At 43.1% G+C, this 61,733-nt stretch overlaps 1 protein-coding gene and 1 pseudogene across 1 annotated transcript; one reads left to right on the top strand and one right to left on the bottom strand.

Annotated features, from left to right (window-relative positions):
- The first annotated feature begins 10,948 nt into the window (after positions 1-10,948).
- On the top strand, positions 10,949-17,285 carry LOC122561593 (ATP-sensitive inward rectifier potassium channel 8 pseudogene; annotated as a pseudogene).
- Positions 17,286-33,642: 16,357 nt separating this feature from the next.
- Positions 33,643-40,324, bottom strand: LOC122561592 (ATP-sensitive inward rectifier potassium channel 8-like). The gene has a single exon (XM_043713441.2). It carries the CDS (start codon positions 38,851-38,853, stop codon positions 37,612-37,614), a length of 1,242 nt encoding a protein of 413 aa, XP_043569376.1. The 5' UTR covers positions 38,854-40,324; the 3' UTR covers positions 33,643-37,611.
- Between the last annotated feature and the right edge of the window lie 21,409 nt (positions 40,325-61,733).

The following is a 61,733-nucleotide window of genomic DNA, read 5'->3' as shown; positions in this document are numbered from 1 at the left end:
CACTTTTACCAATACTGTCATGGACAAATGCATCTGCAGCTGACACATTGGTCAGGATAAGGACAAGTAAGTTTTTCCTTCTTGTTGGTTCCCTTACAACCTGCTGCAGACCCAGTCTCGCAGCCATGTCCTTTAGGACCCGACCAGCTTAACCTGTAGGACTGCCACAAAGCCTCTCTCAGTGGTAGATGTTGAAATCCCCACCCAGAGTACAGTGTTTCCTCCAAGTGTTGTTCAACGTGGAGTAGTACTGATTCATCAGCCGAGGGCGGATGGTACGTGTTAATCAGCAGGAGATTTCCTTGTCCACATTTAACCTGAAGTCACAAAACTTCGTGGAGTCTGGAGTCAATGTTGAGGATTCCTACAGTAACTTCCTCCCCCTCTGCCCTGCCAGTGGAACAGGACCTATCCAGGGATGGTGTTGGCACTGTCTGGAACATTGAATATGATTATGTCAGGCTGCTGCTTAACTAGTCTGTGAGACAGCTCTCCCAATTTTGGCACTCGCTGCTACTAAGGAGGATTTTGCATGGTCAACGCGGCTGTCTGTGCTGTTGTCTTTCTCAGTGTCTAGTTCGGTGCCGGGTGAACAGTCCAGTTTCATTTCTTTGTTACTTTGTCGAGTTTGGTCCAACTGAACAGTTTCCTGACCATTTCAGAGTGCAACTAAGAGTCAACCGCGTTGCTGTGAGTCTGAGTCAAGTGTAGGCCAGACCAGGTAAGGATGGCAATTTCCTTCCCCGTAGGATATTAGTGAACCAGGTGGGTTTTTCCTGACAGTTGACAGTGATTCATGATCGTCAGTAGATTCTTGATTCCAGATTTTTTAAAAATTGAATTCAAAATCCACCATCTGCTGTGGCAGGATTCAAACCCAGGTCCTTAGGAAGTTAGCTGAGTCTCTAGATGAATAGTCCAGTAATAATACCACTAGGTCATCGTCTCCTGCCATCTTGTGTGCAGAGAGATGAGACAAAGTTATTACAAAACTGTGTGATAATGTAATGTGCCTCACAACACTTTTATAGTTTTTTTTTCAGGCTGCTAATAATCACATCTCCTTAAAATGTTTGTCTGATTTATTCAGTATAAAAATGTAAACCTTTTCTGCTTAAATGATGCTAGCAGCTTTGTTAAACATTAACCTTGATAATCATCTAACTGACAGCAATACATGATGTTGCAGGATGAGCATCAGATGAGATATCAAATGCCTTATGGAACATGGTGTTCCTTATCTCCTGGGTGACTGCACTGAGCAGCAGGTTAATACTGACTGTCTACTATTGATGCCAAATGGGAAAAGAAGAATTAGTGGGAAAAAAAAGAGCTAACTATCCTCAGCAATTCCACAGAATATGTGATAAAGAAAACGAGTTAAAGGTAGCAGTCTGCCCATTCTCATTTTGAAGTTTTTGAGGCAGGGTGATGCAGTTGTTGTGTTACTGGACCAGAGCTCCAGAGAATTCCACCAATTGTTGGAAAAGTTGCTTTCAGCTTTTTAAAATCTGAAAATTTAAAGTGACTATGATACTGTTGGATTGTCATAAAAGTCCAACTGATTCCTTAATGTCCATTAGGGAATAAACTATGCCATCCTTTACCAATCTAGCCTTTATGTGGCATTTTGCACAAGAAATGGTGGCAGTAATGCTTGTGGAATGGAGAAGGACACTCCCTCTTCCTGCAGTACTGGACATTCTCCCAAAGAGGTGAGACTTCCATAATGCAGACGGCAACCTCGGAGCAAGCTGACATGGTCTGGTGTTTTGGCCTCCATCACTGGTCCTGGGCAAGAGGGAGTCCCATCTGTCAGGAGCACCAGGAGTATGCCTCAAAGCAGAGTGATGATTTCCACTGGTCTGGAATGTACACGGCAAATGTCACATACTATGCAGGGCAGCTCCAGCCTGACAATGCACAACAGCTTTTTAAATTTGGAGGCAGCTCCATGGAAGTCAGTGAATAATGGCACCTTTCCATGCAATCACAGGAGGTGTAACACCTCCTCGTTCCTCACCATCCAAAGCCTCAAATGCACCTTCCATGTGAAGCTGAGTTTCACTTGTGTTTCATTCAATCTAGACTACTGCATTCATTCCTCACAATGCAATCTCGTTTACATTGGCAAGACTAAATGTAGATGAGGTGACTACTTTGCAAAGCACCACCACTCTGCCCACAGGAATTATCCTGACCTCTCAGTTGCTTGCCATTTAAATAAGCATCTTGGCTCTCATTTTTATCTGTGCAAACTGCAGGAACAGTTTCTCAAAAAGAAAACTGAAGGAACAGCACCTCATTTTCAGAATAGACATTTATGTCCTTCAGGACTCATCACTGAGTTGAACATCTTCAGCACATGATCCTTGTCCTCCATTTTAATTGCAGTCTCCTCTGTGTCTTATTCATGCCTTGTGTCTCAGCATAGTGGACCCATTTCTCCTTTTCACATCTGTTAATTACACCTATTTTACAGCTCAATTCCTCCTTTACAACCATTAGTACTCACTGTGTCTTTTGCCCTGGGCAACCTCATCATCTGTTCCACTCACTCCGCCTCCACTTCTGTCTACAGCATGAAACCCACCATTATCCAGCCCTTTTCAGTTCTGAAGTCATACCAGATTTGAAACATTAACTCTATTTCTCGCTCCACAGATGATGCCAGTTTCTCCAGCCTTTTCTGGTTTTGCTTTTGTTTAAGTAGTTGAGCTGCATGATGACTTACAGCTAGTTTCAGAGTCCAGTTCACAGGCTGTTTGAAGGATCTGATAATTCTGAAGGATCTACTTGGTCCTGGGGTAATAAGATTGCAGATTCTGGAATCAGTTTCAATCATATGACTGCTGAGTAACACTTCTGCACCCCATTGTAATACCATGGGGTGCTGATATTGGCCATCGAGTTTTCGTTTTTCATTTTGTCTAGTTTGAAGCATGGAGTCAGGCAGTTTGGTTTAAATGTTGGCCCATCCTGAAACAGTGAGGCATGTGAATGCCCAGATAGATGCAAGAAAACCTCACCCATATGCACCTTTAATTGGATATTTGCTAGAGACTTGATAAATGTCAGTGGTCCAAATTTCAAAAGTCACATGATTTCCAGAAGTCATCCTATCAGCTTGCTTGTGTCAATACTTCAAAGTATAGACGGAAAATTGATATTATGACCGGTCTGTAATTGTTAGGGATTCATTCAATAGCCTTGACTGTTCCAACAATCTCTTCATTCCATTTGCAAATTAGCTCAGCACTACAGACTGTCTGGTTTGTTATCTCAGTTCAGCTAAGGACAGGACTGGCAACTTAATGTTCCATGATACAAATGCTACAGGAAGGATAGAAAGGGAGGCAAGAGAGAAGGGGCCGTGGCGTTTTTGATAAGAGATAGCATTACTGCTGCACTGAATGAGGATATTCCCGGAAATACATCCAGGGAAGTTAATTGTGTGGAACTAAGAAATAAGAAAGGGATGATCACTTTATTGGGATTGTATTATAGATCCTCTAATCGTCAGAGGGAAATTGAGAAACAAATTTATAAGGAAATCTCAGTTATCTCTAAGAATAATAGGGTGGTTATGGTAGGGGATTTTAACTTTCTAAACATAGACTTGGACTGCCATAGTGTTAAGGGTTGAAATGGACAGGAATTTGTTCAGTGTCTACTGGAAAATTTTCTGATTCAGTATGTGGATGTACCTACTAGAGAAGGTGCAAAATGTGACCTACTCTTGGGAAATAAGGCAGGGCAGGTGACTGAGGTGTCAGTGGGGGAGCACTTTGGGCCCAGCGACCATAATTCCATTAGATTTAAAATAGTGATGGCAAAGGATAGACCAGATCTAAAAGTTGAAGTTCTAAATTGGAGAAAGGCCAATTTTGACGGTATTAGGCAAGAACTTTCAAAAATTGATTGGGGGCAAATGTCCGCAGGTAAAGGGATGGGTGGAAAATGGGAAGCCTTCAGAAATTAAATAACGAGAATCCAGAGAAAGTATATTCCTGTTAGGGTGAAAGGAAAGGCTGGTAGGTATAGGGAATGCTAGATGACTAAGCAAATTGAGGGTTTGGTTAAGAAAAAGAAGGAAGCATATGTCAGGTATAGACAGGATAGATCGAATGAATCCTTAGAAGAGTATAAAGGCAGTAGGAGTATACTTAAGAGGGAAATCAGGAGGGCAAAAAGGGGACATGAGCTAGCTTTGGCATATAGAATTAAGGAAAATCCAAAGGGTTTTTACAAATATATTAAGGACAAAGGGTAACTAGGGAGAGAATCGGGCCTCTCAAAGATCAGCAAGGCGGCCTTTGTGTGGAGCCAAAGGAGATGGGGAAGATACTAAATGAGTATTTTGCATCAGTATTTACTGTGGAAAAGGATACGGAAGATATAGAATGCAGGGAAATAGATTGGTGATATCTTGAAAAATGTCCATATTACAGAGGAGGAAGTGCTGGGTGTCTTGAAACACATAAAGGTGGATAAATCCACAGGATCTGATCAGGTGTACCCTAGAACTCTGTGGGAAGTTAGGGATGTGATTGTTGAGCCTCTTGCTGAGATATTGGTATCATCAATAGGCACAGGTGAGGTGCCAGAAGACTGGAGGTTGGCTAACGTGGTGCCACTGTTTAAGAAGGTTGGTAAGGACAAGCCAGGGAACTATAGACCAGTGAGCCTGACGTCGATGGTGGCAAGTTGTTGGAGGGAATCCTGAGGGACAGGATGTACATGTATTTGGAAAGGCAAGGACTGATTAGGGATAGTCAACATGGCTTTGTGCACGGGAAATCATGTCTCACAAACTTGAAGAAGTGACAAAGAGGATTGATTGAGGTAGAGCAGTGGATGTGATCTATATGGACTTCATTAAGGCGTTCAACAAGGTTCCCATGGGATATTGGTTAGCAAGGTTAGATCTCAAAGAATACAGGGAGAACTAGCCATTTGGATATAAAACTGGCTCACAGGTAGAAGACAGAGGATGGCGGAGGATTGTTTTTCAGACTGGAGGCCTGTGACCAGTGGAGTGCCACAAGGATCAGTGCTGGGTCCTCTACTTTTTGACATTTACATAAATGATTTGGATGAGAGCAGAAGAGGTATAGTTAATATGTTTGCAGATGACACCAAAATTGGATTCCTCTCTGGGCATGGAATTGTGGAATCTCCCCCTTACGTAGGGGAGCTCCAAACAAGAATAGATTTTGTGTGAAATAGAATAACTATACACCTCTAATTTTGCAGGTGACACCAAAATTGGAGGTGTAGTGCACAGCGAAGAGGGTTACCTCAGAATACAACAGGATCTTGACCAGATGGGTCAATGGGCTAAGAAGTGGCAGAAGGAGTTGAATTCAGATAAATGCGAGGTGCTGCATTTTGGGAAAGGAAGTCTTAGCAGGACTTGTACACTTAATGCTAGGTCCTAGGGAGTGTTGCTGAACAAAGAGACCTTGGAATGGAGGTTCATAGCACCTTGAAAGTGGAGTCGCAGGTAGATAGGATAGTGAAGAAGGCATTTGGTATGCTTTCCTTTATCTGTCAGAGTATTGAGTTCTGGAGTTTCGAGGTCATGTTGTGGCTGTACAGGACATTGGATAGGTCACTGTTGGAATATTGTGTGCAATTCTGGTCTTCCTATCGGAAAGATGTTGTGAAATTTGAAAGGGTTCAGAAAAGATTTACAAGGATGTTGCCAAGGTTGGAGGATTTGAGTTATAGGGAGAGGCTAAACAGCCTGGGGCTGTTTTTCCTGGAGCATCGGAGGCTGAGGGGTGACCTTATAGAGGTTTACAAAATTATGAGGGGCATGGATAGGATAAATAAACAAAGTCTTTTCCCTGGGGTAGGGGAGTCCAGAACTAGAGGGCATAGGTTTAGGGTGAGAGGGGAAAGATATAAAAGAGACCTAAGGGGCAACATTTTCATGTGGAGGGTGGTACGTGTGTGTGGAGTGAGCTGCCAGAGGAAATGGTGGAGGCTGATACAATGGCAACATTTGAAAGACACTTGGATGGATTTATGAATAGGAAAGGTTTGGAAGAATGTGGGCTGGCTGCTGGCAGGTGGGACTAGATTGGGTTGGAATATCTGGTCAGCATGCACGGGTTGGACTGAAGGGTCTGTTTCCATGCTGTAGATCTCTATGACTCTAAGTCATGAAAGTTAAATCTAAAAAAAAACATAAGAATGAGAAGCAAGAGTAGATCAATCAGCAACTTGAGTGTGCTTTACAATTTCATACATGATGCCTGATGTGTTTGTGACCTCAACTTCACTTTTCTATCTGACTCCCATAACTCTTCACTCTCTCCGTCAACACTCAATTTTGAACATATTCAATGACCCAGCTTCCACTGCATTGTAGCGAAGAGAATTCCACGGAATAAAACCCCACTGACAGGAAAAGAGAACTTCATCTCAGTTTTAAATAAGAGCCCCCTTTTTAAATTGTGCTTCCCAGTTCTAAAGTCTCCACATCTTTTTAGCATTCACCCTGTCAAGTTCCCACAGGATCTCGTATGTTGCAATAAAATCACTTTTCATTCTTCTAATGTTTGCTGGGTTAAGGCCAAACCTGCTCAAACCTTTATCATATGCTAATCCCTTTGTACCACATAAAAGATGAGTCTGTAAATGATAAATGTAGAGTGATGACAGCACTTGTTCAACATCAGTCACAGGAATATTTGATTGCAGACATGAAACATCTCAATATTTAATTTGTAGAAGCAAATCTAACAAAGATAGATCTTCAAGTAAAAACTATGAAACTTCAATTATTAGAAGGTCTCTATAACTTATTGTGGGAAATGCCTTGAACAGTTGTTTGAATACCAAATGTGATGCCCAATCTTATGAACTATTGGAACTTTGTCTTGAGAAGATTAATCAATGGTTTGAACTTCAATGCCATCTGGACCACATCAAAATGCAAATGCAGTATGATAGAGCCTTGCTTCACTCATGTTCTACACACTTGTCTATACCCCTATACGATCATTCATAAGTGCACAAATCTCTGGAGGGAAAGATTCATTATATCCATTTTGCAAGGCAGCACACACTCAGTCAGGATGGATAATATCCAATGCTCTGCTTACATCCAAACTCTGTCTCAAAACATTTTGTTCTGGTGGGGAACACAGTGTCTGTTAGCTTAAATGCTGTTGGGAAGTATTCTGAATATTTGTACATCTGAAGGAAATTACAGCAAGGATAGTAGATTCTGCGTCTCCACATCATCCTCCAACTTCAGAGCGGACCTTCAACTGCTGCTTTTAGAGGTTGTGCAATGGGTGCTGGGCTCACAGTTGTCCTTGTAACTGTGGTTTCCTATTGTGTTGACTGTATGGAGCTGTGACACCAGCTATTCTTAGATCCATTCAGGATGCGTGCACCCTTACTATATGGGGAATATCAGAACCAGAACAGCTTTTCTGTGATGTGATCCCTGAACAGTCATAGCAAACAGAAATGAGACTTCATTATAAACAATGATACATTATGGCATGGAGACTGCCCAGAAATAGAGCAATGCTGCTACATAATGTAATTCAATGTAATGCCTCTACATGGACTGCTGAGTTAATTCATGTTATTCAGATGTATGTAAAACAGGTTAAGTGACCAAACAACACTCAGAGGTTGTAAATCCTGCAGCATTATGCTCTCAATGCCATGCCACACCGCGCCCCTCCACCACCTAGCCCATACAGAAATGCAGCACTGAATATAACTCTTACATTGAATATGCTCTTACATATTTACAGTTCAGTGCATGAGGGTAGCAGCTTTGAGGCATCATGCAGTGAAGGAATCAGTAGAATGTGTTTATAATGTGGCAAATGCAGGTGACACTTTTACATTTTTCTGTGATCACATCAGCTTTAGAGATGATAAGAATTGGATTTCACAAACAGGACAATGAATATACATGTTTGGATTATAACATGGGAACCTGAAAGTTTATGGAGTTGACAAGGACTGCAACATAAAGTGGAACATGAAGGGGAATGGGGTAAGCCTGACTAACAGGCACTTAGAAGAGCATAAATGGGATAATGTGTCACCTTTAATGGAACTTTAACTATGCAGCAAAGAAACCAAATGGCTTTGCAGAGATATCCTGGAGTTCAGATGACTGGCATCTATCAACCACACAATTATCTTCCATTGTGCCTGGCATAATTGTAACCAGCAGATGCCCCCACCCCAAATTCTGAGCATTTTCACCCTAATTCCCATTGACTTCAGTTTTGCTTGGGCTCATTGATGCACACTCGACCAAGTGCAACCCTAGTATACCTCTTATTTCACCTTGGTGCTGATACACATTGTGTTAGTACAAGATCAGCCATGATGATGCGGTGGCTTGTCGAAGCTGATTTTCATGGGCAATTGTTGTCAGTGCAGCATGCAGTGAGATGCTAATGAATGGTCCTTGAAATAGAGGCACAGGGAAGCAAGCAGCAACCTGCACTTCCAAGGTAACCATTCTGCCTTTTACGTCAGGAATTAACACCATTCGGTTTCTCAGGAGCTGTACCAAAATTTTTAAAATTCATTTTGTGGGATGGAAGTGCTCTACTAGATGGAAGTGCTCAAAGGTTCAGATGTTATGGTCTGAGGATCTTTGGTGAATGTCTGCATTGCATCTTGTAGATAGTACACACTGCTTGCTACTGAGTATTGGTGGTGGAGGGAGAGGATGTAGGGCCAATCGAGCAAGCTGCTTTGTCCTGGATGGTGTCAAACATATTGGATGTTGTTGGGGCTGCACTCATCCAGGGCAACTGGGGAGTTTTCCATCATACTCCTAACTTATGCCTTGTGGACAGGCTTTGGGGAGTCAAGAGATGAGTTACTTGCAGCAGTATTCCTGGCCCCTGACCTGCTCTTTTAGCCACTGCATTTATGTGTTGAGTCCAGTTGAGTTTCTGATCAATGATAACTCCCAGGAAGTTGATAGTTGGGGATTCAGTGATGGTAATACCTTTGAATATCAAGGGGTGGTGGTTAGATTGTCTGGTATTGGTGATGGTGATAGTCTGGTATTTGAGTCGTGGTGATGAGGTGAGATTAGCTAATGTTGAGATACAAACGCAAGGAAATAATTACTGAAATTCAAAGCTTGCTGTTGAAATTGTGAGGTGGAGACTGGAACTTTTATTCTGTTCTATTAGATTGCTTTGTTTTCATTCTTTCAGTATTTTCCCAACTTTCTCTCCATTGCTCGTGTTGCTCAAGGCCTGGAAAATTCTGTACAATATTGTTTTATTTCAATCTCTCACATTTTGTATACGCATTAAAATATTGGAGTTCCATCATTCAAAGGCTGAAACCTGTTTATGCAGAGAGCAGGGCCATCTGAAGCCATCTCACCAATTACAGTGCAGAGGGGACCATATCTGCAAAAAACAGAGCATGTCGCAAGGATGAGGGAACTCTTTATGACTTAGTTCATGCCAGCGATGTCTGGAGAGACTGGCATATGTGCTTCCATGTCACGTTACTCTAATGTCAATTCTGGCTTGTGTAAACTTTTCATCCATTATCAAAATGGAAGTTGTTTCAGGACACAGAACAAAGAACACTACAGCACAGAAATGGGGTCCTTTGGCCGACCATGACACCAAGTTAAACTCATCCCTTTGGCCTGTCCTTGGTTCATATCTCTCCATTCCTTGCATATTCATGTGCTTATCTAGAAGTCCCTTAAACGCCCCTATTGTATCTGCCTCCACCACCACCCCAGTAACGTGTTCCAGACTCCTACCATTCTCTGTGGTTAAAAAATGCCCCTCTTTTGATCTTTCCCGCTCTCATCTTAAATACATGCCCCCTAACATCAGATATTTCAACTCTGGGAAAAAGACTTTGACTGTTAACCCTATCTATGCATTTCCTAATTATGTAGTCTTCTATCACGGTGGAAAGGTGTAATCTCTCCTTTAGGTAAATTACCCTATTTGTGGGTTGGGTTTGTCATTCCACTGACACAATTTTATGAAAAATGTGTTGTATACACAGCACAGAAACCAACCAGTCTGTCTCTAGCAGATCTGAGCTGGTGTTTATCCCACTCACAAACTTCCTCCCACTCTCGGTTTTATCCAACCCTGTAAGAGCATATCCCTCTACTGCTTTCTGTCTCTGAAATGGGGAAGAAATGCTGACCTAACCATGAAAAAAATGGGGAAAAATCACTTTAAAATTTGGCACATAGACTCGAGTTCACAAGTCTGAAATTTAGCACAGTGTGCTCTTGCCTAACTGTGCTAACAGTAACAAATCTGTCCACTCTTTTATATGCATAGAGTTCCAGGTGTGGCTGAGTTTAGTATGTGACGTGCAAACTATAGAGCGATGAGGGTCTGAGAATATTTTAAAGCCATCTCAATTGAACGTGTTCCGAAGTGAGTCATACTGAACTCGAAACGTTAACTGTTTTCTCTCAGCACAGACGCTGCCAGACCTATTGAGTTTTTCCAGCACTTCGTGTTTTTTTTTAGTTTGAACTGAGGGGCTACTGGTTCCGTGGCTGTTAACTGTTAAACTTGACAAAGGTTTCCCTGTGAATGCCATGTTAAGAAGGGAAGGAGAACTGATGCTGCTAATTGCGATTAAATGTTAAAAGTGCGCCAACGCTGGCGTGTTAATTCCGACAGCCTCAAAAGTCTGGCAAGAACAGAAACATTGAGAATGTTGCAAGCCAAGTCCAAAAATCCACCCCCAACCCCCCCCACCGTCATCAAAAAGTCTGGGACGAAGGAGACTGGAGTGAGGAATGTGCTGATTTGTATTGGTGTAATCTGTGAAACCTCAAAAAGACACAACAATCGGGCAGCTCTCAGCCTGACAAGAGTTTTTACACTTAGAATGATAATAACCAGCTTCAGAACCCACAGGGAGAGCAGCGATGTGACACTGTTCATGACGAGCATGACACTTCATCACTAGCTATTTCCAATTAAGCCCGGCTAGAGAATTTTGTCAACACTGTGTACACGAGGGGAACAGACATCGCATGAATCAGACAGATTCTGGAGGAGCTAAATAAGGTGCTAGAATGGGAGGGACAGTCCACGTGCTGAGGCAAACTCTCTCTCTCCTCTCTCTAACACATCAGTACTTAACCAGCGCAGGATCAGGAATGTAGAGTACAGCTACTCCAACTGGTCTGCTTACTAGAGTGCACTCAGGAGTGCCAGTCTCTTTCTCTCGCCCTAACACCGAGCTCTGCCTACCTACACAGGATCACGAAGGTGTGTCTCTTGTCTTCTCTCAGATACAATAAATGTTCCGCTTCAGAAACAAAAAAAACTGCTGGAAAAGCTCAGCTAGTCGGGCAGCATCTGCGGAGATGAATCAGCGTTGAGTGACCCTTAGAACTAATGATAGCTAGGAAAATGTGTTCTGCTTAGCAGCTCGAAGACAGAAGTGCCAATCTCTCTCTCGCCTAGAAACCAATTCAAGTGCCAAGCTCTGCTTATACACCGAGGATCAGCAGTGCCACACTCTCTCCCAGACACCGGTACAACTGGTCTGCTCAGCAAAGTGGGTTCAGGAGTGCCACTCTCTCTCCGTCTGAGTCTCGGACAAGGTCAGACTGTCTACAAAGGACCAGGAGTGAGTTCCTCTCTCCAAGACACCAACACTGGCCGGGGGAACAGAAGTGCCAATCTCTCTCGCCCTGACACCACTAAAGTGCCTGCCACACTCTCTCCCAGACATCACGGCAAACTCTACCCGTCTGCCCAGGACCAGGAGTGAGTTGCTCTCTCCCAGACACCAAGACTGAGTGTTTTGCTTAGTAACTGGAGGACACAAGTGCCCATCTCTCTCTCACACACACTCTCTCCCAGATCCCACTACAAAAGGCCAACTCCAACTCAGACTCAGGAGCGCCAGTGTCTGCGGTCTGCCCTCGCCCCCAGCCCAGCCCAGCCCAGCCCAGCCCAGCGCAGGGTGCCTGGTGGGTAAGGCCAGGACTATGCGGCCACAATGTTGGCCAGGAAGAGCATCATCCCGGAGGAGTACGTGCTGGCCCGGATCGCCGCCGAGAACGTGCGGCGTCAGCCCCGGTACACGGCGCGGCCCCGCCAGGCTCGCTTCATCGCCAAGAACGGCTCGTGTAACGCGGCGCACAAGAACATCCGAGAGCAGGGCCGCTTCCTGCAGGATGTCTTCACCACCCTGGTGGACCTCAAGTGGCGCTACACCCTGTTCATCTTCACCATGTCGTTCCTGTGCAGCTGGCTCCTCTTCGCCATGATGTGGTGGCTGCTGGCGTTCGCTCACGGAGACCTGGACCCCCGGCGGCCGAGCACCGCCTCGGAGCCGTGTGTCACCAAAGTGCGCTCCTTCAGCTCCGCGTTCCTGTTCTCCATCGAGGTGCAGGTCACCATCGGCTTCGGCGGCCGCATGATCACCGAGGAGTGTGCGAGCGCCATCGCCGGCCTCATCGTGCAGAACATCTCGGGGCTGATCATCAACGCGGTCATGTTGGGCTGTATCTTCATGAAGACGGCGCAGGCTCACCGCCGGGCGGAGACCCTCATCTTCAGCCGGCACGCCGTCATCTGCCTGAGGAACGGCCGCCTGTGCTTCATGTTCAGGGTGGGCGACCTCCGGAAGAGCATGATCATCAGCGCCTCGGTTAGGATGCAAGTGGTCCGCAGGAGCAGCACCGCCGAGGGCGAGCTCCTGCCGCTGCACCAGATCGACATCCCGGTGGACAACCCCCTGGGCAGCGGCAGCATCTTCCTGGTGGCTCCGCTCACCATCAGCCACGTGGTGGACCGCCGCAGCCCGCTCTACGAGATCTCGGCGAGTGACCTGCAGAGCCAGAACCTGGAGGTCATCGTCATCCTCGAGGGGGTGGTGGAGACCACCGGCATCACCACCCAGGCCCGCACCTCCTACATCTCCGAGGAGATCCTCTGGGGTTACCGCTTCGTGCCGGTGGTCACCGAGGAGGACGGCACCTACTCGGTGGACTACTCCAAGTTCGGCAACCGCGTCAAGGTGGCGACCCCGCGCTGCTCCGCCCGGGAGCTCGACGACAAGCCCTCCATCCTGATCCAGACCCTGCAGAGGAGCGAGCTCTCGCACCAGAACTCGCTGAGGAAGCGCAGCTCCATGAGGAGGAACAACTCCATGAGGAGGAGCACCCCGTCCCTCCTCAACAAAGTGCAGTTCTTCACCCCCAGCGACCCCGCCGAGCACTGAGCTCAAATCATTTCTCAGCGTTGGGGCGCGGTTGATATCTGCAAACTTGAGACCAGTTCACACTTTCTGACAAGCTCGTCATTCTGAGATCATTTGTATCATTCGCGGCGAGATTACAACAGAACGTTCAGCATTATATTACATATACATATTTTTAATTATACTATACAATGTATATATTATATCATAGAATCCCTACAATGTGGAAGAGTAACCCACCCAGACCCATTACCTTATCCTATTTCTCCTGACTAATGCTCCTACCCTGCACATCCCTGAACACTACGAGCAATTTAGCATGGCCAATCCACCTAACCTGCACATTTTTGGACTGTGGGAGGAAACCAGAGCACCCGGAGGAAACCCACGCAGCACGGGGAAAATGTGCAAACTCCACACAACCGCCCGAAAATGAAATCAAACTTGTGTCCCTAATGCTGTAAGACAGCAGTATAATATTTTACATTTATATTATGTATTATGCATATATTGTCGTAATAGAATATAGAAACAGGTCAAGCTGCAGATTATATCAAAGTACCTGTATAGAGATTGTGCAAAAGTTAAAAAAAATCAGTGAGAATATACTCGGCACAACGTAATATATACATAAGGTATGTTCTAACATATAATGTAATTTTGTATGTATTGTATGATATACCTTATGTATATATTACACTGAATATATTCCCAGCAATTTTTTTCATTCATTTGCACAATCTATATACTGTACTTCAATAGAACCTGCAGCCTGGCTTTTTAAAATATTCTATTACTATTTTATATGCATAATATATAATATAAATATATAATATATCGTATGTATTATATAATGTAACATATATTATGTATATACTGTATTAATAGAATATAAAAAACAAGCCAATTTGCAGGTTGAATAAAAAACATTCATTCATGAGCATAATTTTATATCTATAATTAGAATTAGGTTTATTTTCACATTACTCAAGTGCAGAAGTACAGTGAAACATTTACAATGTCACCCCTCAGGGCACCATCTGAGGTACCAAATACCTAGGTACAAGTCTTAGATACAAAAATAGAGAAATAAAGGAAGTTATATTACCTTAGTATAAGTTAGACAAATAAGAACTAAAATAAAAGGATAAACATTACAGTCAGATAATCAGATTACAGATAAACATTATATTGCAGTAGATGAACACAAGAGGCTTTCACACGTGCTCACAAGCCACTAAATGCCTGTATTGATCCCCAGTCCAACAATGATTCCTGCTCTGCTCCAGGCACACTGACCATCCTGCTCCGCTCAACATCATTCAATATAATCTGCAGCTTGGCTTGTTTTTCTGTTGGTTGTTATACAAACAATGCAAAAGGTTTTACAGAAGGCTATGCCCATTTGCAGTAACTATGAATTCCTGTGGATGTCATCGGCCTCCACTGTCTGTTACTGACAGGACTAGTTGCCAGTGAAGTGGCCTAAGTCAATCTTTCATCAACTAACTGCAAAGGACCAGGAGTCATTCTGCTGCCAATTTGCTACAGTGCATTATTTCAGTGTAATTTCTTTTAGCATTTGACACTATGTAGAGTTTGTACTCATCAGGGTACCTCTCCTCAAGTTTATCATCTTTTCATCATTGTGCCTTATCCCAGTTTCACACCACTTGTTAACAGTCCCTGAGCCCAGTTTCACAGTTTGCAGAACTGTGGAAATCAATTAAATTTGAATTCATTTATCTTTATTTGATGAATTCTGCTGAAACAAACAGGCTAAACAAACCACAGATATTCTTTGTACATGCTTTTGCCTGTGTACTGTAAGAGCTGGAAGCACAGGGCATGACTCCAAGAAACAGAGTGACATTTTCCTGGTAGAAACAAGGGAGACAGAATTACATGAAAGATGACAGAATGGTGAGGCACAAAGAAACATTTTGAAAGGGAGAAAAATAATAGTAAATAGAAGGACAGTGATAGATATTGAAGGAAGGTCCTTAAGTGGGCTGTGATTATGTAGAATGGTTATTTTTGGGTGTAATAAAACCAAGTTATAATCCATTCCAAGTGCTGGTAGAGTGGAAAAAAAATCTCTAAAACATTGATTAATATGTTAAATACAGAATTAAGTCAAAGCTTATAGCACGTGGAGTGTAAATAATGCTCTTCTGTAACATTCAACTATAAAAGGAGTAGAGGCATTCGTGTTTGAACAACTATAAAGATTTCAAAGGATCCCATGATTTACTGAACAGACTATAATTGAGGTGGAATTTGAAAAATTGTTGGGCAATAGTTCTTATAATATCTGGCATGTGATAATATATAAAAATACATTATGATACCACTTTACCAGCCACGCTACTACTATGTAACAATTTAAATTGATTTTCTAGATTTGAGGTGTATTAGAATGTTAAACTGTAATTGTCATGCTGAACATGTTTTTTTTACTACTTTAAACTGCAATGGAGATTGCATTCCAAGTACAATTTTATTCAATTGTCTTTTTCCAGGGTTTATGTATAACTACTTTAACACAAAACCTGAAAGCACTTTTCTTCCATAGCCATTTGCGGTATTCTGGAGGATCTGATGAACTCTAAATAGAAATGATATACCATGCAACACTGAATGTTTTATAATGTTGCTGATGTGAAATTCTAAGACAGCTATATATGGAGACATTAAAAGGTCATCTAGAGACCAACTGACTGGTAAATGTGTAAAATCCTGGTTGCTTTAAGATTTCAAAAATGTAAGGAATGATTTTTTTTCCATACTTTTGTCACTTTGAATAATATCACTGTGAATTTTCATGCAGATGTTTTATTATACAACCCAATGTGCTGTTTGACCAAATAATTTCTTAATACTCCACTGCCTCCTTTCAGTAATCTTACTGCAATGGTTGAATCACTTGATTATCACTTTTCACACCAGTCATTAAATAAGGGTAGCTTTACCACTTAGTTTACACTGATAAATCTAAAAGTGGAAATACACCAATTGCTGCTTTAAGGTTGGAACAAGTCAGGGTCTGTAGCAGCCATGGTCAAACCCTGTTCAATAGGTGATGGTGCCAAAGACACACAATCAAAGCAAATTTGAAGTTATTTTTGTGGGGAACAATAGCGCACCTCTGTACCCCACAACAATATCTCAGCAGCTTATTAGCCCAATGTAACAGAGGGTAATGCCTCAAAATCACTGCTGTCTCTTCATCTCTTACTTCCAACCAGGAGTGAAGTGCTTCATTCTCTTACTTCCTCAGGATGCAGTTTCTTCATGTAGTTGACTTGTCAGGCCAACAGCTCACTTTGGTCTCTTTAGCCTTATTGTATCTTCAGCTATAACCACTTTAGGTTTCATTTTTTCCCTTTGAGCTGAAATGGAATTCCTTTTATACTCCCTATTTATAATTAACTTGAAGTAGTACGATTTTCTTCTTTTAACCAAACCATGTCTTGAGGAGTTCTATATCCCCATGAATTCCATTAAAGACTGAGACTTCTGTTTCATATTATGGATAAAACTTCCATCTCACTTCTGACTTCCAAACTTTCTTTCAATTCCAAAACTTTTTTTTTCTTTAACTTGTCGATATTACAACTTCCTTCTAAACTCTGATATGCCATTCTCTCCAGATATCTCCTCTCCAGTTCCTTATTGGGCTCAAATTATGACAGTATCCTAATGGAAGGAAACCAAAACAGTAGAGGTCTTTAATTTCTTTGGTCATTCCTACCAGCTGTAAGGTATTTAAAACATGAACTAGGTATAATTCAGTGAGATGGTTCGCCTTTTATTCTTTTGAACATTGCTGATAACACCTGGACCAGGAAGTTAGACTTTTTCTATGGGGTCACAATGTAATCAAAAAAGGTCAAGCATTTTATGTACTGTTTAATATAATTTTATAATGTCAACTGTTATTGTACTGATCAGAAAACAGCTATTTATTATTTATCTATCTATTTAAGAAAACGAGCTTATTAATATTTTAATAATGATGTGCACTGCAAGGTTTAATTAAAATTATATATTCAGCTCAATTGCCGCCATATTCCTCTACCAGGCTGAAGGAAACTTTCATTCTTCTTTTCTAGCCATTAGCTATAAAGCAGTAGTAGCCGTTTTGATTCCGAATTCAGATGTTCTGTTTTCAGATCTTAATTTAGTCTACAGTTAGGTTGATACTTGTGAACAGTAGTTAGGGAATGCTACACTGTCAGGGTGCTGTCTTATATGTTACATCAATGTTTTATGCCTGCTTCTCCGGTTAATGTGAAAAAAAATTATTGCGTTATTTTTAAAAAAGGCTGGGGAGTTCATCTTGCCATCTCAGCCAATATTTAACTTTCAATCCGCATTACTAACACAGACATCAAGGCCAAACTATGCACAATTCGATTGGATTGTTACTTACATTGCAGTAGTGCCTGCACTGTAAAAGTGAAAGGTAAAGTCACCGTGGAAGTGCTGCCTCATTTGAGAGAGACTAGCATTGCTTAAGCCAAGGGTCACCACACCTCAGGTTAGGTGAGGGATTGAGAAGGAGAGTCTTTCACGGTAACCTCAATTGGTGTAGGAACTGAAGCAATGCTATTGGCATCACTCTACATTAATAAACTGGCTACCCGATCAATTGAACTGACTCCCAACATTTCAACTACTTCAATGGCTATAAAACATGCTGCAATGTCATGAGGTTGTGGAGTGCTATAGATGTGCCACACTTAGATTGGTTATTTTTCTGAAAAATTGGTGTCATGAAAGACCAGCTGCATGGAATCCTGAACTCTAGAGAAATGTTCTTGGTATGGGAAACCCTAGCCAGTTTTAACCACCCACACAGATCGAATAGGGAGGGAGGGAGCTAACCACAGCAATTTGTAATGGTTTAGCATTTAGCTTTTGCTTTCCATTATGTACATTATGTTTCATATTGTCTCTAATGGGTCCCAAAATTTGCTTCTGCTGCTCTGTTTCATTGATTTAATTAATTACCAAACATGTGGCAGTAATTTCACATCTGAAATAATTCATGGGTTTTGGGATGTCATATATTCATGTATGACATCATCTGAAATGTAAAAAATGATGTTGTGTCCAGGCCATGAACAAAACTGATATACACATGCATCTATTAAAACAGCATTTTTAAAATGGTCCTTTTCAGCTGTGTCAATTTTGATGTGAGTTGGAGATGCCGGTGTTAGACTGGGGTATACAAAGTTAAAAATCACACAACACCAGGTTATAGTCCTACAGGTTTAATTGGAAGCACACTAGCTTTTGGAGGGCAGGTGTACAACCACCTGATGAAGGAGCGATGCTCCGAAAGCTAGTGTGCTTCCAATTAAACCTGTTGGACTATAACCTGGTGTTGTGTGATTTTTAACTTCGCCAATTTTGACAACAGTGGGAAAATCCATCATGTAAATGCTAGACTTGTACAACAAATAATTTCATTTGTTTTTAAAATTGATCATCACAATTTACTAAATTCCTAACAAAATTGATCATTCCAGCAGACAAATGTTAATATTAAACATGAGAATTGTTTATTTGGACAAATTTGCCTCATCCTTGTATGTATTCTTTTGTGACACATTGACACTTCAAGGCCAGTATCTGTTGCCTCATCATGAAACAATGATAGACTGTGTAGCTTGCTTAACTATTTCAGAAGACAGTTAAGAGTCAACAAAATACTTTGTGGGTCTGGAGTCACAAATAGACCAGACCAGATCAAAATAGCAGATTTCCTTACCTCACAGGCCTTTGAGAACTAAATGGTTCTCTACATCAATCAATAATAGCTTTACTAGCTTTTAATTTCAGATTTATAATTTAATGAATTAAACTTCAACCAGCTACTATGGTGGGATTTGAGTCCATGTCCCAGAATATTAGTCTGTGCCTCTGGATTAATAATTCCATGACATTTTACACCACCATCTTCCTCATCTTATTTTCTGCAATTTTATGGATCATTTTAAATTTGAGAGTGATTGAATATTTTGAAAGATAATTAATTTTCAGCAGGTACATATTACTATTGGCATATTTCTGGATAAATTGAGGGCCAATGGAGTTTGCACATTCTCCCCGTGTCTGTGTGGGTTTCCTCCGGGTGCTCCGGCTTCCTCCCACAGTCCAAAGATGTGCAGGTCAGGTGAATTGGCCATGCTAAATTGTCCCGTAGTGTTAGGTGCATTAGTCAGAGGGAAATGGATCTGGATGGATTACTTTTTGGAGAGTCGGTGTGGACTTGTTGGGCCAAAGGGGCCTGTTTCCACACTGTAGGGAATCTAATCAAAAAGCAGTTTCACAGCAACATTTAAATCAAATCCACGTTAATTATATCACTCACCTGTCAAATGTTCTTATCAAGTGTTTACTGAACTTTGTGGTCATACCTGAAAGCAAAATAAACTTAAGCATCGATATTTATATTGTATGTGTATTTCTGGCTATCATCCAGGTGGAAAGAGACAATCTTCCATCTTCACAGATCATATGAATTTGGAGTAGCCGATTCGATCCCTCAAGTGCATTCTGCTCCTCAATAAGATCATGGCTGATCCAATTTTGGCCTCAACTCCACCTTTGCAATGATCAATTGATTTAAGTTAAATTTTGCAAGCTGCTTGGTTAGTTTTGAGTCAACATCAACAAACCTTGAATTTGGGCCTCTGACATCATCAATGCTCCAAAACAACCTCAAAGCTCACAGGGGCAGAACGGTGGCTCAGAGATTAGCACTGCTGCCTCACAGCATCAGGGATGGAGTTCGATCCCTGCCTTGGGCGACTGTCTGTGTGGTGTTTGCACATTCTCCCCCTGTCTGCGTGGATTTCCTCCCATAATCCAAAGATGTGCACGCCAGGTGAATTGCTAAATTACCCATAGTGTCAGGTGCATTAGTCAGGGGTGGGGGAATGGGTCTGGGTGGTTGCTCTTTAGAGGGTTGGTGTGGACTTGATGGGCCAAAGGGCCTGTTTCCATACTGTAGGGAATCTAATATAACCTGAACCAGCTTTGGGTAGCATGGTAGTTCAATGGTTAGCACTGCTGCCTCACAGGGCCAGGGACCCAGGTTTGATTCTCTCCTCGGGTGACTGTCTGTGTGGAGTTTGCACATTCTCCCTGTGGTTTCCTCCTACATTCCAAATGATGTGCAGGTGAGATGAATTGGCCATGCTAAATTGCCCATCGTATTACGGGTAAATGGAGGGAAATGATTCTGGGTGGGTGACTCTTTGTAGTGGACTTGTTGGGCCAAAGGGCCTGTTTCCACACTCTAGGAAATCTAATCAAAGATGCTTGACATAACCTCACGTTCTGTTGAAGTTTTCTGCAAGGTATTTTCTCAGGTCTGGTGTCACTGGTTACATCCATAAGCAAGACTAATATATATTGTGATGTGGAGCTTATGTTTTGTATGCTATAAAACAACAATGAACTTCCTTGATCAAAATCCTTATGCTAGCAATAAAATATATAAAGTTTTACTAAACAAAGTCTTAATTCTTCGACTCATCCAATGAGATGCAAACTTTGCACCAGTAAGTGGTTATGTTTACACAGGACAAACCAACTAACTGTAGCCAGTATATCATTGCAGTGTAAACTTTTCAATGTCATGATCAAGTTTGGAGAAGTGCACTGTTGTTCTGACCCATTATTTTTAAGTTACAACATAAATTAAAAATCTTTTTCTCAGTTATTAAGATGAACAATTAACTGCCTTATCTATATCAGATTTTAAACAATACAAACTAGTCAGATTTTTTACTAAACCAAATTATTGGTTTATTATCAAAGCAAAACTTATTCAATAAATATGTAGCAATTAGTTAAGATATACAGACAGTAATGTGGAAGTTTATGTGTGTATCCTTCTAAATATTCCCAAAACATGCAAGATGTTCAGCAAAATAGAGAAACATATTGGTTTTCTGAGAAACAACACTTTGGCCAACAGCTTATTCATAAAGGCAAATGGATAAAACTAGGAAGTTCCAAAGTCTGTTGCTATGTTGCCATGTGGTCGTATCACACACCACACACAGTTAGCTTTGACGTCTTGCAGACATAGCTTGCTGAGGAAGTACATCTTGAGATTCCCTTTCAATCACTCTTTTAAAAGAAAAAAAAGTTTCACCATTAACGAACAAAGAGTTTTATTTTCAGAAATGGGAAAGATCAGCTGGGAAGTTTGTTCGAAGCAGGCTTTCCTCCAAGTGAACCAATAAAACCCTCTGCCTCTAGTCACTGTTCAAAACAGTCCTTACAGGGGTCACCTGCAAAGAAAGCAATTACAACTGGCCGTTTGGTTCACAAAAGACTTGATCATGGTCTCCAATGCCCAGAATGAACTTTTCAATTACCTCTGAAATAAACCACTCCAAGTTTTTATATAAAATAAATAAATCAATTTTAATAATCTTTTAAAACTTGAACCTTTCAGGTAATTTTAAATATAAATCATCTTTGTAATACTGGAATATGTGAAAGTACTAATGACACAAGACTTTTCCCATTGAAAATAGGCATTTAAAAGCAAGTTATCTTGTGACAACTACAAACTGGATTAATGCTTAAGAGAAATTACCATTACCTTTTAAAGCATAATTATGGCTTTGGCCCATTACTCTGAGATTTAGACCTACTTGCAAGTGACTGAAAATACTTTATTAGTTGCAAAGTGGTTTTTGACAAAAATTCCATTTAAGTCTTTCTTTCATTGTCTGTATCTTAGGGACTGAAAAAAAGTAGCTGCAGAGATAATGTTTGCATTGGTTGTAAACTTCCAAAATTCCCTAGATTTTGGAAAACTCACTCTGATTAGAAAAAAGACAGAAAACTAACAGCTCTATTTACAAAAGGAGTAAGTGAATAAGCATAAAAACACATTGGAAGTTCATTATAATATAGATGTTGCAGTCCAGAAACTGGAATGCAATATTATTGGACAACATTAATAATGAAACATTGGTTTTGTGAAAGAGAAATCATTTTTGACAAACTTATTTGAGTTCCTGAGGATGTAACAAGCAGAGTGAATAAAGTTGGGCCCCCGAGATGTAGCCTATTAAGATTTTCAAATTCCTTAAAGTATTACATGAAATGTGTCACATGACCTCATGGTGTTTAGGTTAATAATATTGGCACAGACAGAGGATTGACGAAAGGACATGATCAGACCGTCGGGATAAGTAGATCATTGCAGATTGACAATTTGTGGGGCGTCACAGGAATCACTGCTGGGGTCTCAACTATTCACAATTGATATTTTTGGATGAAAGGGCTGTGTGAAAGAGAGTGTGTTTTTGCCATTTTTGCTCAGAATACTAAGATAGGTAGAAAGCAAGTTGTGGGGAGATTGCAAAGAGCTGGATTTTCTACACACCACCCCTGCACTTGAACACAAGGATGTTTAATCCACTGTGTGACATATGTACAAGTTATCTGCCTTCCCCTGTTACTGGTGCTAGGCCATCACCTTCAAATAGACATTTGATACCCTTAAGTCTGGTCTAATGAGTGACAGGAGAGGCCAGGGTTTGTGTTAGGGGTGTGTGTGTGTATTTGCATGGGTGTGAGAGTTGGGAGAGGAAGGTTCCTTCTTCACAGAATCGCTGAGCCCATTGGACAGGAACCTCCCAAGGTATCCTCACAAGATATATAAAACTACAACTGTGTATGCAAATTGACCCACCCAACCTTGCAAATATGTCCCTGCAAAGCATTTAGCACATCCAGTGTAAAAGTCCCTCAAGCCCCAAGAACAGTACCATCAATAGCCTCCACTTTCAGTGGTGCCATTGGCAATGAAGAGATGCTAGCATTTCAATCCGATGTTTTAACACTCCCTGTTTACTTTCACACTGTGCAATAGTCATTGTCTTCCAAGGATTGTTCTGTCTTTAGATTGTTTATTTGACCTACTCCATTATGCTTGGATCTAAATCTAATGTTAAATCTTTCCTTGGTGGATGTGGAAGGAACTGGTTAAAGAAACACCCGTGGGACGTATTTTACAAGCCCTTTTCTACTCCGATTCCAAAAGTCTGCTTTAAGTTAAGATTCGTCTTATGACAACTTTAGTTCTACGATCCCTTAAAACTGCAAACAAATTTCATCTCAAAGAATTCAAACAAATTCAAATATGTTAGGGCTCATCGTACAGTCCCAACATTGTCAATGCTCCTTTTCTTTAAAAATCTGCAATCCAAGCATACACCACTGTTAACAAGCCCTTTCTGTTTAATAAGTCTCATTGTATATTTTGGTATTTTACTTCACTCTCCTAAAGGTTTTATAAGATGGAATATTGAGTTCCCAATCTCACCTCACTGAGGCCAAGCTTCTTTGTTGACAACAGTGTCATAGTGACCTTTTGATCTAATCGAGGATGTTGAGCTCTTTATAGTCTCATTATCAAAGTCTGTGAACAAAAATGCAAGTTTACAATTTTTCTTTTGGGATGAAGCTGTTGGTTTTCTGTTGTATTTCATTGCAACACTCAGCATTGGACTGATACCAATGTCAGTTTTCCTACACCACCCCTGTGTGGTTCTGGCGAGGAGATAACCCCAGCTCAGCGAGCAAACCTATATCTAATACCTCAACCTTAGCTACAAAACTCGTTGACATAACTCCATATTTGGATAAGTGACTCTCCCTCTCAGCAATTCAAATCACTCTTCTTTGAACAAAATGTAATCACTGGGGAGGTGAATGGCTTGGTGGTTTTATCGCTGACCTGTTAATGAGGCACACTGATAATATTCTGGGGAGCTAGGTTCAAATCCTGCCTTGGCAGATAGTATAGTTTCAGTTCAATTTTAAAATCTGAAATTAAGATGAAATAATTTTTGGGAAAAACCTGTCAGATTCATACCCTGCTGCAAGTGAGACACATGTTATTTGAGGAGGCAGGTGGGAAGCTTAGCTTTTGCATGGCGCTTCCATTGTTTGTACTTGACCATCAACTGGGCCTAGCAGAGCAACATTTGTAGTTCCAAGATAGCGCCAGATAGCAGGACTAAATGCAGGCTCTTATCTGTGGATCATCTACTTTATTTCGCTTTTTTTCATTTAGCTTCTGCTCCTTTTCTTCCATGTTTTTCATTCGTTTTTCTTTTTGTTGGCAAGTTAGCAGCAGCAAGAGCGGGCCATGCATGGTGTGGTGGCAGCTTCCCGGTGGTCGGAGTCGGTGGATGTGGCTCCTCCTGGTGGTTGGAGGTGGCAACAGCAGCAGCAAGAATGGCCCCTGAGCATTCGGAGCTGGTGGCAGCAATGGCAAAGTTCCTCCAGTGGATCGGAGGTGGCGGCAGTGGACCCTTCAAGGTGGTGGTGCTGGCAAGGTGATATCTCAGAGGAGGGTAGCCAGGCCTGGCAGCAGAGCCAGGGACTCCTGATTGTGGTAAAGAAAGCTCAGAGCAGGCACTCCTGGTTATTAGCGAGGCAGCAACAGAGCCATGATTTCTCATTGCAGGACAAGTGTGGGTTCAGCATGACAGATGAACAGAAGGATAGAAACCGCACATGGGCAGTGAGTACAGGCCTAACTAAGGACTAGGAATCAGGAATTAGGAATAAGCACAGGCTTGGTGTGACAGAGGGCCTGTTCCTGTTCTGTATTGTATTATTGTATATCAATGTCATGACTGGCAATTTGGGTGTGCCCAACTGTACAGAACCTGCATTTAGAATAAAGAAGGTAAATAGCAGTGAGACAGAACAGAGCTCTGCTTTTCTCTGCTGCTTCTTCAACTGCCCACATCTCAATCTGGAAAAACACAGCAAACTCAGGGCAGAGGCTAGGCTATGCAATGTAAAGCATGGATCCTACAGCTTTTCCAAGTCTGTTTGTCCAGCCTTTCGTAGCCATAAAATTTAACTGGAGTCATAGAGGGTGACCTTACAGAGGTTTATAAAATTGTGAGGGGCATGGATAGGATAAACAGACAAGGTCTTTCCCCTGGGGTGGGGAAGTCCAGAACTAGAGGGCATAGGTTTAGGGTGAGAGCGGAAAGATTTAAAAGGGGGCTAAGGGGCAATGTTTTCAAGCAGAGGGTGGTGCCTGAATGGAATGAGCTGCCAGAGGAAGTGGTGGAGGCTGGTACAATTACAACATTTAAAAGGCATCTGGATGGTATATGAATAGGAACAGCTTAGAGGGATATGGGCCAAGTGCTGGCAAATGGGACTAGGTTAATTTAGGATATCTGGATAGCATGGACAAGTTAGACCAAAGGGTCTGTTTCTGTGCTGTACATCTCGATGATTCTATAAGTATGACTCTGACTTTTATTTATTCACTCATGGGATGAGTACAAAGAAAGATGGCTGTGGCTACTGGAGGTCAGTCATCTCAGTTCCATGACATCTCTGCTGTGATGGAAGGTTTCATCAACAATGCAACAAGCAGCACTTGCTTAGCATTAACCTGTTCACTGATATTCAATTTGGGTCCTGTCAGGGCTACTCAGCTCCTGACCTCATTACAACCTTGGGTCACATATTGATAAAAGAGTTGAATTTTAGAGGTGAGTTGAAAATGATATCTTGATATCCAAGCTGAGTGGAGCATCAAAAAGCCTAAACCAAAGTTAATGGGAATCAGAAGGAAACCTTACTGATGGCTGGAATCATACATAGGAAGATGGTTGCAATTGTTGGAGATCAGTCACCTCAGCTTCAGGCCATCTCCAGAGAAGTTCCTCAGGCGACTATCCTAGGCCTGACCATCTTCAACTGCTTCATCAATGACCCTTCCTCCATCATAGCATATGAACATACAAACCAGAAAAAAAAAGTAGTCTACCCAAACATTTGAGCCACCTCTGCTGTTCAATAAGATCACGGTTGATGTGATTTTAACATTAACTCTACATTTCTGAACATCCAATGATCTTTCAACCCTTTGGTAACCGAGAATCTATCTATTCCTACCTTAAAAATATTTAAAGGTTCTTCATCCATTACCTTTTGAAGGAGAGAACTTGAAAGACCCACAGTCCTCTGAGAGAAGGTCAAAGTTCACTGATGACTGCACACTATTAAGCACCATCATGACTCCCCAAGTACTAAAGCAATTCATGTCCAAATGCAGTGAGACCTACAGAATATTCAGGTTTTGGCTGAAAACTGGCAAGTAACATTCACATCACACAAATGCCAGGCAATGACCATTTCCAAAAGAGAGAATATAACCTAGGTTAATTGACATTCAGTGACATTACTATCACTGAATCCTCCACTATCAATATCTTGGGGGTTACCATTGAAGAGAAGCTGAACCAGACTAGCCATATAAATACAATGGCTACAAAAGCAAGTCAGAGGTTCAGAACACTGTAACATGTAATTCACCTCCTGACTCTGCCAAAGACTGTCCATCATCTACAAGGCACAAGTCAAGAGTGTGATGGCACTGATTTCCTTATGTTCCCATGATGTATGACTCAGGCTGTACATCTTGTTTAATCTCGATAGATTTCCTTAAATTCCATAATTACTCTTATTAGTTCATCCCATTGTTCATTATTTAAGTTTGAGAATATGATGTCTGAATAATTATTTTGAAGTAAGGAAGTAAATTGAGTTAAACATATTACTGGTGGCTTAGTTAAACATAACCAGTGTTCTCCTAGTAGTCATTGTTACAGCTTGGATAAATTAATTTCCAAGTAACAGTTTCATAATAACAGTTAAAGTTATATCCATGTGAATTGTACAACTCACCTATGTCAGTGAAATGTTAACTCTGTTTCTCTCTTTGCAGATGCTGCCAGACCTGCTGAGCTTCTTCAGCACTTCCTGTTTTGTTTATTTTTTGTTAATGATAAGCTGGTTAATATATTACACAAGCAATTTTTCTTCTTCATAGAACATGCAAATTAGAATTTAGACTGACTGTCCATGTAGGACTTCCAGTCTCTCAAGCATGCTCTGCCATTCAATAAGATCATGGCTGATCCCATTGTGACCTCAATTCCACCTGCAATGGGAGTCGGATATCACTGGTAAAGCTAATGTTTGTCGGCCATCTCTGATTTTCCTTGCACTGAGTGTCTTGCTAAGCCATTTCAGAGAACAGTTAACAGCCAGCCATGCTCCTGTCAATCTGGAGTCATGGGTTGGCCAATGGAAATGCTTGTCTGGTAGCTTCCATAATAGGTGACTGGTTCTAAAAGCCATCTTGACATGTTGTATTATACTAAAGTTATGATCCATTTTATTTCAAAGCAATGTCAACAATTTTCCATAGGATTGAACTGGACTCATTTTGAACTGTTCATTTATCACGAATAAATGAGCATAAAATCCAATTCCTTTCTATTGTATATTGCATTTATACAGGGACACTAAAACTCAACTGTAAATCAAACTAGCACAACAAACCCTAAAAAGGCAAACCTCTGTGGTACTCTTCAAGATGTCAGTCCTACAAATAACAAAGAAATAAAAATGACATATGATGTGCAGTCCAAAACAATTACTAGATTAACTTTCAGTTAAACTGAAGCAAATGTAACAAACAGTAAAATGGCAAAACAGAAAGTGTGATCCTAAATTATACTTAATTTCTACTAATAAAAATTTCAAGCAACTATTAATTCTTTGTTTATGTAAGATACTGGCAGCAACCAATAACTGGATGTTCCAACTCTTGTAACATCTGTTTCACTTGATTTCCTTTATCCTTTATTTGCAGTTGCTGCATGAATCTTGTTTCTATTGAGCTGGTTCTTGGTTCTTGGCTCATAGAAACAAAAAAAAAAGGACAAGTCCATTTCAACCTTCAAGCCTATTGCTTTATTCAATGAGATGAGATCAACGCTGATAGCATTAATTCTCCATGCCTATCTTTGCTCCACATTTCTTAATGCTTTTAACTATCAAAATCAATCAATCAATCTCAGGTTTAAAATTGACAATTGATTGAGCATTAATTTCCATGGTGAGAGTTGCAAATTTCAACCTATTCTTTGCAAGAACTGTCTTCTAATTGCAATCCTGAATGGAATGGCTCAAATTTTTAGACTATTCTCTCTATTCCTAAATACCTCAACTCGTGGTAATATTTCTCCCACTGCTCTATCTGTTCCTGAAACCTGTAATCAAATGGCCCTTTTCATCTTTAAATTCTAAAAGTGCAACTTTAGTTTATTAATTCTCTCCTTATAGCTCAATCTTTAGAGTCATCCAAGTAAATCTCTTGCTACATTCCAAAGAAGATAAGAACCAGGAGAAGGAGTAGGCCATCTGACCCCTCGAGCCTGCTCTGTCATTCATTAAGATTATAGATGATCTTTTCATGGACTCAGCTCCACCTCTCCGCCTGCTCATCACAACCCTTAATTCCGTTACTGCTCAAAAATCTATCTTTGCCTTAAAAACATTCAACCAGGTAGCTTCAACTGCTTCATTAGACAGGGAATTCTACAGATTCACAACCACTTGGGTGAAGATATTAACTCTATTCACAACCTTTTGGGTGAAGAATTTCGTCCTCAACTCAACCCTAAATTTGCTCCCCCTTGTTTTGAGGCTATGACCCCCAGTTCTAGTTTCACCCATCAGTGGAAACAAGCTGTCTGCTTATACCTTATCTAGTCTTTTCATAATTTTATATATTACTATAAGATGCCCCTAATTCTTCTAAATTCCAATATAGTCCAATCTCCTCATATGCCAATGCTCTCAACTCCAGAATCAACCTAGTGAACCTCCTCTGCAACCCTTCCATTCTTTCTCAGGTAAGGAGACCAAAACTGTACTCAGTACTCCAGGTATAGCCTCACCAGCACTCTACGCAGCTGCAGCATAATCTCCCTGTTTTTAAACTCCATCTCTCCAGCAATGAAGGACAATATTTGGGTAGCACGGTGACTCAGTGGTTAGCATGCTGCCTCACAGTGCCAGGCACCCGGGTTTGATTCCAGCCTTAGGGGACTGCCTGTGTGGAATTTACACATTCTCTCTGTGTCAGTGTGGGCCTCCTCCAAGTGCTCCAGTTTCCTCCCACAATCCAAAGATGTGCAGGTCAGGTGAATTGGCCATGCTAAATTGCCCATAGTGTTAGGTGCATTAGTCAGGGGTAAATATAGTGAAGGGGAATGGGTCTGGGTGAGTTACTCTTCGGAGGGCCAAAGGGCCTGTTTCCATACTGTAGAGAAGCTAATCATTCCATTCTTAATAACCTGCTGCACCTGCAAACCCATTTTTTGTGATTCATGTACAAGGACACCTAGGTCCCTCTGCACAGTGGCATGCTGCAATTTTTTTGTCAGTTAAATAATAGTCCATTTTGCTGGTATTCCTACCAAAATGGACGATCTCATTTTTACCAACATTGTACTCCATCTGTTCAATTCTTGCCCACTCACTTAACCTACCTATATCCCTCTGCAGACTTTCAGTGTCTTCTGCACACTTTGTTCTACTACTCATCTTAGTGTCATCTGCGAACTTTGACGCACTACACCATCTCTCCAAAGCCCAGTATATATTTCCTAAGGTGTTGTTTTCAGAAGTGCTTACAACACTCCAGGTATGATAGTACTCAGTGGTAGCACTCCTGTTTCTGAGTCAGACAGTTAAGAGTTTGAGCTGAAAATGTGTTGCTGGAAAAGCGCAGCAGGTCAGGCAGCATCCAAGGAACAGGAGAATCGACGTTTCGGGCATAAGCCCTTCTTCAGGAATGAGGAAAGTGTGTCCAGCAGGCTAAGATAAAATGTAGGGAGGAGGGACTTGGGGGAGGGGCGTTGGAAATGCAATAGGTGGAGGGAGGTCAAGATGAGGGTGATAGGCCGGAGTGGGGTGGGGGCGGAGAGGTCAGGAAGAAGATTGCATGTTAGGAAGGCGGTGTTGAGTTCGAGGGATTTGACTGAGACAAGGTGGGGGGAGGGGAAATGAGGAAACTGGAGAAATCTGAGTTCATCCCTTGTGGTCGGAGGGTTCCCAGGCGGAAGATGAGGCGCTCTTCCTCCAACCATCGTGTTGCCATGGTCTGGCGATGGAGGAGTCCAAGGACCTGCATGTCCTTGGTGGAGTGGGAGGGGGAGTTGAAGTGTTGAGCCACGGGGTGGTTGGGTTGGTTGGTCCGGGTGTCCCAGAGGTGTTCTCTGAAATGTTCCGCAAGTAGGCGGCCTGTCTCCCCAATATAGAGGAGGCCACATCCGGTGCAGCGGATGCAATAGATGATGTGTGTGGAGGTGCAGGTGAATTTGTGGCGGATATGGAAGTGTCCCTTGGGGCCTTGGAGGGAACTAAGGGGGGAGGTGTGGGCGCAAGTTTTGCATTTCTTGCGGTTGCAGGGGAAGGTGCTGGGAGTGGAGGTTGGGTTGATGGGGGGTGTGGACCTGACGAGGGAGTCACGGAGGGAGTGGTCTTTTCGGAACGCTGATAGGGGAGGGGAGGGGAATATATCCAGTTTCCTCATTTCCCCTCCCCTCACCTTGTCTCAGTCAAATCCCTCGAACTCAGCACCGCATTCCTAACATGCAATCTTCTTCCTGACCTCTCCGCCCCCACCCCACTCCGGCCTATCACCCTCACCTTGACCTCCCTCCACCTATTGCATTTCCAACGCCCCTCCCCCAAGTCCCTCCTCCCTACCTTTTATCTTAGCCTGCTGGACACACTTTCCTCATTCCTGAAGAAGGGCTTATGCCCGAAATGTCGATTCTCCTGTTCCTTGGATGCTGCCTGACCTGCTGCGCTTTTCCAGCAACACATTTTCAGCTCTGATCTCCAGCATCTGCAGTCCTCACTTTCTGCTCGAAGAGTTAAGAGTTTGAGTCCAGATGTTTGACTCCATAATCCAGACTGACAGGTCAGTGTTGCACTGAGGAAGTGTTGCACTGTTGGAAGTGCTTTCTTTCAGGTCAGGTGAGATGTTAAACAAAGGCCCTATTTGTCCTGTCAGGCAGTTGTAAGAGACAAAATGGCATTATTTCAAGAAGACCAGGGATGTTTTCTGTCATTGCTGAGGCAATATTTATCCCTCAACTCACATCCATGCCAGAAATAATTTGGCCATTTCCCCATTGCTGGAGGAGCATGAGGTTCATGAATCTTCTCTCACAGGCTTTTGGATTTTCTTTACAAAAATCAAATCTTTTTTTCTCAGAGAGCAGTGGAGAGTTTGGAGGCTGAATACATTTGAGGCTGAATTAAACAGATTTTTAATCCACAGGGGAATCAGGGGTTATATGGGGGTGGGCAGAAATGAGTCAAACATCTGGAGCGGGACTCAAACTCTTAACTGTCTGACTCAGAAACAGGAGTGCTACCACTGAGTACTATCATACCTGGAGTGTTGTAAGCACTTCTGAAGGTGAAGTCAAAGTCACAATTGGACTATTTCATTGAGTATCAGACATGGCTCAATGGGCGTGAGAGAAACATAGAAACAGGGAGCAGGAGTATGTCATTTAGCCCTTTGAGTCTGTTCCACCATTCAATATGATCACCGAAGTTTCTCCATCTTAATGTCATATTCTCACTTTCTCCCCATACTGCTAGATGCCTTTAATATCCAAAAATAATCTGTCTCTTTCTTCAATATATTCGGTAACTTGGTTTCTACAGCCTTCTGTGATGAGGAATTCCATAAGTTCACTTCCATTTGAGAAGAATTTTTTTCCTCGTTAGTCCTACATGGCCCACCTCTTATCCTGAGACTGTGACCCCTGGTTCCAAACTCCCTAACCACAGAAAGCATTCTCCCTGCATCTAGTCTGTCCAGCCTGGTTAGAATTTTCTACATTTCAATCAGATCCCCTTTCATCTTTTTACACTTTTGTGAGTAGAAACCTATTCCAGCTCCTAATTCTTATAAATTTTCCAGCATGTTTCTCCTCTTATAATTGTGACCATACTTCAAAAGAACTTATTATATTTTAGGATGTATTGAGGCTGTGACAGGTGCTACCTAAATGCAAGTTTTTCTTCCATGCCTCCTATATCATAACTGCAGAAATATTTATGGGGGAGGGTTTTAAATTGATCTATTCTAGTCACATAGCCACAAATCAATCTCTTAGTAAATCAGCAACCATTTTTCACTGCAACCAATCTTATTTCCACTCAAGTTCAGTAAACCATCTTTTTTAAGGCTTGTTTGCTATTCACACAGACATTTTTACTAGTTCTGAAATTTAAAATCATCATTTTTTTTTTCTAAGCCAATATTAAATAAAGTACAATACAGTGAAAAATCAACTGTTAGTTCTCTCCAAGCTCACTTTGTGATTTGGTGGTTCACATCTAATACTTCCTCCACTCCACATCAGAAACAAAATCAAGACAATTTATGGTTTTCTTTAGTCACTTCATAGAGATCTAACCACAAAATGGCTGCTGAGGATAAAAAACAATATTGTGGGAAGATCTCAAACACTGTGTGTTTTAATGCTTGCATCGAAGAAGAGGGTGTTAAGAATTCCAGAGTGTGGAGCCAAGGCAACTGAAACATAGTCATCAATAGTGTGAGGAAGGGAGTATGAGAATGCCAAGAAGCCGAAGATTAAGGTTCTAAGGGGCAGTGATTCTGGAGGAAGTTGATGCTTTACTTTCCTTTGGGCCACTCATGAGTGGAAACTTTCATCAAATAAAACTGTTACAAAAAAACGAAAGCAAAATGCTGCGGATGCTGGAAATCTGAAACATGAAGAAAATGCTGGAGAAACTTTCTTCAAGTGTCACGTAGGACTCGAAACAGCAACTGTTTCTCTCCACAGTTGCTGTAAGGTCTGCTGAGTTTCTCTAACATTTTCTGCTTTTGTTTACAATTAATGAAATTTTTAAAAAAAAATCAAATGCCCTTATACTTGTTTCCTGAAGATCTATTGCAGGCATTAGACCAAGGATCTGATGCATGTTTTCAGCATTGTTCACAATAGTGTGAAGCAATTTTTAAATGAAACAGAACTCCATCTGTGCCTACTTGAGCATAATCGCATACTTCTGATCACTAGCATTTAACTTCAATTATATTTCCAATGTTACGAAGCAATTGACGATACATTAAGATTTTTGTTTAATCTGACAAACGTCAATGTTGAGAGTTAAGAAGTTGACTCTACACCACTCTATCTCTGTGTAGTATAAATGATATTACTTTCTGCTCAGAATTGTCAGGATTGTATATTTGATACTTCCTTGGGGTTTAGGGCCATCAAGCCATGCTGATAAGCTGGCATCATGGTCTTTATCATCTGGAGTACAGCTTTTTCTGCCCAATATTTAGTTAATCAGAACATACTGTAGAAATCATAAAAGAGAATGCTGTTTACACCAGTCTCTGGAAATATAACACATATCACAACATGAATTCTTCTGACATTGTAAAAAGTGAGTAAAGTACTTTACCAAGACAGGACACAGAGTTTGAACCAGTAAAAATTTATTTACATAAAATGCATTTTCATAATGATGTTAAATCATTGCTTACAATTCAGGACACACAAGAGCTATAAATATGGAGCCCACCTTCTATCTAAACATAGGGGTGATTTTAACTGGTAAGATGTTTGTGACTGTGCAGCTGAGGGGGAAATCCACAACATAGTGAGAGCGCAGAGTGAAGCCGCTGTCATTTTAACTCCTGGACCTAAATTTTCAATAACCCAGGACAGTCTTCCATCTGGCAGAGGTTTAAAACAAGCAAGGCTGTTGGGTTGGAGCATAAAACTTGTCAGGAGCTTGAGGACAGTGGGAACCAAGGGAATTAGAATAAAATTTCAGATTGCAGACAGTGGCTTTGGGAGACGAATGCAGGATGGTGAGGCATCCCTGAGGAGCCAGGAGGGAAGAGGCCTAGCTCCTCCTCCCATTGCTATGGAATTCTGCAGAAAATCAACTTTCAAAAATTATCCCTCACCTCTTCTCGACATTCTTCAGACTTCTACTGGGTTCCCATTACACAGATTAGTTCCATACGGACCAGGGTTTAAAATGCTGGCAAGGCATTGCTTATGTAGCTTGAGTGTGACTGAAGTAAAGTGGAGTCCCACTTGCTGGAGGCAGCTAATCTTCCTGTGCTTTGATTAAGCTACATAAAGATGATGGAGGTTAGACCATGGCATAAAACTCTTTTCTACCATCTTACCCTCATCCTTGCCCAACCAAATCATCCCATTGTGTGGGCTACAGTTGACCCCTCAGACTTCATGACAAACTATCATTGATTCTCGTTCAGCCTTTTGAATCAGTGCTAGCTCAAGATTTAAAGTATATATCCTTGCAGATTGGATGCAAGGATATATTAAAAACTTAAAATAGCCACCAATGATGAAATAATTAAAATCAGGGATCCCCAAGAAGCTGGGATTAGAGGAGCATAGATATCTTGGAGGGTTGCAGCAGGTTACAGAGATGGGGAGGACTGAGGAAGTGAAAGAATTTAAGGATAGAATTTGAAAATCATAACACTGCTTAACCAGGAGCCAATGTCATTGGTGAACACAAAATGGACAGGATTTAGTCCAAGTTAGGTCATGAACAGGAAAATTTGGATGACCTTGAGTTTACAAAGATTATTACATGGGAATCTTAACAAGGCTGTTCTGTCAAATGTGTAGCAGGGGAGGGGTTAGTCAAAGTTACAAAAGCGGCAGCAAGCGGTCTTAGTGATGGCACAGATATGTACTTCAAAGCTGTTCAAATGGAACAGAACATGGTGAACAGTTTTGCTCAGCCTCATACAGTTACCAGGGGAAGGATGGAGCCAGCATTCTGCAGAACAGAGTTTGTACTGGGGGCTGAAGACAATATTTAATACTTTTAAAAAAAGAATGTGCTTAAATGCACAAGCCTGCTTACTCAGACAATAGGGTTACATCACTTCTCTTGTTAATGAAGATGTTAACAGGAAGAACAAAGGAAATTGGAGTGCAGGAAAGGAAAGCAGGTCTATCAAGCCATCCCATATTCAAGGTAACTGGGGAACTAATAAATGGTCACTTGCTGAATGCCTTCTCCCCGCACTATACACAATCACCCACACCCAACCTGCCCACACATATGCACTCACCCACACTATTCCACACAGAGACGCGCGCACACACCCAGCCTATGCATATAACACACACTCATGTACCCCACTCATCCACACACATAGATACATTCACACTCAAACACAGAATCATATACACACTCAAACCACACACACATCCTATTTATCCACTTATCGATTCATACACACCCCCGACACACCTAATTCATTCACATTCAGCCACACATACTCACACACACACTTCCCACTTACCAACACACACATATATATGCACACATTATGCATTCCCTACTCACCTATACACAACCATAGATACACATTCTCCATTCACCCACACCCACACATCTTCACTTTCTCACTCATGCATTCTCACTCTTACATTCCTACTCACGTACACTCCCCGCTCTCCCCCACACAACAATATTCAGAACCCTCACTGCACATAACTCCATTCACAGATACTGCCCACGTAACCACACTCACATACACACAGCATACACCATATATAATCCATAGATTCACCCACATCCAAACTCAATCCCAACATACCCATACAAACACGATCCACACACTCCACACACACACACACCTATCACATGTACAAATTCAAACTAAATCCCAACCACTCACACACACTCACAGATATACACATACAGAGAGATACATATAAACAAAAACATCATCTCCCCAAACACACACATAGCCATGTAATTGCATGGAGATTGTAGAATTAGTAAAGGGAAAAAATTATGGCAGAGTTTCTAGACAACGCAAACCCTCCTCTCCCATCCACAGGTTGTCTGAAACAGTCCAGCAGATTGCATGACCCATATGTAACATTAATTGTCATCTTCTATAGAAAGAAGCTTCTTCTAGACAACCACTAGATTTCCAACAATCAGCAGTTAAAATATTAGGATCATGGACTAGAACTTCTCTGATAGGGAGTGACCTTAACATATCATCATTTCTGGTTCACAGGAGAAATGCAGTACAAATTTATACTTGAATTCTTTGTCACATTAAAGCTGAGCTGAAATGATTTAATGTGCATAGATAACAAAGTCTGCACTTTAACATTTAAACTTGGTAGCTTTTGAAAGAGGAACTCAGTGAATAAATCACCTCACATCCTGGAATGCTCACTTGAGTAACAAAATATAGTTCCATTGTGGTTCCAGTGTGGGGCAGAGTTAGAACTCAAACTGCAACCAACATTCTGATTGTAACTTCAGGGAGACCACATAATAAAATCCAATACTATAGAAATTCACTTTCAAGGAATGAATAATATTAAATTCAATGTAAATATCACTGCCCACCCAGCCTCTGACACAAAAACATGACACATATTAATTAAAAGGACAATGAACATTTTCAAACACAACTTTGCATGAACTTCCAAACTCGATTACAGTAGGTGCCTATGTTATTGGAGATATAGCTGTTACAAGAAATCAAGTGGACTAGTCTAATTGCAATGTTATGCTCCAAACAATTCTGCAAATTCTATATGTACAATTTTATTCTCGCCAATAGAATTCATAGAATTTTACAGCACTGAAAGTGACCGTTCATTCCATCGTGTCCGCACCAGCTATCAAATACCTATCTCCTCTAACACGAACAGAAATTGCTGGAAAAACTCAGCAGATCTGGCAGCATTTGTGAAGAGAAAGTAGTATTAACGTTTGTGTTTCTAGTTTCCAGCATCCGCAGTTCTTTGGTTTTCTTGTTTAGTGCCTATCTACTCTAATCCCATTTCCCAGCACTTGCATGCTATGGCACTAAGACAGTGACTAAGTCATCGCTACCTTGGTATGCTGCATACATTTGTTAATATACCATGAGTATCACATTTTACATTTTTAAACTAGGCCACTTAACTAATGGGTCAATGCCAACTTGGAGACTCACAAGCATATAGATATAAGGTGAGTGTAAAATAATATGGATGCTGGAAATGTGAACTATAGCCGAAAATGCTGGAGAAACTGGCATGCCTGGCATCATCGTGTGGAAAGAGGAAGAGTTAACATCTGGGGTCTAGTATGACTCTTCTTGAGAACGGTTCCTGGAGAAAGAATAGTGGACTTGAGATGTTAACTCTTTTGCTCTCTCTCTCTCTCTGTACAGACCTACTGAGTTTCTCCGGCACTTTTCTGTTTTTTGTCCCAGATCAGGCCTGTTGCTTAAAGAGTGGCGAGGGTTTAAATTGCACCGTGTGAAGTAAAGGCACAAATACGGTCTGCACGTTCAGTATGTGGACAGTCCCTCTTTGAGGGGGGAGGGGGAAAGGTGATGCTCAGGGCAATGAGAGCCACCAAACCGTGAGCTCAGTTCTCGCTCGCTTCGGGCCCGGAGTCGGTGGGGGTGAAGAACTGGACCTTGGGGATGACCAGAGAGGAGGTGCTCCTCCTCATGGAGTTGTTCCTCCTCATGGAGCTGCGCTTCCTCAGCGAGTTCTGGTGCGAGAGCTCGCTCCTCTGCAGGGTCTGGATCAGGATGGAGGGCTTGTCGTCGAGCTCCCGGGCGGAGCAGCGCGGGGTCGCCACCTTGACGCGGTTGCCGAACTTGGAGTAGTCCACCGAGTAGGTGCCGTCCTCCTCGGTGACCACCGGCACGAAGCGGTAACCCCAGAGGATCTCCTCGGAGATGTAGGAGGTGCGGGCCTGGGTGGTGATGCCGGTGGTCTCCACCACCCCCTCGAGGATGACGATGACCTCCAGGTTCTGGCTCTGCAGGTCACTCGCCGAGATCTCGTAGAGCGGGCTGCGGCGGTCCACCACGTGGCTGATGGTGAGCGGAGCCACCAGGAAGATGCTGCCGCTGCCCAGGGGGTTGTCCACCGGGATGTCGATCTGGTGCAGCGGCAGGAGCTCGCCCTCGGCGGTGCTGCTCCTGCGGACCACTTGCATCCTGACCGAGGCGCTGATGATCATGCTCTTCCGGAGGTCGCCCACCCTGAACATGAAGCACAGGCGGCCGTTCCTCAGGCAGATGACGGCGTGCCGGCTGAAGATGAGGGTCTCCGCCCGGCGGTGAGCCTGCGCCGTCTTCATGAAGATACAGCCCAACATGACCGCGTTGATGATCAGCCCCGAGATGTTCTGCACGATGAGGCCGGCGATGGCGCTCGCACACTCCTCGGTGATCATGCGGCCGCCGAAGCCGATGGTGACCTGCACCTCGATGGAGAACAGGAACGCGGAGCTGAAGGAGCGCACTTTGGTGACACACGGCTCCGAGGCGGTGCTCGGCCGCCGGGGGTCCAGGTCTCCGTGAGCGAACGCCAGCAGCCACCACATCATGGCGAAGAGGAGCCAGCTGCACAGGAACGACATGGTGAAGATGAACAGGGTGTAGCGCCACTTGAGGTCCACCAGGGTGGTGAAGACATCCTGCAGGAAGCGGCCCTGCTCTCGGATGTTCTTGTGCGCCGCGTTACACGAGCCGTTCTTGGCGATGAAGCGAGCCTGGCGGGGCCGCGCCGTGTACCGGGGCTGACGCCGCACGTTCTCGGCGGCGATCCGGGCCAGCACGTACTCCTCCGGGATGATGCTCTTCCTGGCCAACATTGTGGCCGCATAGTCCTGGCCTTACCCACCAGGCACCCTGCGCTGGGCTGGGCTGGGCTGGGCTGCGCTGGGGGCGAGGGCAGACCGCAGACACTGGCGCTCCTGAGTCTGAGTTGGGGTTGGCCTTTTGTAGTGGGATCTGGGAGAGAGTGTGTGTGAGAGAGAGATGGGCACTTGTGTCCTCCAGTTACTAAGCAAAACACTCAGTCTTGGTGTCTGGGAGAGAGCAACTCACTCCTGGTCCTGGGCAGACGGGTAGAGTTTGCCGTGATGTCTGGGAGAGAGTGTGGCAGGCACTTTAGTGGTGTCAGGGCGAGAGAGATTGGCACTTCTGTTCCCCCGGCTGTGAAGTAGACCACTCAGTCTTGGTGTCTTGGAGAGAGGAACTCACTCCTGGTCCTTTGTAGACAGTCTGACCTTGTCCGAGACTCAGACGGAGAGAGAGTGGCACTCCTGAACCCACTTTGCTGAGCAGACCAGTTGTACCGGTGTCTGGGAGAGAGTGTGGCACTGCTGATCCTCGGTGTATAAGCAGAGCTTGGCACTTGAATCGGTGTCTGGGATTGAGACAGAGAGAGAGAGAGACACTCCAATATTGATGTAGCCGTGCCCGGTATTCAAAGCCGCGTGTCCTTTTGCTATACACCCGGGCAGGAGGGTCTGCCCTCTTCCTTGATGTCCAAGGCGAAGTGTAACATGGCACCCCTGTCCCTTGGTCCTTTCGCGGTGGTATGCTGGTGTGGGTGCAGCCTGGCACAGCCGTGGGGCCACCTAACGCTCCCGGTCGCTGCTATCCCAGAACTGGGCAGACCCGCAGGAGAGACAGGCTGAGAGAGAGGAGCATCACTGAAGGAAACCTCGCACATCCACACGGCCAGTCCCGGGCAGAGGTCTGTCTCCTGCCTCTGTGTGTTTGTGTGTGTGTGTGTGTGTGTGGTAGACTGCACCGACCTGGGACACACACTCCTGTCTATCGCTACGAGCCCTAAGTAACTACGAGGGCACAGATTCAGCCGATTTTCAACCCTGTTCCCGAATCCAAACTCTAACTTTCTGACGTAAAATGGGAGGATCTTTGAACCTCATTCCCAAAGGAAAATCTTTTTTTTTTCAAAAAATTAAAAAGATAAAGGCTGTTAACTCTTTCAGATCATTAAAATTTCGAGCACATTGGTTCCGCTTTGTGTTTTAGTTGCTTTCTGGGACCGGAGTCGCCTGTTTGAATTTCATTGAAATGTCATTTGGAGTTGATTTTTTCGCTCTCCGTTTCGGGATGATGTTCATGTATCAGGGCTCTCGCTCAATTAGACATAAACATTTTCCCACTCAATTTCCGCCCCGCTGAGATTTCTCTGAGGGACTGCTGTCTGCTCCCAACCTCTTAAGCAAACAGTAAGAGAGACCTAGCCGTTCTCTCCACAAGAACTGAAACATTTTCTGACCAGCCCTTGCCAACACCGAATGTCTTAAACCCGGAGATGGCGACAGCTCGTTTCCAGTCCAAAGACTGGACAGTTTAATAGGTTAGGCGGCAGGGTGGGTTACTTAAGGTAACTTTCCGACTGGCAAACGATCTCAGGGCGATGGCAAATGGGAGAGGAGAGAAAATGCGTTTTTTCGGTACTGTTGAGAAATCTTCGCGAATGTGTCCGGAGGACTGGATTGGTTCTGCCCCTTCGTCAATGCAAAATGAAGTCAGTTTCAGTCTCATGTCTCACAATCAGTTTATTTGACAGTCACCGTGGTCAGAGTAACACAGCGCTTTTTCCATAACGAGAGAGTCCCTTAACAAGGTGGGGGTTTGCACAGATGGAGGGCACTGTCGGGGATCACCAAGAACGACTAAAATGTTCCAAATTAGTTGGATTACTGGAATGAAATAAATGATTTTCAAGAAGGGAGGAATATATTGAAAATATGGCTGGATTCCTAAGAGGGCTGGCGTCATCTTTAAGGTTGCAATCCAATTTCATTAACGAGTTGTAATGTCTTGCATGTTCAAAGATAGTCATTTTACAAATCTCATGGAAGCATCTGTTTAATGAGATTAATTTAATCTAGGATACATTTTGTGGCTGTCTAATCTCATAGGGTGGTCCAGTGGTTAGCACTGCTGCCTCACAGCGCCAAGGACCCAGGGTCGATTCCCCGCCTCGGGCGACTGTCTAGTGTCGAGTTTGTACATTATCCCAGTGTCTGAGTGGGTTTCCTCCCACAATCCAACGGTGTGCAGGCCAGCTGGATTGGCCATGCTAAATTGCCCATAGTGTTAGGTGCGTTAGTCAGGGGTGGGGGAATGGATCTGGGTGGTTGCTCTTTAGAGGGTCGGTTACCGTTCTGTGGGGTATCTAATCTAATCTAACACAGCTTTAAATTGAACCAACATAATTTTCATGAATAAAATAAAACAAAAACCAAGCTTGCTGAAGAGATTCAGCAGGTCTGGCAGCATTTGTGGAGAGAAAGCAGGATTGACTCGAAGGTTTACTGGACTCAGAAGTTAACTTTGTTGACTCTCTACAGATGCTGAACATGTGTTGCTGGAAAAGCGCAGCAGGTCAGGCAGCATCCAAGGAACAGGAGAATCGACGTTTCGGGCATAAGCCCTTCTTCAGGGAGATTGCCCGAAACGTCGATTCTCCTGTTCCCTGGATGCTGCCTGACCTGCTGCGCTTTTCCAGCAACACACTTTCAGCTCTGATCTCCAGCTTCTGCAGCCCTCACTTTCTCTCTACAGATGCTGCCAGACTTACTGACTGTCTAAGCAATTTTTGTTCCGTTTGTTTCAGACCTCCGTCATTTTCGCTTCTTCGTTTCATATTAAGTTTCATGACTGTCATGCTAACGAAAAGATTGGTTTGGTTTTGACATTCTTTTATCTTTACCAGAGGGTCCAGTCCAACTTCGACAGCCCGTGTGAGAGAGGGAGAGTATTCGTACTGCAAATTAACATTGAAAGGGTGAACGAAAGAGCTAAGTTGAAAAGAGAGAAGAACACCATCCGGGATTGGGAACAAATCACCACCCTATCTTGATCATCCACAAAGTGTTGCAAGTCATTGTCGACAATGCTGTTAAGTGACAGTCACTCATCGTTCTCCAGACACTTGGTCAGTTTTATCAGTACCACTTAGTTTTTGATCTCATTAGTCATAGTCCAAATATGGATAAAAGATTAAACTGAAGGCAGCCTCTTATATGCGTTCTGAGGAAGGGGCCGAAATGTTAACTTTGATTTCTCTTCGCTGATGCTGCCAGACTTGCTGAGCTTTTCCAGCAACTTGTGTTTTTGTTGCAGCCTTTTTACTAAATGTGGCCACAAGAAACTCGAGCAAGACTGAAATCAATGGTAATCGGCAAGAAAACGGGTCAGAGTCAGACTAGCTCAAACAAAGGTGGTTGTGGGTGTTAAAGGTCAATCAACTCAGTTCCGGGGCATCTGCAGGAACTCCTCTGGGTTCAGCCCAATCACCTTCATCTGTTACATCAATGACCTTCCTCCATTACAAAGTCAGAAATTGGGAATTTTGTTGATAACTGCACACTGTTAGTACCATTCACAGCACCTCATATACTGAAGCTGACCATGCCTGCCTGCATGCAGCACAGCCTGGATGATGTTCAGGTTTGGGCTGAGAACGGCAAATAACATATATGTCATGCAAGTGCCAGGTGATAACCATCTCCAACAAGAGAGAATCCAGTCACCTTCCCTTGGCATTAAATGATATGAGCATCACTAAATTCCCAAATATCAACCTCCTGGGGTGACCATTGATCAGAAACTGAATTCAACTGTACATGTAAATACAGTCTTTCGATAAAATGGTGAGAGTTTTCTGGCAAGTAATCTGCCTCTTGTTTCCCCAATGGCTATCCACCATCTAACCAACATAAGTCAGGAATGCTATGGAAAACTCTCCACTTGTCTGGAGGACTGTAGCTCCAGAAACACTCAAGAAATTTGACACCATTTCAGACAAAACAACCCACTTGATCAACACCCCATCTACCACCTTCAACATTCACCAGCAGAGCACAATGGTGAAAGGGGGTACCAATCTAAAAGATGCTCATGATTGTACTCAACCAGCTCTCCAATACTCCTTCCAAACCAATGACCTCTGCCACCTAGGACAAGGGCAGCAGATGTGTGGGAACATCACAATCTGCATGTTCCCCTCCAAGCTACGCCACATCCAGACTGTTCCTTCACAGTTGCTGGGTCAAAGTCCCAGAACTCTCTTGAAAGCAGTATTGTGACTCACAATACCACATCAACCGCAGCAATTCATGGTGGCAGTACACCAGAGGCGTCTCAAGCACATTTAAGGATGGGCCACAAACGCTAGACTAGGCAGCCATAACTCCATCCAATCAAAGAATGATTTTAAAAAAAGGCATTAGAGGGCCCTTATCATAAGTGCTCAAGTCAGAGCTCAGTTGGATATAGATGTTAAGCCCAAGTGGCCATGCATGAACAAGGCACCTCTATAGCAGCAATGGAAAATGCGTATATCTCAGACAGGATTTCCAGACGCAGTCCACACCATTGAAGAAGGAGTGAAGAAGTCCATCTCTAGTATGAGTGTCATGATGCCTAAGTCAATTGCACTGATGTCCACTTCTATATAATGAGTATCCCCCTATATGGATGTCTATAATAATGATTGTGCACTATGTGTGTTCTTATTGAAATGAATTATGCATTTTATTTGTACTTTTCATTCTCCTGCCATCAGCTTTGTTATATCACAAATTCCAAATTGACAGTCGGCCTGAGGTGAATGATGTGATCAGGCTGGAAGTTAAAAGAAGCCTTTGACTGTTATGATGAGACTTTTCAGGGTGGGATTTGTATTGGGATAAGGTCGAAAGCACAGTGCATTATGGCCTCGCACACTGAGATTAGCTGTATTGTGTCTGTACAAGGCAGTTGCAAGGCTCTCCATGGGTCAGGTGAGAGTCTGGACTCACTGTGGTCACATTTAGCTTCTCCTCCAGACCCTCCTATTCCTCTTCTTCTCTCCCTTCTTCAGAGAAATATGCCAAGTTTTCTACACCTTCCTGCTTCTACAGATCAAGTCCTGTCCATAGCATGATGTTCTGCAAAGCAGAGCTGACCTCTATCCTTACTAATACATACTGAAGGGGCCCTGATCTGTCTATGCACTTGACCCAGTGGTTTGCTCAGTGGTGACCTGTGTGCTTATGTGATTCTTAGCATATCTTTGCTCTGCATCCATGGTAAGATTCCTCATTTTTATTGTGAGATATGCTGTTAAAGGATAGCTCTGGTCTCTGAGGAGTTGACTCTGTTGGAGATGTGAGAATCTCTAAGAGATGTGACTGGCATGAAATGAAGAAATCTCAATAGCTCCAGGACATTTTTGCATAGACAAGTACAAAAATGTTCTGGTGATCGTATAGGGGCTGGACATTGAGGGAGCAGGATCCTTTCCAACTGATAAATACATGAGGCAATTTGATTGCCTAATGTGTAAATTCTACATCTGCCTGTACCTGTACCTACAGCAAATGTGAGAGCCCCTCTGTGCATGACTTCTGTGTCAAAGTAGATGCAATAAAATCTGAAGAAACTGCAGATACTGTAAATCAGAAACAAAAAAACAAGAAATTGCTGGAAAAGTTCAACACGGCTGGCAGCATCTGGGGAGAGAAATCAGATGCAATAGGTGACTTTGGTAAACATTGCATGAGAGACCTGGAAGAAACACTTAGAGTCATAGAGATGTACAGCACGGAAACAGACCCTTCGGTCCAACTCGTCCATGCTGACCAGATATCCCAACTCAATCTCGTCCCACCTGCCAGCATTTGGCCCATATCCCTCCAAACCCTTCCTACTCATATACCCATCCAGATGCCTTTTAAATGTTGCAATTGTACCAGCCTCCACCACTTCCTCTGGCAGCTCATTCCATACACATACCACCCTCTGCGTGAAAAAGTTGCCCCTTAGGTCTCTTTTATATCTTTCCCCTCTCACCCTAAACCTATGCCCTCTAGTTCTGGACTCCCCCGCCCAGGGAAAAGACTGTATCTATTTATCCTATCCATGCCCCTCATCACCAGTGGATCCAGGAAGAAGCCAGAGGTAAAGAAATTAGGAGAATAGTGACCTTGACAGGCACTGGCAATGCAAAGTTGCCTAGCCATCTTGGAGAGTTGCCTATTCCAGGAGATGGCAAATATCAACAGTAACCTGTTACAGAAGTCTGAGTCTTCTGTCCCTCTGTGACTGTGTCATGTCAAGAAAGATGACCCAATGCCTGTATACCTTCTACTGGAGTTATCATCTCGTTCAAGCTCGAGATCTGTGCTCATTCCTTCTGCCCTGTTAGAAGTGCAAATTTTGTTAACATTGTTGCTGTTCCTTCTGCTGCTGGGGTTGATGCAATTGCTTCCCTTGTTCTCCATCAGATGTCTATGCTACAGCTGCAGAAGTCTCCAAATGCTGCAGTGAAGGTTGATAGCAGGAAAGGTCAGATCATGGTGAGTTACAGCTAGGTGAAATAACTGCAGAAAAAAATGAAAGTCACACATGAAACAATGAATTCAGGCTCTCTGAGCAGAGGCCTTTCCCATAGGCAGGTCAGCAACTATTACACTTCACTGTTCACAAATATTGAATAATGACTCTCTTGTGTGGTCTTTCTGTGTAGTCCCTGGTGACTTCAGCAGAGCTTGGGAAACCCAGACACTGGCTGTTAGGGGCAGAATTCGTGGTTAAATCCAAAATTCTTTGCCTAAGTATTGAAATCACTGACCCAACAGCTCAGCTAGCTTGGTCCTGGGATTTTCTAAAGCATTTTTAAAAATACTTTTGTAGACTACCTTTTAGTTTTAAGAGGTTAATTCTTTGTTGTCACTAGTAATGTATTAGTAATGCATTCACATGGTAGCAATAACTTCTGCATGTATGTTAATATGTGCAGTATTTGGACTCCAATGCAGAGGCAAAATGAGAAGAATTCATCAATGTCCTTAGTAATTATCAACATGTCATTAAAACTTAAATGCTTAACACTCAAATAAAGTATTAATTTCTTAGACACTACATAGTATTTAAATTGGCACAAGAGAACAGGAGTAAGTTTGCAACAAAAACATTTCTTCAATTTCTTTTTAGAAAAGACTCACTTGGACACACAAAGAAGCCATCACCCTAAACATACCTTCCACAGACTGACAAGGTCATAACATAAGGGTGGTACGGTGGCTCAGCAGTTAGCACTGCTGCCTCACAGCGCCAGGGGCCTGGGTTCGATTCCCACCTCAGGCAACTGTCTGTGTGGAGTTTGCACATTCTCCCCGTGTCTGCGCAGATTTCCTCTGGATGCTCTGGTTTCCTCCCTCGGTCCAAAGATGTGCAGGTCAGGTGAATTGGCCTTGCTAAATTGCCCATAGTGTTAGGGGCATTATTCACGGGTATATATTGGGCAGGGGAATGAATCTGGGTGGGCTACTCTTCGGAGGGTCGGTGTGGACTTGTTGGGCCGAAGGGCTTGTTTCCATATTGTAGGGAATCTAATCTAATGTGTTCCATCTTGCATACACAGAGCTGAATGATATTGACCTGGTAGTTGTGACCTATTTTAGTGCATCTCAAATCTCAGTTGCAGATTTAACTGTAACAATGAATAGTAGTTGTCTTTTCCCTGTGAGGGGAATTTCAAGACTAGGGGACACATTTTTAAAGTGAGAGGAGAGAAATTTTAAATTTTTACATAGAGTGTGGTTCACATGTGGAAAGAACCTCCTAAGAGAGTGATGGATGCTGGTACAATTGCAACATTTAAAAGGTATTTGGATAGATACGTGAATAGGAAAAGTTTGGGAGAGATATGGGGCAGGAGCAGGCAGGTGGGACTAGTTTAGTTTGGGATTATGTTTGGCATGGACTGGTTGGACCAAAGGGTCTGTTTCCATGTCATATGACTCTATGATTCTATAACAACATTCATTCCATTTCTCCCAATAGCAAATGCAACTTTAAGCTGTACATTTCTCATTCATTTGCAAGGAATTCATTACCTCAATGATTTCAAATTTTCAAGGCTCCTAATTAGCTTAGCATTCCCTTCTTGTTAGGCTTAAACTGCCCTCTCTGCTTTCCCCCCTCTCTACTCCATGTTCTACTTCTCTCCTTGGACTCACTTGCACATTCCCTGTCTGCCTGATCTCCTTTACCAGAAAGCTGGTAAAATTGCAATATTTAAAAGGCTTCTGGATGGTTACATGAAGAGGAAAGATGTATGCTAAATGTTGGCAAAAGGGAATATATTAATTTAGGATATCTGGTCGGCATGGATGAGTTGGACTGAAGGCTGTGTTTCTGTACTGTACTATGACTCTACAACTCTACAATTCCTTGCTATCTCTTTCCCACAGGCAGCCACTTCTTATCCTCTGTCTTTTGCAGTTTCTTTCTTCTTTCCTTCCTGCTATCCTTTGCAGCCTCTTTCTGCCCCCAACAGATGGCAGATAGACTTCCAGCAGATAAACCCCTGGCATTGGCGGCACGGTGGCACAGTGGTTAGCACTGCTGCCTCACAGCGCCAGAGACCTGGGTTCAATTCCCACCTCAGGCGACTGACTGTGTGGAGTTTGCATGTTCTCTTCGTGTCTGTGTGGGTTTCTTCCGGGTGGTGTGGTTTCCTCCCACAGTCCAAAAATGTGCAGCTTAGGTGAATTGGCCATGCTAAATTGCCCATAGTTTTAGGGGAATGGGTCTGGGTGGGTTGCGGGTCGGTGTGGACTTGTTGGGCCGAAGGGCCTGTTTCCACACTGTGAGTAATCTAATCTTGGCACCACGTCACCTCTTCTGGCCTTGGTTTCCTGTCAAAAGGCCTCTTAAGTATATTGCGCACTTTCTTACTCTGCTCGCTGCTTACCCAACCACAGGCTGTTTCAATCTAACATTTCTGTCAGTGAAAGAGATGGTTCTGTGGTTGGAGGAAGGAGCTTCTCAGGGATTTTGGCCATCCTACTTATGGATCAGATTGGATATCTCAGTGACTGAATGTTCCTGTGTCTTTTGGGGATTTCAGGGGAGATTTTGAATACTGAATTCATGGCTATATTCTGAATGCTGGCCCCAGGATTACATCAGACCTCTGACACCCTGGAAGTTTTCAGGAATTTGAACCTACATCTGCACCCATGTTTATGTCTCCATGTCTGTGAGAATTCCACCAATACTGCTTATCTTTCCAAAGAATGTGTTGCCTTGTGTTACACGTTACTTGCCAACTGACTGGAATATGCAATAGGATTGAGTTACAACTTATGTATGTAACAATATTCCATAATTCACAAGTGGCTTGCCAGGGTAGCAATTAGAATGAGTGGCATGAATGTACCACTCCAAATATTGGAATATTCCTGAAAGAACATCACAGAGCGCTCTTCAAGAAATAGTTTAAGAAGGATTTGGTAGGTGGCAGTCACCAAACATTTGATCAAAGAAGCAATTTTATGGTCTTAATCTGGGAGAAGGCAATGGAGATGTGGAAGGGTTTAGGAAGGAAGTTCCTGGTGGTTGTCAATCCTGGGGAAATGAGATGTTGATAATTGCGGTGGGGAGGATGCACAAGAGACTGGGGCATTAAGCCCGAGAAGTGGAAATTAGTGGGCTTTGGAGATGGGAATGAAGGGGGAGGGTGGGGAATGGAGTAGTGTAGGTGAAGATTAAGGAAATATGATGAAGGAAGCAATACACCCTATGCTGTTCTTCTTCAGACATATCAGGGTGTTTGAGTCATGCCTCCTTGCATTATTAGTACTGATAAGCCACTGCATAAGTACCTAACACCTCCATAGTGATATATAGTTTGTTCTTTTGTGGTTAACCTGAGTGATACAAGGAGATAAATGATTACCCAATGCAAGGTGTGGACCAGAGTAATCAACTGGTATTTGTCGACTGCCTAAAACTCCACTAAAGGAGGACTTAACTCCTTTTGAGTCATTTCAAGAAAAAAAAATTACTGGTGTGATGTAGAGTAATTCTGTCTTACCCCGTTCATGCATGTATTTCAGTGTGCTATCAAAATAAATCCACTGACGGCAAATTATGTTGAGGCACTAGCTAATGCTAAGTATGTTTAAAGTTGCTTGAGAAGTTATTAAACTTCTGAGAATAAATATATTTGCCACATTGTTTTGACTTCTTGGATCAACTCTGTGAAAAATATTCATGGAGAACTTGCCAGGGGAGTTTTACATTCTTTAGAACGCAATAGTTTCACAATGAAAGCCTTGGGTAATTACTCTCCACAAGCTTATTCTTGGTCATTATCATATCCAGTTTTTAAATATTTCAACTCATACAGTTTTCAGCTGGATCTTAAAATGGGCCAAAGATTGAAGGCATGCTGTCTCACAGCAATGAAATACCAATGATACAAAAGTAAAAACATTAAACCTCTACATTTTATCATATTTGTGTTATGTCTCATGGTCAGAATTAAATAGTTGTTTAGAAGGCAAAACATAGTGAAGTTATATTTCTGTTTGGAACATCCCAAGTGATACATAGCTATGGCAATAGATCTTTGCAGGGAAGTATTCTTCTGCTTTGGCTTTTGTCTCCTGCAGAAAAGGTTTGTTAGAATTGCAGTGCAGTCGGCTTGGTTTCAGATGAAGAAAGCCAAGAGGGAATCTGGCGGGAGCTGAAAATAGATTAAACCCCGGGCCAGATGGGATTAATCCTCAGATTCTTTGGGAAGCTGGGGAGGAGATTGCAGAGCCTTTGGCTTCGAGCTTTCTATCATCATTGTCGACAGGAGTAGTGCCAGAAAACTGGAGGTTAGCGAATGTTGCTCACTTGTTTAAGAATGGGAGTCAGGTGAACGGCTATCATGTATTTAGTGGGACCATCCTGTACATAGAACATAGAATGTTGCAGCGCAGTACAAGCCCTTCGGCCCTCGATGTGGAACTGACCTGTTAAATTAATCTGATGCCCATCTAATCTACACCGTTCCATTATTATCCATATGTCGGTCCAATGCCCATTTAAATGCCCTTAACGCCGGCAAGTGTACTACTGTTGGAGGTAGGCCGTTCACATGCCTACTACTCTCTGAGTGAAGAAACCACCCCAACACCTTTCCTAAATCTATCACCCCCTCAATTTAAAACTATGTCCCTTCATGTTAGCCTTCACCATCTGAGGAAAAAGACTCTCACTGTCCACCCTATCTAACTGTCTCATTATCTTATACGTCTCGATTAAGACACCTCTCAACCTTCTTCTCTCCCAATGAAAACAGCTCAGTTCCTTCAGTCTTTCCTCAAAAGATCTCCCTTCCATACCAGGCAACATCTTAGTAAATCTCCTTTGAATCCTTTCCAAAGCTCCCACAACCTTCCTATAATGCAGTGACCAGAACTGCATGCAATACTCCAGGTGCAGCCTGACCAGTGTCTTGAACAGCTGAATCATGACCTTGTGCCTCCAAAACTCAATCCCCCTACCAATAAATGCCAACACACCATATGCCTTCTTAACAACCCTATCAGCCTGGATGGAAACTTTCAGGGATTTATGCACCTGGACACCGAGATCTCTCTGTTCATCTACACTGCCAAAAGCTTATCATTAGCCCAGTACTCTGCATTCCTGTTACTTCTTCTGAAGTGAACAACCTCTTACTTTTCTGCATTAAATTCCATTTACCACTTCTCAGCTCAGCTCTGCATCTTATTTATGTCCCTCTATAACCCACAACAACCTTCGGCACTATCCATATGCTGCCTTAGAGTCATCCACAAATGTACTAAGCCATCCTTCTACACCCACATCCAGATCATTTATAAAAATGACAAACAGCTGTGATCCTTGCAGCACACCACTGGTAACTGAGCTCCAGGATGAACATTTCCCATCAACTTCTTTCAGCTAGCCAGTTTCTGATCCAAACTGCTAAATCACCTTCAATCCCAAAACTCTGTATTTTGTGCAATTGCTTACCTTGTGGAACCTTATCAAATGCCTTACTGAAGTCCATATACACCACATCAACCACTTTACCTTCATCCACTTGTTCTGTCACCTTCTCGAAGAACTCAATAATGTTAGTGAAGCACGATCTACCCTTCACAAAACTGTGTTGACTATCCCTAATCAAATTATTCCTTTCCAGATGATTATAAATCCTATCTCTTATAACCTTTTTCCAACACCTTACCCATAACCGAAGTAAGACTCACTGGTCTATAATTACCAGGGTTGTCCCAGCTCCCCTTCTTAGATAAGGGAACAATATTTGCTATCCTCCAGTCTTCTGGCACTACTCCTGTCACCAATGATGACATAAAGATCGAAGCCAAAGGATCTGCAATCTCCTCCCTGGCTTCCCAAAGAATCCGAGGATAAATACCATCCAGCCCAGGAGTTTTATCTATTTTCAGATCTTCCAAAGTGGCTAAAACCTCCTCTTTGTCAACCTCAATCCCATCTAATCGAGTATCCTGTATCTCCGTATTCTCGCTAACATTTCCTTTTCCAATGTGAATATTGACGAAAAGTATTCATTAAGCGCTGCCTCTATGTCCTCAGATTCCACACACAACTTTGATTGGCCCTAATCTTACTCTAGTGATTCTTTTACTCCTGATATACCTATACAAGGCCTTAAGATTTTCCTTGACCCTATCTGTCAATAACTTCTCATGTCCCCTCCTGGCTCTTCTTAGCCCTCTGTTTAGATCTTTTCTGGCTAACTTATAACTCTCCAATCCCCGATCTGAGCCTTCCCACCTCATCCTCACATAAGCCTTCTTCTTCCTCTCGACAAGAGCTTCAACTTCTTTAGTAAGCCATGGCTCCCTCTCTCGACAACTACCTCCCTGCTTGATAGGTATATACTTATCAAGGACCTGCAGTAGCTGTTCCTTGAATGAGCTCCACATTTCAAGTCCACACACTGCAGTTTCCTTCCCAGTCCTATGCATCCTAAATCTTGCCTAATTGCTTTATAATTGGCTTTCCCCAGTTATACCTCTTTCCCTGTGGTATATTCCTAACCCTGCCCACTGCTATTGTAAACGTAACCAAATTATGGTCATTATTGCCAAAGTGCTCACCTACATCCAAATCTAACACTTGCCTGGGTTCATTACTCAGTACCAAATCCAATATGGCATCACCCCTTGTTGGCCTGTCTACATACTGTGTCAGAAACCCCTCCTGCACACATTGAACAAAAACTGATCCATCTAAACTACTTGAACTATAGCATTCCCAGTCAATACTGGGGAAGTTAAAGTCCCCCATAACAACCACCCTGTTACTCTCACTCCTATCGAGAACCATCTTTGCTATTCTTTCCTCTACATCCCTGGAACAATTCAGAGGCCTATAGAAAACTCCCAACAGGGTGACCTCTCCTTTCCTGTTTCTAATCTCAGCCCAAACTACCTCAGTGGATGAGCCCTCAAATGTTCTCTCAGCTGCTGTAATACTACCCTTGATTAACAATGCCACTTCCCCCCCCCCTACCTTTTACCATCATCCCAAGTACCAACCCATGTTGCAAGTTCACCCACCTTATTCCAGATGCTCCTGGCATTGAAGTACACACATTTCAAATTAACATCCTGATTGCTGGTGCCCTCTTGCAACCTTGTAAACCTATCCCTGACCTCAGTACCCTCAACCTCCTGTACTTTGGAACTACAATTCAGGTTCCCAGCCCCATGTTGGATTAGTTTAAACCCCTTCCCCCACAAAAGAGCATTAGCAAACCTCCTCCCCCTCCACCCCCAGATATTGGTACCCCTCTTGTTCAGGTGAAGACCATTCTGTTTATAAAGGTCCCACCTTCCCCAGAAAGAGCTCCAATTAATCAAGAATCCAAAGCCCTCCCTCCTGCACCATCCCTGCATCCACGTGTTCAGCTCCACACTCTCCCTGTTCCTTGCTTCATTATCATGTGGCATGGGCAACAAACCAGAGATAACAACTCTGTTTGTTCTCGATCTAAGCTTCCAACTCAGCTCTCTGAATTTCTGCCTTAGATTCCCACCTGTCTTCCTACCTATGTCGTTGGTGCCAATGTGGACCATGTCTTGGGGCTGTTCCCCTCCCCCGATGGATCCCAAAAACACAACATAGACATCACAAACCCTGGCACCTGGAGGCTAGAAGCCAATCAGGAGTCTCTCTCGTTCCCACAAAACCTCCGAACTGTCCCCCTAACTATGGAGTCCCCAGTGACTAAAACTCTGCTCCTCTTCCCCCTTCCCCTCTGAGCAACAGGGATAGACTCTGCGCCAGAGACCTGTGGCCCATTGCTTACCCCTGGTAGGTCTTCCCCGCCAAATAATATCCAACTGTATTTGAATCCTGTGACACATGTTCCTGAATGTTGATGTTTTTTGACTAGTAATTTGTTGCTTTGATTTTTGTATGTGCAAAGTAGATCATTTACATTTTTACTCTTCCCAGCAGCCTTCCTGATAGCTCTAACAACATCGCAGCACCCTATATTCTTACAAACACTAACATCGCCACCTCCTGCCCCCATTCATATACCAAAATATCCCTTAATTTGGCACCCAGGAGCAGTTAGTCACATTGACTACAAACTAGCTGGAAAGAAAAGAAGCAGATGTCTATTAGGAGCTGGGAGTTTTCTGATTTAAAAGCCATTAAGAAAGAATGTGAGTTAAGCCAATGCTTGAACTGGGGAGTCCATAATTGTGAGACATTAATGAATAATTGCAGAATTGCTTACCCACATCCTAATGGAGGAACTCCAAAACACTCTGTATGTTGGAGAATACCTGCAGCACTGAGGTGAATCAAAATTGAATTCCTGAGAGCTGTGGCATACCTTCATTTGGTCCCAGAAGTGATTGAACCCTTAAGATCCTATAAAATGTAGGGAAATGTTTGTGTGCAATTAATAGTGGAGTAGTGCTTAAAACATATTAGATTAGATTACTTTACAGTGTGGAAACAGGCCCTTCGGCCCAACAAGTCCACACCGACCCGCCGAAGCGTAACCCACCCAGACCCATTCCCCTACATTTACCCCTGCACCTAACACTACGGGCAATTTAGCATGGCCAATTCACCTGACCTGCACATTTTTTGGATTGTGGGAGGAAACCGGAGCACCCGGAGGAAACCCACGCAGACACGGGGAGAATGTGCAAACTCCAGACAGTCGGTCGCCTGAGACGGGAATGGAACCCGGGTCTCTGGCGCTGTGAGGCAGCAGTGCTAACCACTGTGCCACCGTGCCGCCCATATGTAACAAGAATATATAGTATTAGTTTTAGTAATGCTTGTTTTATTTTTACTCTTGTTAAAATAATTTTTGTTTTAAATGTAAACTCTGTGAGACAGTTCTTTTAGTTAATAATTGGGAGTTTGAATTTCTGTATAGACATTAATGGTTTCGATCAGGATTGTAACATCTGGATAGATGCAACTCAAACAACATTCAAGAAGCTTGACACCATCCAGGACATTGCAGCTTGCCTGATCCACACCCCATCCACCACCTTAACCATTCACTCACTTGACCTCCAGTGCACAGTGGCAGCAGTGTATGAGAGGCACTGCAGCAATTCACCAAGGCAACTCCAGTAAAACCTTTTGAATCCACAACCTCATTCACTGAGAAGAACTTGGGTAGCAGATGCATGGGAACACCGCAATCTGTAGCTTCCCCTCCAAACTGCATATCATTCTGCCTTGTAACTATCACTGGATCAAAATCCTAGAATTTCTTCCCTAATGTCTCTGTAGGTGCACCTATACCACATGGGCCACAGCAGTTCAAGCAAGTGACTGATCACCACATTTTAAGGCAACTGGAGAGTTGCAATAAATGCTGGCTGTGAGAGTGATGCTAACATCCTGTGAAAGAATAATCTTTAAAAGAACCTTGCCGAGTTCGGAAGAAATTTGATTTTGGCAGCGCGGTGGCTCAGTGGTTAGCACTGCTGTTTCACGGTGCCAGGGACCAGGTTTGAATTCCAGCATCAGGTGACTGTGTAGAGTTTGTACATCCTTCTTGTCTCTGCTTGGGTTTCCTCTGGTTGCTGTGATTTCCTCCCACAATCCAAAGATGTGCAGATTAGGTTGATTGGCCATGCTAAATTACTCCATAGTGTCTGGGAATTTGTAGGCTGGGTAGATTAGACATGGGAAATGCAGAGTTACAAGGATAGGGGTAGGGATTGGGTCTGGCTAGGATGCTCTTCAGAAGATTGGTGTGGACTCGACGGGCTAAATAGCCCGTTTCCACACTGTAGGGATTCTATGATTTGATTTGATTTACTATTGTCACATGTACCAAGATACAGTGAAAAGTATTGTTTTGCGTGCTAACCAGACAAATCATGTGTGGTATGAGTATGTCTGGGTAATCGAACAGAATGCAAAATATAGTATAGCTGCAGAGAAGGTGCAGAGAAAGAGCATCACTAATATATGAGAGGTCTGTTCATAAGTCTGATATCAGGGATAAACTGTTCTCATCCAGAAATATCAATTCTGTTTCCCTCTTCACAGATTCCATCTGACTGGCTATGTGTTTGCAATATCTTTGTGTTTTGTTACATTTCAAATACTTGGGTAGATTTGATCACACGTTTACACCAGTTTCAAAACAGAAAATATCATTCCAGGTTACCACTCAAATTAATAGCTGCAGAGATCTGAGATTTCTGATGGGCACTGAGCTCACCCCAATATGAATTGTGAGTTTTAAAGGGGAAATGATACTGAAAAGCAGACTGAATAGTTCTGAAATCTTAGTAAACATTAGAAGCCATACCTTAACACAACAGGAGCACTACACAGTAGTTGTGGAAAGATTATTGAACTGGTGGTGTGATGTGTAGTGAAAACTGGCCTCCTCCATCCAAATTGGACACAAGGCTCACCGATTGAATCTTTGAGGAGAAAGTGAGGTCTGCAGATGCTGGAGATCAGAGCTGGAAATGTGTTGCTGGAAAAGCGCAGCAGGTCAGGCAGCATCCAGGGAACAGGAGAATCGACGTTTCGGGCATAAGCCCTTCTTCAGGAATGAGGAAAGTTTATCCAGCAGGCTAAGATAGGATAGATATCTTAGCCTGCTGGACAAACTTTCCTCATTCCTGAAGAAGGGCTTATGCCCGAAATGTCGATTCTCCTGTTTCCTGGATGCTGCCTGACCTGCTGCGCTTTTCCAGCAACACATTTCCAGCTCACCAATTAAATCTACCTATTTGGTATTAATCATGCTTTAGTACGAATACTGTCATCACATGTTACACAGACACGTCTAACTTTATAGATTTAGAGTCATAGAGATGTACAGCATAGAAACAGACTCTTCAGTCCAACTCGTCCATGCTGACCAGATATTCTAAATTATTCTAGTCCCATTTGCCAAAACTTGGCTCATATTCCTCTAAACCCTTTCTATTCACATATCCATCCAGATGCCTTTTAAATGTTGCAATTGTACCAGCCTTTATCACTTCCTCGAGCAGCACATTCCACACACACACCACCCTCTGCGTGAAAAGTTGTCCCTTAGGTCCCTTTCAAATCTTTTCCCTCTCACCTTAAACCCATGCCCTCTAGTTTTGGACTCCCCTACCCTGGGGAAAACAGCTTGACTATTCACCCTATCCATGCCCCTCATGATTTGATAGACATCTTTAAGGTTACCCCTCAGCCTCTGACACTGCAGGGAAAATTGTCCCAGCCTATTCAGCCTTTGCCTATAGCTCAAACCATCCAGCCCTGGCAACATCTTTTTCTTGATTTGGGTGCACAATCTAGGTTGACATACAAGTGCAGTACTGAGAGAGTGCTGCACTGTTGGAGGTGCCATCTCTTGAATGTATCTTTAAGTTGAAGCCCTCTCTGCCCCTTCAAATGGATGGAAAAGTTCCATAGCATTATTTTGAGAAGGATGTGGGTGATTTCCCTGCACCCTGACCAGCATTTAACACTCCACCAATAACCAGAACAGATTCTCTGGTCATTTATCTCAGTGCTGTTAGTGGGAACTTGCCGTAATGAGCAAAATGGCTGCTGTGCTTCCTAACTATAGCAATGATTATATTTCAAAAGTATTTGATTGTGGTAAAGTACTTTGGGATTTCCAAAAAAGCATTCGGTAAGCTGCCACACAAATATTGTTTCACAAGGTTGGGTTGAGGATAATTTGTTGAAGATTGGTACAGAAAACAGAAAGACCATAAAATATAGGAGCAGAATTTGGCCATTTGGCCCATTGAGTGTATTCTGCCATTTGATCATAGCAGAAATGCTTCTCAACCCCATTATCCTGCCTTCTCCCCATAACCCTTGATCCCCTTATTAATCCAGACCCTACCCAGCTCTGTCCTAGAAACATTGAACAACTTCCCCCCACAGCCCTCTATGGCAATGAGTTTCACAGATTCATCACTCCTAAATATTTTTGTGCATCAGATTTCCAAATCCTTTCCCATTTAGAACAAAGAACAAAGAAAATTTACAGCCTAGGAACACACCCTTCGGCCCTCCAAGCCTGAGCCGATCCAAATCTACTGTCCAAACCTGTCACCCAATTCCTAAGCATCTGTATCCCTCTGCTCCCCATCTACTTATGCATCTGTCCAGATGCATCTTAAATGAATCTACCATGCCTGCCTCTACTACCTCAGTTGGCAATGCGTTCCAAACGCCTACCACCTTCTGTGTAAAGAACTTGCCACGTGTATCCCTCTTAAGCGTGACCTCTCGTTATTGAATCCTTCACCCTGGGAAAAAGCTTATCTCTATCCACCCTGTCTATACCCTTCATGATTTTGTAAACCTCAATCAGGTCCCCCCTCAGTCTCCTTTTTTCTAATAAAAACAAACCTAACCTACTCAACCTCTCTTCATAACAGCACCTTCCAACATCCTCGTAAACCTTGTCTGCACCCTCTCCAAAGCGTCCACATCCTTTTGGTAATGTGGTGACCAGAACTGTACACAGTATTCTAGATGCAACCGAACCAATGTCTTGTACAATTTTACCATGACTTGCCAGCCCTCATACTCAATACCCCGTCCGATAAAGGCAAGCATACCATATGCCTTCTTGACCACTCTATCTACCTGTACAGCAACCTTCAGGGTACAATGGACCTGCACTCCCAGATCTCTCTGCTCATCAACTTTTCCCAAGGCTCTACCGTTCACTGTATAATTCACTCTAGAATTAGACTTGCCTAAATGCATCACCTCACATTTGTCTGGATTGAACTTCAGCTGCCACATCTCCGCCCAACTCTCCAGTCTATCTATATCCTCCTGTATTCTCTGACAGTCTCTTCTGCTTTCTGCTACTCCACCAATCTTCGTGTCATCTGCAAACTTGATGATCATACCAACAGTGCCCTCTTCCAGATCATTTATGTATATCATAAACAACAGTGGCCCCAACACTGACCCCTGTGGAACAACACTGGTCACCTTTCTCCATTTCGAAAAACTCTCTTCAACTACTACTCTCTGTCTTATGTTACTCAACCAGTTCTTTACCCACCTAGCCAGAACACCCTGCATACCATATGACTTCACTTTCTCTATTAGTTTACCATGGGAAACCTTATCAAACGCCTTACTAAAGTCCATGTATATGATATCAACAGCCCTTCCTTCATCTATCAACTTGGTCACTTCCTCAAAGAACTCTATAGAAAATAGTCTGTGCCTCTCTTTTTCCTACTATTGTTCATAACTTCATACTTTTCCACCTGCCACTTCTTTAACCATTGTCCTCACCTGTTGAGGTCTTTTTGCAGCCTCTCCACCTCCTCAACATTACCTGGTGTGTCATCTGCAGACTTAGCAACAATGTCCCCAGTTACTTCATACAGATCATTAATATATAACGTGAACAGTTGTGGTCTCAACATTGTCTGCTCTGGAATTCCACTAGTTACCATTGCCATCCTGAAAAAGACCCCTTTATTGTCACTCTCTTCCTTCTGCCTGTCAGCCAATTCTCTATCCATGCCAGTATCTTGTCCCTAACACCATGGAATCTCATCATAGTTAGCAGTCCCCTGTGCAACACCTTCTCAAATCCTTCTGGAAATCCACATACATCACGTCCATTCTCTGTCCTTTGTCTACCTATTTTTATCTCCTCAAAGAATTCTAACAGATTTGTATGATCTTCCCTTGACAAAACCGTGCTGACTTACCACTAATTTGCTGTGCACTTTCGAGCACTCTGCAAACTCACCCTTTAATGTGTCATCATTGGCCTTCAGCTATTTATAATCCTCATTAATTTCTTAGATGTGAGGAATTAGCGCAATGCATCCAATTTGCTGGTGACACAAAGTCATGTGGAAAGATAATCGTTTTTGGGAATATCACCTGCACGTGGCTCATGTTGCCTTTCATCATATCTCAATCCATCCATGAAAGAGGGCCACTAACACAAAGTAACTTGACCAGAACGAACTCAGAAGCAGTCCAGCCTACCTGAAACATAACCAAATCCTCCACAAATAGAATCAGCATCCTTAGGCTAACATCTGGCTGACATGATTTCCATCACCATTTTGTGACCACCATCCCACCCTACCTTCTGGGAAATGGTCAGATGTAGACACAAGTTAGGCGAGGGTCTGAACCAAGAGGGAGTGGCATGGTGGCTGTCTAGTTAGCGCTTCTGCCTCACAGTGTCAAGGAACTGGGTTCGATTCCAACACCAAGCAATCTGCCTGTGTGGAGTTTGCACATTCTCGCCATGACTGCACGGGTTGCCTCCAGATGCTCTGGTTTCCTATCACACTCCAAAGGTGGGCAGGTTAAATGGAGTGGCCATGCTAAATTCCCCATAGTATCTAGGGATGTGCAGGTTAGGTGGATTAGTCATGGGAACTGCAGGGTTACATGGATATGGTAGGGAAGTGGGTCTGGGTTGGATGCTCTTTGGAGGTTCAGTGTGGACTTGATGAGCTAATACTTCCCCCCACCCCTCACCCCCGACACTGTAGGGATTCTATGTTTCCATGATACAGTTCTTTATAACTATAGGGCAAGTCTGTCAGCTGTCGGCCCCCTCCTCCCAGTCACCTTCCTTCCAGAATCTCTGCTGTTTCTGCCTATTCAGTAAAATGTTCCAACTATCTATTTCAACATTCTGATTCACTTGCTTCAACTGCAGAGGCCTGTACACTGTTACTGTCAGTCATAGCAGACCCTGCCAAACCAGGGAACTCACCAGAATTGGCATAAGGAACTAATGAAAATCTGTTCCAAAGCTAAAAATAAGATCATAGGGTTCAGCTGAGAATTCTGAAGAACTGAAGGTATAACCGATGAGTTTATATCAATTACCTTGCAGTCGTGATGCAGAAAATCCTTTAAATGATTTATTTACATTTATATAGGGTTTTTCATTACCTCACAAAATTGCTTTACAACTAATTAAGCCTGTTCAGAGGGCACTCACTGCTTTAGTGTAGGAGATACAGCTGCCACTTTTGGTATTTATATCCCACAATCAACAACGTGAATGTCTTTTTTTGAATTTTAGTTGCGTTGTATCTAAACCCGGACACAGAGAAAACTCTCCCTCTGTTCTATGTACCACGATATCATTTACATTATCTTAAAAGGAGATACTAAAGCTTTGAGTAAGCATACCATCCAAAAGTCAGCATTGCTAAAAGTGCAATACTCCATTACTGGAGTGACACCATGGAACATATATTTGGAAGGAGACATGAAGCCATAACCTTCTCAATCAGAACTGGATGTGCTATCATTGAAGGCTGGACGTTCTGATTTTGGCAGGGGGTGAAGTAGACCCAGAGTCAAAATGTGTGGTGCTGGAAAAGCACAGCCGGTCAGACAGCATCCGAGGGGCAGAAGAGTCGACGATTCGAATGTAAGCCCTTTATCAGGAATGTGGAGGGGGTGGCATGGCCAAGGGGGCTCAGAGATAAATGAGAGGAGGTTGGGCTGAGGGGAAGGTAGCTGGGAGTGCAATAGGTAGATGAAGGTGGGGGGTGATGGTGATAGAGCTGAGTGGAGGGTGGAGCGGATAGGTGGGAAGGAAGATGGACAGGTAGGACAGTTCAAGAAGGCGGTGCCAAGTTGGAGGGTTGGATCTGGGAATAAGGTAGGGAGAGGGGAGATCAGGAAAGTAGTGAAATCCATGTTGATCCCATGCGGTTGGAAGGTCCCAAGGCGAAAGATGAGGTGTTCTTCCTTCAGGTGTTGGGTGGCTAGAATTTGTCGGTGGGGGAGGCCCAGTACTTGCATGTCCTTGGCAGAGTTGGAGGGAGTTGAAGTGTTCGGCCACAGGACGGTAGAGTTGATTGATGCACCTGTCCTGGAGATGTTCTCCAAAATGTTCCGCAAGTTGCTGTCCTGTCTCCCTAATGTAGAGGAGACCACATTGCGAGCAACGGACACAGTAGATGAGGAACTTGGAGGTGCAGGAAAATCTCTGCCGGATGTGGAAGGATCCTTTGGGGCCTTGGATGGAGGTGAGGGGGAAGGTGTGGGTGAAAGTTTTACACCTCTTGTGGTGGCAAGGGAAGGTGCTGGGAGTGGAGGGTGGGTTGGTGGGTGGGGGTGCTGAACCTAGCGAGGGAATCGTAGAGACCCCTGGCAGCGATTCTCCTGCACCTCCAAACCACATCCGGCAGAGATTTTCCCATACTTCCAAACCTCTGCGACTCCCTTGTTTATTTAAATACAGTCAGCAAATGAAATGGGTGGGATCACAACATGACAGGAGGGGCAAGTGACATTTCAATTCTGGCTGTTAACCCACCATGGGGAAAATTTAGCCTAGTATAGAGTTCTATTGCTGTGCTTGTGTCTGGAAGAAGAAACG

Source organism: Chiloscyllium plagiosum, unplaced genomic scaffold, assembly GCF_037043375.1.
Source record: "Chiloscyllium plagiosum isolate Xiang-an unplaced genomic scaffold, Cpla_swu_hap1 HiC_scaffold_23, whole genome shotgun sequence".
Taxonomy (NCBI): Eukaryota; Metazoa; Chordata; class Chondrichthyes; order Orectolobiformes; family Hemiscylliidae; genus Chiloscyllium; species Chiloscyllium plagiosum.
The sequence above is the reverse complement of the archived record's forward strand: the minus strand, read 5'-3'. Positions and strand labels throughout refer to the sequence as shown.

Excerpts from the sequence above, each read along its gene's own strand:
- LOC122561592 (XM_043713441.2), bottom strand. The coding sequence starts at position 38,853 with ATGTTGGCCAGGAAGAGCATCATCCCGGAGGAGTACGTGCTGGCCCGG.